The sequence below is a fragment of the Macaca mulatta genome, chromosome 8, assembly GCF_049350105.2.
Source record: "Macaca mulatta isolate MMU2019108-1 chromosome 8, T2T-MMU8v2.0, whole genome shotgun sequence".
Classification (NCBI taxonomy): Eukaryota; Metazoa; Chordata; class Mammalia; order Primates; family Cercopithecidae; genus Macaca; species Macaca mulatta.
This window is the reverse complement of record NC_133413.1, coordinates 83,634,347-83,706,435: the sequence shown is the minus strand read 5'-3', so window position 1 is coordinate 83,706,435 and position 72,089 is coordinate 83,634,347. Positions and strand designations below refer to the sequence as shown.

Genomic DNA, 72,089 nt, shown 5'->3' with positions numbered 1-72,089 from the left:
AATAAATAAAAATTAAAAATTAAAAATTAAAAAAAAATTTAAAAACTACTTTTTCCAAAAGAGCGTTTCTACCTTGATGTGCATTCGCAGTGGCTTAGAACTTTTAAGAAAACGCTGCTTCTCACCCAGATTACTTCACAAGACCATTTACAGCCTTGGCAGTCAACCTCAGGCCCGAGTAATTACATCTTGGAAATAGGTGTTTGGTGATTATTACTTTAGGTGAGGAATATTTGAGATCTAGGTAACTTGTAAAAACATTGATCCCTTTTATTTTAGTAATGGGTATCCCTTAGCAGTATCCTGGTAGTAAATATTTGCAGGCTGCCAAGTATTGTGAACTCATTTTCAAGGTCGTGTTTTAAATCACTAAATACCTCTCCTTTTCTACTTGCCTGGATGGACAGGGGCTCTCCATTCCCAATATCCCCTGCTCTTTCTCCATTCAGTTATGACTGGGCTAGGTCTCACCCACGCATGGTGCCCTTCCTGTCTCCAAGCAATTGATCATGTTCATATTTGAGGCTTTTTCAAGTAAAGGACACTGAAGGACACTTCAGAGGCAAGAGTAAACAGGTCCATAGAAACTTCCCTTCCAAACTGAGACATTCTAACTTAAAATATTTAAACTAGGCCTCATGAATCACAAAAACAGTGTGGTTCTTTTCAACCTGATTCTCAAAACAAGCAATCCAACCACACATGCAGCTGAATCAAGTTTGTCGATCAACGTACTGGCATTTGGAGTTACTTTCCCTGTTTCTGAGAGTGACAACACCATCTACTTCTTTGAAATATCTGAGCTGTCTGATGCAACATTGGCTTTGCCTTCCTGTTTAACTGTGGAGTGGCAGAAAGAGAATGGGATATGAAGTCTAGAGATGTAGATTCCAGAGCTGACTTAACTACAGATGAGCTTGTGACTCTGGGTAGCACGGAGATGTTCCACAACTCTCCCAAAGTGGCAATGCTGGAATCTGAACCTGGGCAGCTGGCCCCGTGCTCTGACCTGCCCCACTGCAGTGCGCTCCAATGGGGATGTTGTCTGCCCTATTAACCCATGGGGTTGCTGTGATAATCACATTTCACATCAGTGAGGAAGGTATGTTAGTTTCCCAATTCTTGAATGTAGTAAGCCAGGTTATAGGGTCATTTTCTTTGATCACTTAAAGTGATTTATCTTATTATTAAACTGCAGTGATAGCCTGTTACCTGGCTTCACAGCTCCCGCTATCTTTCTCCAAACACTCCTGCATGACCCCACTCCACTAACCCTCCTGGAGAACCACTACCATCACAGGTCACCCTGGAAGGAGTATTGGAGTAGAATTCAGAAGTCTCGCATGCCAGCTCCAGCTTTCTCAGGTTTCCCTGAATTGTGTGATCTCAAGTATTTCACTTAGCCTCTCTCGTACTCAGTTTCCACATTTATGAAATGAAAGTGTTGGTATAGATTTAGAGATGGAAAACGGGTTGTATTTCTCAAGCCAATTTGATCAGTAGCAGCTACTGATTCTGTTGAGAAGGATTCTGAGGTTCCAAATGAGCTTAGCGGGAAAGAACAACGCTGGCCTCAGGTGGGAAGGAGGCAGTGATGGCACCTGTGCCATGTATTTGCCAGTGCCAGTTTAGATGATCTCGAAGATCTTCCCAGCTTAAACATTTGATTCTATGTTAATCTCCTGCTCAAAACCACCCATTCTTCTCCATTGCTTAGAAGCCAATTCAGTGTTGTCAGTCTTTATTTTAGTACCAACCTTAATCCAGTTATTTCTAAAGATTCTCTAACAAGCACTTTCTGAACCTAAATGTTCTAATGCCAATGAACAGATAAAGTGGTCCTTGAAAATGAGGTGATTTAGGCCAGGTATGGTGGCTCACACTTGTAATCCCAGCACTTTGGGAGGCCTAGGTGGGAGGATCACTTGAGCCCATGAGTTCAAGATCAGCCTGAGCAACACAGAAATCTCATCTTTACTAAAAATAAATTTAAAAATCAGCTGGGCCTGGTAGCATGCACCTGTACTTCCCACTGCTCAGGAGGCTGAGGCCAGAGGATGGCTTGAGCCCAGGAGTAAGTGGCTACAGTGAGCTATGATTGCTCCACTGCACTCCAGCCTGGTGACAGTGTGAGACCCTGTCTTAAATTTAAAAAAAAAGAAAAAAAGAAAAGAAAAGAAAAGAAAATGAGGTGATTTGCACAGTAGATAATCCTCGGGTAAGTGTTCAAGGGCTGATTCATCATCTATGTGGAGATAATAGAAAGTACTGAACAGAAATTAACAATTGATTTGATATGTGGCCTTATGTAAATAGTATGGTGTTATGTATGTATGATATAATATGTAGATTGGGAAAGGAATTTAAAGGATTAAATAGCATGAGAACATTATGAAGACATGGCATTAGGCTTGTTTTCCTTCGAAGCGGTTTATTTTGTCATGATACGACGCTTATTAAGTCAAGACCGTATGGCCGAATGGTATAATAAAATGGATAGGCTTTGGCATCAGATTCCCTGGGTTAGTTCCACTGTTACTGCTTTTGGCCCAGGTATCTCAGTTTCCCCCTCTGTGAACTGGGGGTAAAGCACCTACCACTTAGGGTTGTGTAACTTGGAACAGCATCTGGCTCATGTTAAAGCTAATATTATATGACCTCAGTGGTATGATAGAGAGAAGACAGCACTTTTTGATTTATCACAGAACTTGCCATCACCACGCGGATAGCACCATGGGGTTGTAGAGGCCAGGCTGTCTGCAGTCCTCAGTATCTACATAGATGTCCTCTCTGACCTGTGTCATGAGTTAACACCTCCAGGATGCTGCCCTGTGCTTAAACCATAGGACAGGCTTAAGAATTAGTAGAAAGATTCTTGCGCGTGTAAAGTAAATATGTTATTAACTAAGGTGTTCTAACGTGCTTGAATCCTCCAATTCTTAAGTTGTGAAGAGAAGGAGTAAGGGAAAAGCAAAGAGGAAAGGAAAGGGAAGAAGGGAGGGGGAAGGAGAAAAGGAGAAAGATGACAAATAATGAGGGAAGAAGAGGGAATAATAATCTTCTTCACCAATATATTTAATTGAATATTAATCTAGAGGAACAATTTATGATGAAATTTGGCTCTATGAGTTCAAAGCACATTAAATCCTTTTACAGTCTCTTGGATGTATATCAGCACAAGGTCAACTTCAAAATTCCTCCAAGAGGAACAGCTCCTTTCTCAGAGCATTGAGAGTTTAAGTACTCCCTTATCCCCGCTTTAAAACAAACAAAAATAATATCTTCACAGATTATGGTCTTAACGTTTATTTAAATTAAAAAAAAAAAACTGGGCTGGGCGTGGTGGCTCACGTCTATAATCTCAGTACTTTGAGAGGCCGAGGCAGGCAGATCACAAGGTCAGGAGATCGAGACCATCCTGGCTAATATGGTGAAACCCCATCTACTAAAAATACAAAAAAATTAGCCGGGCGTGGTGGTGGGCGTCTGTAGTGCCAGCTACTCGGGAGGCTGAGGCAGGAGAGTGGTGTGAACCCGGGAGGCGGAGCTTGCAGTGAGCCGAGAGGGCGCCACTGCACTCCAGCCTGGGCCAGAGTAAGACTCCGCCTCAAAACAACAACAACAACAACAACAACAACAACAACAAAAAAAACCGGAAGCCTTTCCACGGGACTGGCATTGCCTGTGGCTCTCCACAAATCATGAAAGTCACCTGGTAGGTTTGCAGGCCATTATGGTGCTTAATAGGTGCAGTCAGTCTGCCCAGAGTTTTGACATTCCATGCTGGGAGGATTGTGAGATACAGGCAAGGGTGTGGGTGGTCCAGCTGACCCGCACAGCCTGGGTGTGAGATGTTGTAATGAATGGGATGGATTCTGATGGGTATTGTCCAAGGTGTGGGTCTGTCCATCACCTGACAGAGTGTCAGAATTACAATAGAATCTTCTTTAGGCTGCTTTGCTGTGACATGTGCAGAAGACTCACATGATGCAGGGTTGAGTGTAGAGTTCCAGGGGTGGATGAGGATGTCATTCATCCCTTTGACTTTAGACAGTGCTGTGTTTCATTCATCCCTGCCACTGGACTGTCTGATATTTTGTTTTCCAAGGAAACATCTCCACTAAGACAGAGGCCCCTGCAGGAAGGAATCTCACCTGCCTTGTACCTTTATTCCCCCAGGGCCTGTCCCAGAGGCACGTTGTGGATGCCCAAGAAGTACTCACTCAAGATCTTCACAGCTTCCTTGTTAACAGTTTACAAACCAACTAGCCCTAGGTTTGAGAGAGTTTCAGTAACTCCACCAGTATTGATTGGGTGCTGATTCAGTGGCTGGCACTTCAGTGGATATTAGAGAAACGATGGTAAGACACAGTCCCTGTTCTTAAAGAATCTAAATCCCTCATTTCAGGCCTTGATGTTTCTGGCTTTATCTCAGGCATTTAGGTCAGGTTGCCCTGTGCGCAGGGCCTCAGACTCATTCCAGTTGCTTGTAATGCTTTGTTCCCCTGTGCTGTAAAGAAATAGCACTTGAACATAAATTTAATTTCCTCAGCAAGGCCATTGGCCATTGTTATACTTTCCGCAGAAAGGGTACACTCGCCAGCAATCTTGCCACGACAGTACACCTAACAAAGGAGACAGGGTCATTTATAACCTGATGCGTCCACTCTACTGCTGTGTCCAGTTTCTATCGGCTGAAATGGGACCTCGAATTCTGTATTTGTCCTAACTGGCTAGCAACTTATAACTTTTTAAAGGAGGCAAAGGCAGAGGAGAACAAAGAAAGGAGGAAGTAACTTGTGGAATGCTAAGAAAGGTAAAAACACCTTCAAATAAGGAAGAGGAACAGGCTATGGCCTAACGCTTGCTTGGACCAGTATAAGCATGCCAGGGCAAATATTTAGGCTAAATTGTGGGAGCTAAGAACATAAAGTACATTGATTTCTTTATTACGGCTAGCAGATATTTAAGACCTGTTAGCAGGTCTTTGAATACATTTTGCTTCTAGCAGAAGTTACTATTTGTTCTTAATTAGATGGGGAGGAAAGTCTTTGAAGAGGAACCTCTACTTTACTTTTACCTCAGGATGTCCCTCTTGCTCTTCCTCTTGCCTAGAACACCCTCCATCTCCTCTCCTCCATTCTTCCTATACCCTGAGACCAGCTCAAGCACCCCCTCTCCCACAAAACCCTCCTGACATCACCAGCTCCTACAGCTCCCCTGCCCAACCACCCATAGTCTTTGACACATCATCATTTTTACTACAAACTGCAATGCTTAATTACACAGCTGTCTGTGGGCTTCCCTTGTTTCACCATCATGCTTATCTTATGCCCTGGTAGAATGCCTGAGGTGTGGGTCTTCCACATCGCTGTCTCCCATAGCGTTCACGTTGCTCTTAGAGCATGGTTACTGCTTAGAACATGAATACTTGGTTGATAGTATAGTTCTTTTCTTCATGTTTTATTAGTGCATATAAAGACCATCAGGACAGTATTTTATTTATAGTAATCCTTTATGTACTTGTTAGCTAAGGTTACTTCATTTATCACTTTTTTAGATTAAATAGTCCCAGTTCCCTGCATAATTTGCAATGGTTCTCATCTTTTACCTGTTGTGATTGGAGCTGCATTCTCAGGAGTACGGCCCATGAAACACCACATTAAAAAGTATTCTGTGGGTAGTTTGACAACTCCTGCTCTTTTGTTTACTGTGGCTATGCAGATCCTTTAATATCCTCTACTATGTTATGAATCTTCTAAAAGCGTGCCTACTTAACACTCAAAAGTTTGCGTCTTATTTTACTTTTACAGGCATAACTTGAATTTATTGAAAGTTCAGTTCCAGACCACTGCAATAAAATGAGCATCCCAATAAAGTGAGAAACATGAATTTTCTTGGCTTCTCAGAACATACACAAGTTAGTTTTACACTATACTGTAGTCTATTAAGTGTGCAATAGCATTATGTCTAAAAAAACCAACATACATAACTTAGTTAAGCCCACTTTATTGCTAAAAAATGTTAAGGATTATCTAAGCCTTCAGTGAGTTGTAATCTCTTCGCTGGTGGAGGGTCCACAATGTTGATGGCTGCTGACAGATCAGGATGGTGGTTGCTTAAGGTTGGGTGGCTGTGGCAATTTCTTCAATAAGACAAGAGTGAAGTTTGCTGCATTGATTGACTTTTCTTTTCATGAAAAATTTCTCTATAGCATGTGATGCTGTTTGATAGCATTTACCCACAATAGAATTTCTTTCAAAATTGGAATTAATCCTCTCAAATTCTGATGCTGCTTTATCAAATAAGTTTATGTAATAGTCTAAATCCTGTGTTGTTATTTCAACAATGTTCATAACATCTTTATCAGAGGACTCAGAAGGGAACAAGAAACATGCTATCGGGAGCTGGAGGAAAGGGGATTCTTGTAATATAGTGGCAGAAAGCTGAGCAGAATTGTGTCCTGCAGTTATGTGGAAAGCAGAACTTCCAAGTGATGAAACTGAACACTAGGTTGAGGCTTCCAAGGAAGGTCTTAAGAGATGGCCTGGTTTTGCTGCTTTTAGTGAAGTGTGAGAGGATGAGATAAATTGTGGGAAGAACAGTTAAACCAAAAGAATTCAAGACTTGATTATTTGGGGAATTCTCATTCTACCCAGATTGCAAAAGATGCTAAAATTAAGAGATTCACCATCAAAAGCATCTGTAGAGAAAAAGCTGAGATCATGGCTGAATCCTTTTGATAATACTCCAGAAAAATAAAATGTTTCAGAAAAATGAAAAGTTCAGAGTCTTCAGTCACAAAAGAAAGAAAAAAAAACTATTTGTAAAGATTAAAGGTGCAACTCACAGATCCCATTATCTCAGCAGAAACCAAAAATAGAGATGGGATTATCTAGGAAAGATCATTGAAGGATCCTTTTATCAAATGGAGTAAATCACTGTGATTACATGGGAGACTTACAAGGTTTCTGGGGATTTTTATACCTGCTGAAACACTTCCAGCTTGGACTGAAAAGGACAGAGTGCAAAATGAAAGAAGCCTGTTGGTCCCCTGAAATGCAGAACACAGACCAATGAAACTACTCAGCTGCCTTTTATGAAAAAGGAGGGATGACTCAGGCAGCAGAGCAGTGAACTACAGAGGATTAGTCTTAGGTTTTAAAACCAAATGGAGTTTGCCTCGCTGGAGTTTGAAATCACTTGATTGATGATTTCTTTTTTCTTTTATTTTCTCCTATTTTGAAAAGAAATGTCTGTGTCATCCTATGCCGGCCCTGCCATTGTATTTTCAGAGAAGATAACTTGTTTTTTAGTTCACAAGTGTAGGTAGAGAGAAACTGTACCCGAAGATCTATTATACCCAGAGGCTGACCCGTACCTTATTCAGATGATTTAGACAATGAGATTTGGGACTTTGAGTCTGTGCTATAATGGGTTGAGACTCTGGGGGCACTGAGATGGGGTTAATGTATTTTGCATGTGGGGCAAACATGAATCTTTCAGTGCCAGAGGGTGGACTGTCCTAGGCAGAATAATGTGCAGCCACCCAAGATGCCCACACCCCAATACCTGGAACCTGTGAGTATGTTACGTGGCATGGTGAAAGAGAAGGTTGCCGATGTAACTAGGTTTGCTAATTAGCTCACTTAAGATGGGGAGATTAGTCTAGATGATCTCAGTGGGACCAGTTTATTCATATGAGTCCTTAAAAGTGGAAGAAGAATCAGAGGCTCAGAGATGGTGGGTGAAAGGGACTGGGGCCCGTGTTGCTGGCTTTGGAAACGGGGGAAGGGGCCATGAGTCCAGGAATGAAGGCAGCCTATGGAAACTGGAAAAGGTAAGGAAACAGATTCTCCTCTAGAGCATCCAGAAAGGAACTCAGCCCTGATAACACCTTCATTTCAGCCCCATGCAACCCTTGGCAGACTTCTGATCTGCAGACTGGAGATAACACATTAGTGTTGTTCTAAGCCACCATGTTTATGGTAATTTGTTATAGCAGTGATTGAAAACAAAATACATTTAGTGTTTATCAGAAACACTTGGAAGGCTTATTACAATAAAGATTGTTTCCCCAAAGTTTCTGACTCAGTAGATCTTGGGATGGGGCCTGAAAATATGCATTTCTAACAAGTTCTCAAGAGAAACTGCTGCTGCTGGACTGGGGACCACACTTGGAGAAATCCTGCTTTTCTCCTTTAAGGCCTAAACTGTGGCAGGTCACTCAGCTTCTGAAGTGTTCCATGTTATTTATTTAACAATACTTTGTATCCTTTGGCTTGAGAAATTCAGAAGTGAAAAGAGGACTTGAAAGGATGGGTGTTAGAAAGCAATTAGCACCCTAAACCTGCACAGAGCAGTTTGTAAAAGTCATTCTTATTCCTTGTAGCACACCAATGGGGATGGGCTCACGTCAGAGAGATCAGCAGCGGCCCATTCAAGAATGTAATTAGAGATAAGAGCACCTGAGTGTGCTATGTTTTCCATGGTACGGAGCTGGATCCAATGGCTCTCATCACTCAGCATGGCAGTACTCCTTGGCATGGAGCTAAATGGAGCAGTGACTTCAGAATGACAACATTGATCTTGATTTTAAACTGAGCTCAGGAATTTCTGTGTTCTCAGGTTTCACTGCATGCCTGGTATTGCACAAATTCTTCAGGGTTTTTTTGCTCTAAATAGGCCTTTTTAAGCTCAAAACGAGTTCTATATGCTGAATGGACTGTCTGACCCAATGCCAGGCACAACAGCAGGGTCACAATAGATTTTGTATTCTTGCTGGGCCTCCTCGACGTCACTTTGCAAGTAGTATCTTTGGAAGAATATACAATGGTACTCTGTATTATTTTTCAGAGCACATTCACGTCTTTCATCTCATCCTATCTGTCACAGATATTAATGACAAAGCCAGGAAGAGAATCCAGGTTTCCTGGATCTTAGCCTCATGTTCTATCTGCTTGGTGCTCCTGAAACACTTTTATCTCAGTCTCTAGATCAATGCCCAGGACGTTGTTCCATCTATAGGGGAAACATAGCCTATGGGGTAAGCGGGGAGAAAGAAAGAGAGAAATAAAGAGAGGCAGACAGAGGTAGAGACAGGGAAGGAAAGAGAGAGAGAAACCGACAGAGACAGAGAGACAGAGGCAGAGAGGAAGAAAGAACAAAAAAGTGGAGAAGATGAAGGTAACCCCCAAACACGGAAGGATAAGCAAAGGAGGAAAAGAGAAAGAAAGAAGAAAGAAAATAGATGCTGAACCCCCTAAAGGACCATTGGAAGCCATAATCTTCCATGTCCTTGAATAGGAATAATAATCTAATTTCCTTGGGATGGTGACAAAACACCATCATAACCCCTAGAGAAGTGGTGGGTGTCACAGTGATTAATTACAGATAACAGTTGTCACTTCCTTTTCCCTTGGCTCCTTGCCCTGCCCTTGAGTGATGGCTCAGCTTCTCTTGCCTCCTCCCCACTTCTCCCTCACTGCTGGGGTCTGAGAGAGCTGCGTAGAGAGGTTACCTGTCTGCAGGTCACCTTGTGCTGTTCACAGGCTGATCTCAGGGTCCTCGTGGGGCAAAGTGAGGACTGGCCAATGACACGAACATGCTGCCTATCACTTGGCTTTAGTTCCACACTGTTAGCATCACAGGGCACCCAGAGTGATTTCTGGAACAGAAACTGGACAAACAACCCTTGCTGTTCTTTTTAGGTGTCACCTTGACTACTATAAGATTTAGATTATGAAACCTTTTGACAGTGAATAAGAGTCAATGTAACACTGCTCAAAATGGTGAAATATTTTGAGAATCTAGAATGGAAACACAATATGCCTTATGTAAGTGTGCTTTAACAACTGTCAGTATGTCCAGGTTAGGGGATGGGGAGAAGGCAAAGAGGAAATGCCTGTCAAATGTTAGAGGATGCACTGGATTTTGTTTTGACTCTTAGTATCCAGAACCATCTCACTTTGTTCAAGGATCTCTTTCTTATTCCTCATCTGTATTCTCTCATCCTATTCTGTGTACCTACATAGGTGTTTCTTGAGTAGTCAGGATCCTGGCATAGCACCTGGCACACTGCAGGTGCTTAATGAATGAGTAGGGGGATATTGGAGACAGAGAGGCACTGCTTGTGGGAAGAACTCAGGCAGAGATTGCTGGACCTGTCATTTGGCAGGAGTGTGGGAGTCATGCAGAAGACAGATGGTTAGGCTCCATGACTACCATTCTTCCAAACCCTGAGAGTTCACAGTTCTTCTGTATTTAGAAAAGTTCAGAAATGCCAGTATCTGCATCTGAAGGTGTGATGGTTAATACTGAGTGTCAACTTGATTGGATTGAGGGATACAAAGTATTGTTCCTCAGGGTGTCTGTGAAGGTGTTGCCAAAGGAGATTAACTCTGAGTTAGTGGACAGGGAAAGGCAGACCCACCCTCAATCTGGGTGGGCACCATCTAATCAACTGCCAGCGTGGCCAGAATAAAAGCAGGTGGGATGCTGTGAACAAGCCTTAAGGCTGTCATAAACAGGCCTTAAAGAAACTGGCCATAAACAGGATTTCTGCAGCAATGTGACATGTTCACGATGGCTGTAATGCACACTGCTGAAAGTTATTGGCTTACTGGAGCGCGGCAAGGAAAACCTGGCCTGCCCAGAGCGGAAAACTGCTCAAACCACAAACAATAGCAGGAGCGGCCTGTGCCTCAACAACGTGCTTTTGCTGCAGATAATCAGCCAGAGCCTGTTTCTCTACTCCTCGCTAAGAATGCTTTGTTTCCCGTAAGGAATGCTTTTAGCTAATCTATAATCTATAGAAACTATGCTTATCATTGGCTTACTGTCAATAAATATGTGGGTCAGACTCTGTGGCTCTCAGATCTGAAGGCTCTCAGTCCCCTGATGCCGCTCTGCATTCTATTTTTGTGTCTGTGTCTTTAATTCTTCTAGTGCTGCTGGGTTAGGGTCTCCATGACCGAGCTGGTCTCAGCAGTGGAAGAACATGGAAACACTAGGCTGACTTAGTCTCCCAGCCTACATCTTTCTCCCATGCTGGATGCTTCCTGCCCTCAAACATCAGACTCCAAGTTCTTCAGTTTTTGGACTCTTGGACTTACACCAGTGATTTGCCAGGAGCTCTCAGGCCTTCAGCCACAGACTGAAGGCTGTTCCGTCGGCTTCCCTACTTTTGAGGTTTTGTGACTCAAACTGGCTTCCTGGCTCCTCAGCTTGCAGATGGCCTATTGTGGGACTTCACCTTGTGATTGCGTGGGTCAATACTCCTGATAAACTCCCCTTCATATATACATCTATCCTATTAGTTCTGTCCCTATAGAGAACCCTGACTAATACAGAAAGGAATTGTATTAAAGATTTAAGGTGTGTTTTTGTCAGAGGTTTATAAATGCACCATAATTTGTCTTTAGCATAAGTTCCAAGTTTTTAATATTCTCATTTACTTATATTCCATTTCTGTAACAGGATTGGAAACCAAGAGTCTGAGAACACTTACTATTGTCATACTATATTATTTTACAAAACTGAAAGGGTATGCTTTTAGAATTGCAGAAGAAAGTTAACTACTTCAAATGGAGCAAATACCAGCAAAACATAAATTGCTTCTGCCCAAGGAAAGTAGTAAAAAGGATCAAAACTTGGGTCTTTCAAATATTTCCATAAAACCATCCATCAATCTGAAAGCTCTGGGAGAGCACGCAAGGCTTAATAAATGGTTTTCCATGGTGATAATGTTTGGTTGTAAAAAAAATAGCTCGAAGTTCTATAACTGAAGGAAAGAGAAAGAAAAGGAACAAATATCATAACTATGAAATTTTAAAAACTGAAGAATATTTTACTTCTAACAACTATAAGCAAGCTTCACATAAAACAAAACAAGCTTCATGTAAAACAAAAAACTCAACCTCCATTGTCACCAATCCCTGTAAGATTTGCCAGGTTTTATGTTCTTGAGGAAGAGAGTAAGGAACTTGATAAGAAGGTTCCCAGCATGGTGCAGAAACTTGATTCGTACCAAACCAAAAACTGCCCCGAATTGTCCAGGAATTTCTGTTATCTATTATAGTTGCCGAGGGGATGGAGGCTTGAATCTGTGCAGAAATATCACTTACATGAATGTTTGGGAAAGGAAGTTCCCAAAGGAAAACAGTAACATTCCACCTAAGAAATTATACAGTCTCAGGCTTTGACCAGTCATTGCAGAAGTAGGCTTCTTTCATATTTGATAGCATTTTATATCAACCTGTAGATGATTTGCTGATCATAAATGGGGAATTGAGTCTTCACAAAGAAGGGATGAAGCTGTCATCTCCTGAACTCACTGATCAGTTTTTGTCTCACTAAAAGTGAAAGAATAAGACATTATGTCTCCAATATCACACATTATGAGGACATTGCATCATTATCAAGTATTCTTCCCAGAAAGTTAGAATGCAAACTTAAGCATTTAGATCTAACTTCCAGTTTATAGGAAGCACAGTGTATAGAAGATCTGTTTCAACAACACCATGAGGAAGTCAGTGGAGAAATTCAGAATGTGAGAACTTCTATAACATACCTGACATCTCCCAACAGGTCAATGGCAGGAAAAAAATGGCATGTGTGCTGATAGGGCAGAGACCGTTGAAGATCAGGAGACCAAGGACATGGGGCAAACAACGTGTGGACCTTATATTTGGATCCTGATGAAAACAAACCAACGTTGGGGAAATAGTTGGGGAAATTAGAATATTAGATGATATTAAGGAATTACTGTTGCATTTCTTGGGTGTTACGTTAGCACAGTGGTTATGTAAGAAGCTGACCTTAATTTTTAGAAAGTTGTACTTAACTATTAGGGTAAAATAGCCTTTCAAATACCTCAAAAGGTTTTCATGTGGATATAAGTATCAATAATCCCTTAATGCCTTCATAAGTCGGTTTGAATTGCATTTTCTTAACAGTATGTTTGAATGTTGATAGTGGTTATCTAGTAGAGAGAGAGAGGGGAGAATTTCTGGAGTCATGTCTCTGAGCAGGCAGGAAGAGCTGTGATCTAGCACAGGGCCAGCTACTCAGAGTGGTCCAGGGACCCTTGCCAGCCTGTAAAGTGCTTGCTACTGGTCCTCCAGAAGATAAATATGAAAGTCGAGAGTACACATTTAGAAACTCTTATAGAAATTCAACAGAGTAATTTTATCCCCATTGAATCTAATAATTTTTAAATGAGGCTTAAAATGGGGTTTTCCTGTTACCCATAACAGAAAGATTCCTAAGTGACATGGTATTTCTTATTTTACCATCCCTATTTTCTGGACTTCATAGCCTGGATTCTTGGGTGTGCTTCATGGGGTCTGTGAACCTCTTGAAATTGCATGCCAAATGGAATTGCAGACAGATACTCTCATACACATATCCATGCCCTCACACACATTTGCCGACAGCTGTCATCAGATTCTTGTAGAGGTCCACAACACCCAAAATGATAAAGAACCCTTTTCCTAGAGTTGCCTTAGAGTAATCCTCCCCACACTGCTTAGAGTTGCCTGTGCAGATGCTTTAACTTTTTCTAGTTTTGAAATGTTTCAAATGCTAATTTCTAGCTCTATGCCCCGCTACAGCTCTTTAGTTGGCCGCTCTCCTCATCACTTTGCCAAAAGGCAGCTCTGAAAACACACACTATGGGCCAACCAAGCTTCCACCAGGACAGACAAGCTCCCTTCCACCCAAACTGGGTGAGGGGGGTGAGGGTGCAAGCCGCTTTCTCAAGCCTCCGGCACCAAGTGCTGAGTGATTGCCCTCCTCAACTCTACCAGGTTGGCAGCCTCCATTTGCACAATCCTTTTTGGCTTAGCTACTCACCACACGATGCACTGTTTAAACAAATTCCAGAAAGCACATCAATTATTACTAATGAATTCCAAATCAAATCATCCAGAACTACAAAGGGCCACCAGATGTTTCAGGCAAGGAGAAAAGATGGGGTGGGAGGCATGGGGAGAGGAAGGAAGGATTCTTTCCCACCACTCTGTTAACTTGAATCTGAGAGCCATAATTTATCAGGCACCCAATGTAAAGAGGCATCACATACATCTGAAAATATTTTTTGGAGATTGTCCTGATGTTAATTTCAATGTGCAATATTGCTTTGTATTGGTATCATACCTAAAAAAAAATTTCAGACCTCTTTTACACAGACATATATCACTTTATCCTTAACAGTGTCTGAGTGAGGATGCAAAGGCTGTGACTGTTTCTCATTCTTTCACATAAGTAGGTTACAGCACAATGAGACACATAGGGTTTTGTTGTTTTGTTTTATTTTAATAGTAGGGAGGGCTATGTTTAGAAACCAGGTGTTCTGAAGTTCTTGTTGGACACTGTCATTTCCAAACAACCAGTGAGCCACCAGGAAAAAGAACTTTCCAAGGAGTAACGTCACAAGGGCCCACAGGAAAACCACATGATGTGTTTTAAAGGATGTATGTTAATGAGCTATACCAGGGCCAGAAAACAAATCTGCAGGGATGAGCCAAAGTGAGAAAGTGAGAAAGCTGGGATGGCTGTGGCAGGTGACAGTCCCCTGTGGCTGGGACCCCTGGTAGGGAGTCAGGGACAGAGGTTCTTTAGGCAGTGGGATACCACCTTTTGCAAAGGTACGCAAAAGTTTTCAGTGGTAAATTGCAGCAGACTGGCCCTTCTCTGAGCTTCTGACTCCTCCGGGAAGCTTGATCCATTACCAACCAGAATTAAAGATCTCCAGAGGACTCATGTCTAAAACAAAACCCCTTCAAACGGCTGGGGGTCAGTGTTATCAAAATACAGATGACTTACAAAGTGATGATTTTGGACTCGAAAGTGAGAAGGAGGGAATCGTGGCATAAGAGGCCAGGAAGGGACCTGAACATAAGTGATCCAACATGTTCATCTCTCAGGCAAGGGACCTGGAGCCCAGGTAAGGGCAAGCCATTTGCTAGGCGTACACCCCTTTTCTTTAGAGATAGAGTGATCATATGTTAATGAATTGCTTCCTTCTACTTTGTCTCATCTTTATGCTCCTTTTAAATATTGACAGGTTTCCAGTAGGTTTAAATATTTAAAACTTGTGCTCTGAAATGTTAGAATGAGTAAGAATTAAGTGCTGGCTTTTGTCTCTCCTACCATATATTTGATCAAGAAGTCAAATTTTCTTTGAAGGTAGATTTCTAATATTTTTTTAATAAGAACACATGTTAAATATCTCAAAAAAAGGCCTTCATGTAGCAAAAAGTCTTAGTGGCTCCACTTCTGTTGATACTGTGTGAAGACTGCTGAAGAAGGCTGGATTTTTGTTTGTGAGTGCATTGCATACTGCATTCCAGCCCTACAATACATTTGATTTATAAACTCTAAAAATAAGACATACTTTAGAAAAAGATGTGGGCTTGGGCAGAGTAAAAGTAATGGAATAAACAATTTCTTGCCATCACTAACATTCCAAAACCATTTTCCAGAGTGATTATCAAGTCAAGAACTACAAAAACACTTTAATTTACAAATCAATGCAAAATAAAAAAGCTTTATTTACTGACTCAAGAATATATTGTTTGTTTTTCAACTCTAAGATCAACTTCCTAACCATTCATTTTTTTTAGAACAGTGAGGTGATAGTACAATTAGAACTATACCTCCTTTCTTTCTCCTATCTTCTCCCTGTCTTCTTTTTTACTGGATTTTAAATTAACTTTCATTTAAAAACTATAGTATACAAGCATGCATAATAAAAAATGTTAAGTGTTTAACATCTAGGCTATTTTAAATTTTAAGAATAAAAATTTTGAAATATATAAATATTCTTGGGTGTGCTTCATGGGGTCTGTGAACCTCTTGAAATTGCACGCCAGATGGAATTGCAGACAGATGCTCGCACACACACATTCATGCCCTCACACATTTGTGTGAGAATGTGTGAGAGAAAGTGTGTATCTCCATCAAGTTCTCTTCTGACAAATACCACAACCCTCCTTTTCTCTACTGAAGCCACTGGCCAACCGCCATGCTTGAAGTAACCAAAACCCAATATTTCTTTGGAGTTATAAAGAAATAACTTGAAGGACTGCCCAACCCCCTTGAGAAACAGAAGTGCTGAGCAAAGGCACCATCCAGGCGTTGTGAGCCATCACAACTTTGTGTTTGAGATCTACTTTCCAATGGAGTAGTCATTCGACAGATATGTATTGTTAGCCACCCACCAGGAGCTGAATTTCACTGATAAGTAAGATATAGTCCCTGGCTTACAGGTTCTAGTTCTGGAGAGGAGATGGATAAATGGACCGTACAGCCTCACATTGTAATATGCACTGGAACAAAGAGATAATAGTGATAACGGCTAACATTTATGAAATGCTTGCTGAGGGTGTGGCGTTGGGCTGATAATGTACGTGGTGCTGAGAGAGCGTGGGGAAGGGATGGGAGTAGTCAGGAAGAGAGAACATTTTGTTATATATGAAAACAAAAGCAGGCTGCCCACACACACACACCACACACAAGATGACACACGATGGAAGAAATGTGGCAGCATGGCGCCGGAGAAAGGCCACAGGCAGGCTGATGGAACGTTGCTTTATTTTCATTACCTCATAAAACCTAAAGTGACAGATACCTGGAAGCCTGTGTCCCTCAGCCCACCCCTGAGCCTCACTCAGTTTCATCCACTCTCTGGCACTCAAGAGAGTCAGGAACAGACCAAAATGCCATCGGTTAAACAAAAAGGCTGAGAGTTTATTAAATGCCCTTTTTCCCCCTCAGGGAAATGTTCCTGGCTGTGGCATTACAATGTATGTTAAAGCCATCTCATGGCTTTGGAGTCTGCAGAGGTGGCTCTGAACCCTGTCTAAGCCCTCTGAGGGGCTGGGTGTAGGACCCTGGACACATACCTCACCTAACTGAGCCCCAGTTTCTTCCTCTGTGAAGTTAGACTGTGAGGGCTTCACTTCCAGGGCTGCCGCAGGGATTCAATGAGCTGTGAGAAAAGCATGGTACCTGACACACAGTAGTTAAGATCAGCAGCTCTTACTGCTGTTATTCAGTCACCCTAGCCTCTAGGTGACAGCCCAAAGCCTTGGCACCTGGGACTCAGACCCAGACCCAGATTCCTGCATTCACCCTTGGATGTGCACATGTGTGTGCATTCATGTGTGTGTGTGTGTGTGTGTGTGTGTGTGTGTGTGTCCTGGGCATGGATTATAAAAAAAGGGAAACGATGGATCGGTCTATACCAGGGTTTACCAACCTCAGCACGATTGACATTTTGAACTAGATAATTTTTTGTTGTGAGCAACTGTCTTCTGTTTTATTGGATTTTAGACTAATTTTCATTTAAAATTATAGTATATAAGCATGCATAATAAAAATGTTAAGTATTTAACATTTAGGCTATTTTAAATTTTGTAAGAATAAGCAAATTCAAACTATATAAATATTCAGAGAAAGTGTGTGTCTCCATCAAATTCTCTTCTGACAAATACCACAACTCTCCTCCTCTCTACTGAAGCCACTGGCCAAGCGCTATGCTTGAAGTAACCAAAACCCAGTGTTTCTTTAGAGTTATGACTTTGAAGGGCTGCCCAACACTCTTGAGAAACAGAAGTACTGAGCATTGCAGGGTGTTCAGCAGCACCCCTGTCCTCTACCCACTAGATGCTAGTAGTGCCCATACCCCCCCAATCCCCTGCCAAGTTGTGACAACCAAAAATGTTTCCAGACATTGCCAAATGTCCCCTGGGCAAAATCACCCCCGGCTGAGAACCACTGCTCTATACGTTGGCATTTCACACTTCTTGTTGCCAACTAAATAAAACATGGGGTTGGGGATGACTGAGCCCATGGGGATTAATGTTACATGAAAGGTTTCCAACATTCTGTAGAGATAGCACCAGGGTCTTTTGCCCCACCCGTCGAACCAGAGTAGACAAACAAACCAAAAAAACCTGCTTCTAAGGACGGACCTTGCCAATGTTATCTGCAGCCTTTCACTCCTGCTCTTACCAGCAAAGCTCTCTTGCTTTTTGAGTTCAAAATGCTGCTTCCGAAACAATCTCCCCCTCCAGGTTTTCTGACCCACCGCCACTCTTTTCTGCCTCCCAAGTCAGCTCCCTCCTCTGCACTTGGGTGCCAGGACACTGTGGCAATCTCATCCCGTGCACCTTGCTGGGTTCCTGTTTCTCATTTTGTCCAAGGGGACACCCTGTTGACCTCTTTCTTGTTCTTCTGGACGTCTGTGTTCCCCACCACCACCCCAGCTGAAGCAGCCTCCCACCTCCTTCCTGCCCATCACCCCATCTTTTCCTTGCAGAACTTTTTCCAAACCCTACTCCACAGGGATATCTTTCCACACTCTCTGTCTGCTAATCTCTCTTCCCTCCAACAACTTTCCCATGAAGATATCTATCTACCCCTTGGTGGACAGATTCTGAGAAAAGCATCGTTTGATAACATGCCCAGGGGATTTTATTAAATGCATGGAAACACTTCACTGCTCTCGACTGCCATTCCTGAGCTGCTTTCACACAGCAGTTGTGGTGAATTTCAAAGCCGTCTCTCATATTTATCTTGATCAAACATCTGTGTGTTCTATATCTACTGACAGTTGAAAAATGAATGCCTATACAGTAGATGATTGGCTATTTACAAAGTCCACTGAATATCAGACGTGAACACACAATCAAGCCTGTACACTTGGGCAGTTCGTTCTTGTCTTATTCTTGCTGATTTTGCTCTCTGATTCAAATCAATTTTGTTTTCCAAACTCCCCCCTTTTTTTCTGGCATTTAGCTCTCCAGTTTATAACACTTTCTCCTATACTTCAGTTCTGGCTGTAAAGTTAGAAGTAATTTTTAGTGAGGGAAAAGGATTTAAAGTTAAGTGAATAAAGAGATGACAGTGGGTAGGGAAATAAAGGCTTTGGGGAATGTGCTGTATCTCATGTTCAGGACACATTTATGTTAAAACATATTGATGTTTTTATGTTTATTCTTGCATTTCATTGAACCAATAGCATTATCAAAGTTACTTAGGATACTTTCAGAAAAAGTTTGGGCATATGCTATGCTTAATGAATCCAGTTACCAAAAATGTCTTCATCAGCGTAATAAGAATGGCTTTTTCTTCTGTGTTAAAATATAAAATAGACTACTGAGCTTTTATGCTTTACAAAAATTCCCTGCTGTGCAGTTCTTCGTGTTCTGGTTTTCATTAAGTTTATCCAGTGATGTATTCATAAGCTGTGAGCATGTTCACCCATTTTCCTGACGAGAAACTAAACAGAGGCCGGCACAGTGACTCACACCAGTAATCCCAACATCTTGGGAGACCAAGGCAGGAGGGTCAGTTAAGCCCAGGAGTTTGAAACCAGCCTGGGCAAAATAGCAAGACCCCATCTCTATTAGAGAGAGAGAGAGAATGAACAGTACAGTCTCTGGGTTCCCTTGATTGAGATCTCGGTCTTAGCACTGATAAGACTAGCACTCCTATTCCTCACACTTCCTGCATCATTGATCCCATTCATTAGTAGAAACTCATGGTTTTTCACTGAAGTTTATCCATTTCACCCCTAGGGGTGCTTATTTTTGTCCGCTTCTTTTCTATTTGCATAGGTAATTTTTTAAGACTCTCAGCATGCTTGTTGCTCTCCTGACCGCATTTCAGTTCTGCACATAGAAGCTCATCTTCCTGTCCTAATAGCTTTATAGAACCTGAAATATAAACTGAGCTGAAAACTACCCTTTAGAATTTGTTAACAAGGCTGAAATTTTGGCTGAGGACTACCTCAATCCACCCTTATTTTACCTACACTGATGCCTATCCAAACGGGGTTTAAATCCCCACTTCACCATTTTCTAACTATGCGTTTGGAGCAGGATGTGTCAGTTTTTTCCTCTGTGAAATGTATTTCATAGGATTGTCATGAAGATTAGATGAATTAATAACTGAAAGCACTTCAAACAGTGCCTAGCACACAGTAAGAACTCAATAGATGTTAGCCCTATTATTATGGGAATTGTGATCAGAGAAGAGTATCAAAAGAAAGTTCTTAACATTTCTCTTGGAATGGAATCAGAATGAGAGCTCTAACAGGAACAAGGCAAGATACAGATCATTACCCTAAAAGTTAGAAAATACCAACTATGAATGGTTTTGTGAGGCAATAAATATCAATTTTAAAGTGAATTACCTGGCTGGGCATTGTGGCTCATGCCTGTAATCCCAGCACTTTGGGAGGCCAAAGCGGGTGGATCACCTGAGGTCAGGAGTTTGAGACCAGCCTGGCCAACATGGTGAAACCCCATCTCTACTAAAAATACAAAAATTAGCTGGGCATACTGGCAGGCGCCTGTAATCCCAGCTACTCAGGAGGCTGAGGCAGGAGAATTGCTTGAACCTGGGAGGTAGAGGTTGCAATGAGCCGAGATTATGCCCCTGCACTCCAGCCTGGTGACAGAGTGGGACTCCATGTCAAAAAATGATAATAATAATAATAACAATAAATAAATAAAATAAAAATAAAGATAAAGTGAATTACTCAATTAAAAAATGGGCAAATGGCTTGAATAGGCATTTCTTTAAAGAAGATATACAAGTGGCCAGTGAGTACATGAAAAGATGCTCAACATCACTAGTCATTAAGGAAATGCAAATCAAGACTATGATAAGATACCACTGCATCCTCAATAGGATGGCTATAATTTTTAAAAATGTGCACACTGACCACCTGGAAGCTGGGGCCATATCACCTCGCAGTGCCCCCAGCCTGGTGTAAAAATAAAAAGTGCATATTGCTGGTGGGAATATAGAAAGGTACAGCTGTTGTAGAAAACAGTTTGGCAGTTCCTCAAAAATTTAAACATAGAACTACTATATGATTGTATAATCCTACACCTAGGTATATACCCCAAAGAACTGAAAACAGGTATTCAGACATACACATGTGCACACATGTTTATAGCAGTGCTAGTCACAATAGCTAGAAGGTGAAAACAACCCAAATGTTCATCAATGGATGGATAGAAAAATAAAATGTGGTACATCCATGCAATGGAGTATTATTCAGCCAAAAAAGGGATGAACTATGGATGTATACTACAACATGGATCAACTTTGAAAAAAATCATGCTAAGTGAAAGAAGCTAGATGCAACAAGTCACATATCATATGATCCTATTTATATGAAATAACCAGGATGAGTTTATCCATAGAGACAGAACACAGCCTGGTGTTCGCCAGGGCCTGGGGAAAGGGGAGAATCAGGAATACCTGCTTAATAGACACAGGGTTTCCTTTTGAGGTGAGGAGAATGTTTTGGAACTAGATAAAGGTGATGGTTGCACAACATTGTGAATGTACTAAATAGCACTATTGTCCAGTTTTTATTACTCCACTACAATCCCCAATACTCCAGGGGCAACTAAGTGTTGTTCATTTTCTTCATTATCTGTCCAGCTCAATGAAACCAAATTGCACTGAGTTTGGCTTTGATGCCAGTTGGCTGAATCATTCATATTAAAATGATTAATTTTATGTTATGTGAATTTCACCTTAATTAAAACACAAAGCAGAAGTGAATCACTCATTTGCCAGTGAGCATTTAATACTTCATTGAAATAGAAGGTATATTATCTATGCATTCTCTTGGATATTTCAGTACACCTAAGAAAATTCTGAGGAAATACTTTCTTTGAAAAGCAAAAAATGCCAGTCATGGTAGTTCACGCCTATAATCCCAACACTGTGGGAGGCTGAGGCTGGTGGATCATCTGCTCAGGAGTTTGAGATCAGCCTGAGCAACATGGTGAAACATCGTCTCTACAAAAAAAATACAAAAATTAGCCAGGTGTGGTGGCATGCACCCTGTAGTCCCAGCTACTCAGGAGGCTGAGATGGGAGAATCACTTGAACCCAGCAGGTGGACGTTGCAGTGAGCAACTGTACTCCAGCCTGGGCAACAGAGAGAGAACCTGTTTCAAAAAACGAATGAACGAACGAAGAAAGAGAGAGAGAAAGAAAGAAAGAGAGAAAGAAAGAAAAAAGAGAGAAAAAGAAAGAAAGAAAGAAAGAAAGAAAGAAAGAAAGAAAGAAAGAAAGAAAGAAAGAAAGAAAAGAAAAAAAGAAAGAGGGAGGGAGGTGGGGGAGGGGGGAGGGAGGGAAGGAAGGAAGAAAGAAAGAAAGAAAAGAAAAGAGAGAAAGGAAGGAGAAAGAAAGAAAAAAAGGAAGAAAGAAAGAAAGGAAGAAAGAAAGAAAATAAAGAGAGAAAGAAAGAAAAAACAGAAAGAAAGAATGAAAGAAAGAAAGAAAGAACGAATGAATGAAAGAAAGAAAGAAGGAAAAGAAAGGGAGAGAGAGAGAAAGAAAAGTCAAAACCCCAACAAAACTGGTAATGAACTCTGGACTTTAAATTGCTTTCGTGTGAAGCTGCATCCTCCACACTGTGGTGGAGTATGTGTCCCTCTCGCTGTTCAAGCCTCACTGCGTTTATGGCCTGGGCCGCGGTGGCTCACCGGGCAGGTGGGCATGGCCTGCTCCCCAGTAATGCAGGTGCCATGAAACAGCTTGGTTCGTGGAAGAGGAAAATCTAACCAGACAAGGGAAAATTGCTAACCTCAGTTAAAAAAAAAATGAGTGTCTCTGTTGTCAGAATCTTCCAATATGCTCTCAACGTACACATTACAGCAGACACCTCCAGTGCTTTAATCCAGAAGGGTGACTAGTTGGGGGAAATTTGAAGCCCCATAACGAGGCAGTAGACACAGGGGATGGTATTTATGAAAGTGGGGCTTTCTGCCCATTTCATACCAAGTATGCCATCACTCCTCATACCCCTGGCTGCAGCCAGCCCGAATGGAATAGAACTGACTTCAGAACAATTGTGTGGCTATACCAAGTGCTGCTGTTTCACTGCTAGCTTAGAACCTAGGAGAGCTCAGTGAAATCTGTGGTTTTAACCATATGAAGCCAGCCACTGCCTGGAGGCCACATATTTTCCAGGATTTCCCATCTCCAACTCATGTATCACTTCAGTTTAGCTACCCCTGTCCACAATGCCACTCCATCTCCACTTTCATATGTCCCATCTTTGCTTGTTGTCCAGCTTTTATTACGCTGCTACAGCCCAAATACTCGAGTGGTGACTACATGTTCTTTTCTTCATTATTTGTCCAGCTCATGATACCAAATTACATGGAGTCTGGCTTTAATGTCAGTTGGCTGGCTTCTTTCCAGGTGTTAATTATTGAAGACCTTGTCTTACTATTTGATATTAATTATTTTGTGTGGGCTTCAGTGGAAAAAAATGGTCCAGGAATGGAATGTGACCTTGGAAAACAGGTCCAAATCCTGAATATTCTTCCCACAAGACAGGCTGCACAGAGATTTTAACCCCGAGAAGAATGATGCAGTGCATGCGGGTGCCTTCAGAGGAATCTTAAGACATTGCTAAACCTAAAGAAAAATGGGAAGAACAGAAAGAGGAGGATCAAGGAGAGTGGATGGGTGTGATGGGTGTGCAGGACACAGCAAGGCAAAGGCACTAAAAGGACGGGGATTCAGGGAGCACCCCTGCTAGCCATCCTTGTGATTAAGATGGGCTACAAATGGTCACTTTCCATGTAGTTGCTCCTGGGAGACATAACAGTTAAAACTACAGACTTGGGAATCAGAACAGTGTGGGTTTTAAGTCAAGCTTTTCCAGTTATGCAAGTAGTCTTCAGGCAAACTGTCTCATCCCCTATGTTCCCTGTTTCCTCCTCTATAAAATGGGGATAAAATTGACTGCAGAATATCTTTATTATTATGAGACCCTCATTTCCCACCTCTCCTTTTATGATCATTCAACTTCCATTTCATAAGAGGAAGATACAACCTATCTCTAATCTTACCATACTGCATTGTCCTGTGTCTGACAAACCTCTGGGGTGCCTAATAAAGGGACAATCTGGCAGATGGGGTTTTTTTTGTTTGTTGGTTTGTTTTGAGACAGAGTCTCGCTCTGTCATCCAGGCTGGAGTGCAGTGGTGCGATCTCGGCTCACTGCAACCTCTGCCTTCCATGTTCAAGTGATTTTCCTGTCTCAGCCCCTTGAGTAGCTGGGACTACAGGGGTGGGCCACCACACCTGGCTAATTTTTTTTGCATTTTTAATAGAGACAGGGTTTCACAACGTTGGCCAGGCTGGTCTCAAACTCCCAACCTCAAGGGATCCCCCCTACGTTGGCCTCCCAAAGTGCTGGGATTACAGGTGTGAGCCATTGTTCTCAGACTGGCAGATGGTTTTGACACTGGTCTTGAGAAGGTGAGTGATTCTAAAGATCAGGTAACATATTTTTGCCGTTCAGTTCATTGTCAAATATTTTCTCTCAATACAATTGAAGGAAGTCCTTTTTGAGCTGCAAGCTGATTATTAAAAATAATTTTGATTATAGAATACTCAGATGATGTTCAAGGGGCTGAGGGGCTTTGCTATGACAAAACACCTTCCATTCTTGTAAATTTATACTAACTTCAGCTCATTGTAGCAATAAATATATATTTATCCATGGATACATGAAAGATTTTTTTTTTAAATTCCAGCTAACTCATTAAGAGACATATTTCAGGACATACCCCCTCCAACACCCTAGGGCCTCTCACTACTGGGGTCTCTTCTTGACAGTTCTACGAACTTAGAGACGCCCTTACTCCCGGCCCCCTTTCCTGGACATGCAGACTGACTGGTGGGCTAGCCCAATGTGTAGACAATCTTCTATGGTTCTCCTTAGCACATTGACACTGCTCAGCTGAATTAATTGAAGAAAAAGGCCTGTGTTTTTAGTGGAAAGATATTGCATAAAAGGCTTATTGAACAGTCAGAATTTAGTTGATCACAAACACAAAATAGTCCAATCTTTTTTATTCAAGCGTTGCTTTTTAAAGTACTCTGTCAAATCCCTCATCCACAGTTTTCTGATCCCTTATGGTTTTTAAAAAGTAGGATCCTGTCTAATTTAAAATGAAGTCATATCCAATTTGGCAATTGACCTACAGGTTCATTGAAATTTTCTCTCTCCCACTAAATAGTTTATTAAGAAAAGCACATTTCACAGCTCCTCCACCCTCAGATGAGGCCACGAGTTCTCTAATGCAGTGGTCAGCAAAATATCTGTTTATACTCCCCACCAAAGGAATGTTGAAAAACTTTGTATCCCCATACTTTAAAAAATGTGACATCTAAGTTTTTTTATTTTGATGCAAAAGCTGTAATTTTTATTGTATTGTAAATATTGGCACTTATAAATAACACTACTATAATTACTCTTAAATAAACCCAGTATGCTACAGATATGGTAGCCATTTTATAACCACTGCCATGTATTTGTAATACATGGGAAAGTTCTCCCCTAACAGTGGGAAAGTTTGCAGTGCTTCTTTCCCTCCTTGGACTTGGATTTCCATTCCACTTCTCCCACAGAATTTTATCCCCTTATCTTGTTCTGCTTAAAAGTTTTTGCTAACCACCCTATCATAATTTCCTACAATAAAAATACCTCACGTAAATGTAAATGTTTTGATTTCCTCTGTCTCTAAGACCGTAAATATTTTTTTTAAAATGTATTCTGGAGTGAGTTATCAAGTGTTTTTAGGGCCAGGTAAGGTGGCTCATGCCTGTAATCCCAGCCCTTGAGGAGGCTGAGGTGAGAGGATCACTTTAGGCCAGGAGTTAAGATCAATCTGTGCAACATAGTGAGACCTCTGTCACTACAAAAAAATTTTTAAACTAGCTGGGCATAGTGGTGAGTGCCTGCAGTCCTAGCTACTTGGGAGGCTAATGTGGGAGGATTGCTTGAGCCCAGGAGTTGAAGGCTGCTATGAACTGTGATCATGCCACTGTACTAGCCTGGGCAACAGAGAGAGACCCTGTCTTTAAAAAAAAAAAAAAAAAAAAAAGCTTTTAGGGCCGGGTGTGGTGGCTCATGCCTGTAATTCTAGCACTTTGGGAGGCCGAGGCAGGCAGATCACTTGAGGTCAGGAGTTTGAGACCAGCCTGGCCAACATGGTGAAACCCTGTCTCTACTAAAAATAAAGATATTAGCTGGGCATGGTGGTGGATGCCTGTAATCCCAGCTACTCGGGAGGCTGAGGCAGGAGAATTGCTTGAACCCAAGAGGAGGAGGTTGCAGTGAGCTGAGATCACACCACTGCATTCCAGCCTGGCGATAGAGTGAGGCTCTGCCTCAAAATATACATATATGTATTTAAATTTTTAATAAACAATTTTTATTGGAAAAATTATTTATTAAAACATGAAAAATAAAAGTTTGTTGGAAGTTTATTTTAGGGAGCCTCCAACTTTTCCCTCCAGTCCTGTCCCGCCCATGGTGCTGGCAGGGACAGTGCAGCAAGTTCTGGGAAAGGAGCTGCTTTCTCTTTGGGAATGGAAGTAAGTGGTGGCTGGTGTGGAGGAGCCCCAGATGTAGGCCAAACAGCTGCACCTCAGTTCTTTCCCAGGTGGCTACCTTCTTCCACAGGCCGCTTGACTTCTTTTAGTCTCTGTTTCCTATTCTTGTAAACTGGGGTTAATATAACATGTGCCCTGTTTCCCTCAGAGTTGTAGAAAGCTTCACTCAATATGATGCAAAAGTGCTTTGTAAGCATTAAAAACAAAAATACCATTGTTAGTCACTGTTTTGGGTAAGAGGGAAATGTTCTTTCTGAAATTTGGCATCAGATGTCTGGAATTTACACTGCAGTTTAATCTGACCTGTTTGGTATTGCTTTAGCCTTATCTGTATCCAAGATATTAAAGTACGTTTATTTTTCTAAAGAAAAACATAAGGATCTTAATCATCCTTGAAGTAATCTTAAAAATAAAATTAAAAGAATTCCTAATAATCCTAAATGATTCAGTGACCACTCGAGTGAGAGGTTAGCTCTGGGTCAGTCCCCAGCCAGGACCTGGAAGCCAGGAAAGGTGTATCACCGACTAGTCAACCAGGAGTGAAGCTGCGAATCACGGAATCACACAACCAGGCAGCTTCTGGTCTTAGGAGCTTCTCATTCAAGGCGCTTAGAGGAGAGGAAAGATGGGAAGGGAGAGAGAGGAGCGAGGGAAGGAGGGAGAGAGGGAAAGAGGGAGAGAGGGAAGGAAAAAGAATGTCTTTCAAGAGTACACAGATATAAGGAAATAAGCAAGAGAGAGAAGAGGGGCAAAGAAAAACAGAAAAACGCAGCTTGTGCGAAGTGCCCTCATCCTGATTCCATCAGTTAAATCCCTGGAGGGTAAACAAAGCGAGCCCTGCACATCTGTAGTCCCAGCCCCGGGTGGGTCCCAGTGTGGAGGTGGAGGTGTGGCATGCTCTCCCCTGACAGATCCTACATCTCAGCTCCTCTTTGAAGTTAACCTGAACGATCCTTTCATCGGGTTTTCAATATTGCTGTGGCTATAATTTAAACTTGAAACAGGAACAAAGTGTTTTTGCTATTGAGTAAATCCTCTGTTAGAAGAGATTCTCCGCATGCAGATGGTTTCCCTCTGTTCTCCTCTTCCTGGTGGTGCATTTAGCCCCCACATTTCACACATCAAGTTGGAAACATCACTCTGCAGAACAAGACAACAAAACACACACCAGGACTGACTGTGGGGTCTAAACACTGACAATACCTTTTCCCAAGCCTCTCTTTGTCCCTTCCAACCTTACTCTCTTCATTCCTCTCTCCTTTTCTTTTTCTTTTTCTTTTTTTCCTTTTTCTTTTGGCGGGGGGGGGGCAGCTTATTTTCTTTTCTTCCTTTCTTAAAAAAATTTCTTATAATACTAATGCAATAGTATTGTAAATATGATGTTTATTATAAAACATTAAGAACATACAAATAAGCAAAACCAAAACAAATCAAAATAAAAACATGAATTGCTTTATCCAAAGTTACTCAGTTAACATTCTAGTAAAAATTCTTCCAGGATTTTCATTGACCTCTCTCTCTCTCTCCTTTCTCTCTTTCTCTTTCACTCCGTTTGTGTGTTTGTGTGTGTGTGTGTGTGTGTGTATGTGTAGGTAACTCTACTAGAAATAAGGTGTCTTGAGGGTAATGACTTTCATTTTTCTCAATTTGACCCAATTCTAAATAGAAGCTTCCTCTTGTTTTCCTCAGTAGAGATACTTAAGTTTTATCTACAAAGAGCTAACTCTTAGACCATGTAATCCAATGTGAGTTTTAGGTCACAGTTACTTGAGAAGGTCAGTACTAAAGTTTTTGTTCCTGATGGTGACTTGGGGTTAAACTTTCAGGGGTGTGAATAGATGCTGAAATCAGAGCTTTTTCTCTGAGCAGGCTTTTCTGATCTTGACCAACAAGGTGTGATTGAAAACTGTGAAGTAAAGCAGCCCCTCAACAAGTCCCTCACCAACTGCCCTCCTCCTCAGCTAACTCTGGCCCCTACACATTCCAAGAACCCAGTGTTCTTTGTGTTACAGAAATTCTGGGAGGATTTGCAAATGGAAATGTGCCTGCTTATAGATATCACACCAAAGCCTTGTCATTGGTGTGATGGCACTGAAGGATACTCTGACTTGGATTAGATCATCAGTTCCTGGGAAGAGAAAAAGACATGGACAAAGGTGTGAGTTGGATTGGAGGAGAATTAAGGAGAATGCAGAGTTAAGGGGAGGGAAAGATGAGGAAAGATTCTGACATTATACAGTTCCTCCAATTTGATGAGTGTTCAATAGCAAGGACCAAAAACCCACTCGACTTAGTGCACACTCATACACACACAGAGAGAGGGAGGGAGGAAGGATTCCTGTAAAGATCCAATATTCTTAGAAACTGCGGGGACATGAAATAAAGTAGAGCCAGTCCTTGGCAGTTGGAAATTCAGAAAGAGCTCCTTTCTTCCTTTTCTGCCTCTTTCTCTTCAGTTCCTCTATCCTCCAAGCAACACCTTCTAATCACTCACTTGGCACTTGGCCTAAAATAGTCTCAAGCCCTGATATTACAACAACCCTCTTCCAGTACCCACCACTGTTGAGAACTGTTTCTGTATCTTTTAATTCAAATTTACTAGAGTAGTAGCTCCCAAAACTGGCTTGTTATTTACATCAGTTGGGGCAATTTTTAAAGATCTAGATTTCTAGGGTCTCACCCCTGAGGACTCAACCAAAATCTCTGTGGAGAGAGAGTAGTAACCAGCATATCTCTAGCTGGGCAGACTCTGTCATAGCTGCTGGTTGGTTGCCCTTAGGTCAAGTGACCATCCAAGGACACTGAACTGTGTTTGGGGTGGAGGGGCTTCCAGAGACACATGGGGCCACTTTAGGGCTGTGGCCAGGGCAAACCCTTCAGTGCTCCCTTCAATTCACTCTCTACTTGTCACTAGGGAATTTAAAAAAATATGTAGAAATCACATCACGCTCAGCCAGCTTCAAATCCTTTGGTTGATTAGCAATCTTTTTAGATAAGGATCAGAATTCTTAATGTGGTTCACAGGGAGAGAAAGATGAGGGCAGGAACAGAGGGAAAACATAACTAGATAGAAGAATTAAGTTCTAGTGTTCTGTAGCACTCTAGGATGACTCTAGTTAACAAAAATATCCTATACAGTTTCAAACAGCTGGGAGTATATTGAATGTTCCCAACACAAAGAAATTATGTTTGAGATAATGGACATGCTACTTAGCCAGGTCTGATCACTATCCATTATATATTTTAAAACATCACCATGTACCCCACAGATATATACAATTATTGTTTGTCCATTTAAAAAATACAGCCGGGGATGGAGGGAATATGGCCGAGGCAGGAGGATTGCTTGAGGCCAGGAATTTGAGACCAGCCTGGGCAACACAGAGAGACTCCATCTCTTCCAAAAAAAAAAAAAGGAATAAAATAAATACAATTTAAAAAATAGAATGGGAAACATTAAAAGCAAAACTGGAGTCTGGAGATCTGAATTATGGTTTGGAGTCTGCAAAATCTTGTCAGTCTTGCAACTTCTCTGGCCTCAGTTTCTTCACTATAAAAGTATGTAGGTGGGCCAAGCACAGTGGCTTAGGCTTGTAATTCCAGCACTTTGGGAGGCCAAGGCAGGAAGATCGCTTAACCCCAGGAGTTCTAGACCAGCTTGGGCAACCTGTCTCTACAAAATGTTTAAAAAATTAGCTGGGCATAGTGGTGCATGCCTGTAGTCCCAGCTACTCAGGAGGCTGAAGTGAGAGGATCAACTGAGCCCAGGAGTTCAAGATTGCAGTGAGCTATGATTGCACCACTGCACTCCAGCCAGGTTGACAGAGCAAGACCCTATTAAAAAAAAAATATATATATATATATAGATAGATAGATAGATAGATAGATAGATAAGATGATCTCTAACTATCTCAGCTTTACCTTTCTAACATTTCTTGGTCCTGTGCCACAATCTGGGGGAAAGAAATCCATTCCAGGGCAAGGTAGGATTTGGTTGGTGCAACATAGGTCATGAATACATTCACCTATTATTAATTACTGAGATGTAAAACTAAAAAATTAGTGGTAATGAAGGACTCTGTGTACAAGATCCTGACCAAACCTTGGCTTTATAGACAATAAACATGCAGACTTTTTCTGGCTTTTGATGACACAATCAAATGATTTAAGTGAAAATTGTGATTCTGAGACTATTCTTTCAAAAAGGATAATTCTAAAGCTGACTTGCCAGTGCATCCAGATTTTAGCTTGCTGAGTATGTGGCAAATGCTGAAATAATTCAATCCTAAACAAACTGCAAGAATTGGTGCAAGCGGAAATGATGTGAAACTAACTACCAAGAGAAAATCAAAAGTTTCTATGGATGACTGGCCACATTGCAGCTCATAATAGTCATCTGTAGGGTAGATGAAATAGTGTGTCAACAATTCGTTGGTTGGATGATTATAATGATACCTGTAAATTGATGAAGAGGCTTGAATTGCAGTTTTTAAAGCAAGTTCAGAAATGCTTCATTCATTTCCACCGAGCAATGTGCGTGTCCCTGAGGTCAAAGACAGCATCCATCACTTTAGCATACCCAAGTCCTTAACAAATTCAAACTAATCCACAACAGTAGACTGAGGTCGTGGTTGGATGAAAGACTGCTCAAAGACCCTTTCACCTCGTATCCCACTTGCACTTCCAAGCCGCCTCCCAGGCTTCCCGCAGTGTGCTAAAATGCAGCTTTCTTCCGCAGGCTGGGCTTGGTTTCTTAGGCTTAACCTATTAAGAGATTTTATGTTCACCGAGAATGCTGTCCTTTACTGCATAGGTAGGGACTGATGACTTCTGATACCTGATGCTTACTTAATTTCTGCATTTTGTGTGCTGCCGTGTCATCTTACAAATACCATGATTACGAGGCTTGGAGCATTGATTATGTCTGTCTGCCTTCTCGTTACAGCAGACGTCATGAGTCACTTCTGTATCTCCCACATCTACCACAGTGCCCAGCACATAACTGGTTTGCAATAAATACTTAGAGAAAAAATTGTAATGATGTCTTGCAGGGATGTGGGTGGGAAGGGGAGAAGAGATAGTTACCATCTCATAAGGACTTTCATTTTCAAGTGTTTTTTTCCTAGGGACAGGGTCTTGCTCTTTTACCAGGCTGGAGTGCAGTGGCATGATCACGGCTCACTACAGCCTCAAACTCCTGGGCTCAGCCTCCTGAGTAGCTGGGACCATAGGTGCATGCCACCAGACCCAGCTAATTTTTTAAAAATTATTATTTTTTTTTTGTAAAGATGGAGTCTTGTTATGTTGCCCAGGCTGGTCTTGAACTCCTGAGCTCAAGCAAACCTCCTGCCTCAGCCTCCCAAAGTTCTGGGATTATAGGCATGAGCCACTGTTCTTAGCCAGGAATTTTATTCCAGTTTATTTTGTGCCACTTAACATACTACACATTGACAATGTAAATATATCACATTGCAATAGAAGTTGAATATTAACGACTGAAACACAAAAATGCTATGTGAGAAATATTTATCTTGAACGATGGTGCTTGAGGGAAAGAAAACAAACTGGTTTAAATAAAGGACGGTGAAGAAAGACCTTCGGGAGATAATCCATACCACCTGAGTGATTTTAGGAGTTGCTCACACTCTACCCAGGTCTAGTTAAATTTCAAAGCACATGGCCTTCTTTTCCCTAGACATGCCCATTCTTATGTGTTCCCATTCCGTAATGCGATACTTTGTAGGCTGACGGGGTAGGTTGAGAGCATGTAGAAGAGAGATTGAGAATAAGAGACTGCCTTGAGGGGTCTGAGCAAATTGGAAGAGAAAAGAAGATGGGGAACAGTTATGCATTGAATTGTGTCTCTCCCCACCACCAAATTCATATCTTGAAATACTGGGTGTTAAGCCCAGTATTTCAGCATGTGACCTTATGTGGAAATAAGTTTGTTGCAGACATAATCGGTTGAGTTAAAATTTGGGAGGGCTCCAATCCAATATGACTGTTGTCTTCATAAAAAGGGAATATTTGAACACAGAGACACGTACACAGGAAGACAGCCGTGTGAACATGAAGACAACCTTCTATAAGCCAAGGAGAGAAGCATGGAACAGATTCTTCCCTCACAGCCCTCGGAAGGAATCAACCTGCCAACATCTTGATCTCAGACTCCCTGTGCTACTGTGAGGCAGTAAATCTCTGTTTAAGTCGCCCTGTTTGTGGTACTTCACTATGGCAGCCCTAGCAAACTAATGCAGGAATGACAGAGAATGTGTGTGTACATGTCAAAGAATGATTTACTGAGATAGAATTAATTGAATCGTGGGCTGCGAAATAGCAGGTCTGAGGAGGACAGCTGGTGCTAGACAGTTCAGAGGAGGAAAAAAGGTGAGAAGATATTGACTCTGTTCCTGGCATCAGCCTGCAGATGGGCTGCTGATTGGAACAGCTCTCTGTAGGAGGAGGAGAGATGTTTGTACTCGGTGGGTCTTTCCCATTGGTCAGATATTTGAAAGCGGAGTGGCCACGTAGCCACAGCGTGGAAATTGCTGGACAGGCTGACTACTGCTAATCCGTGGCCCTGCATCCTCTGTGACTCTTGGAAGGCTGTAAAAGCAGGAATTTGTGGGAAATAATATTGGTGGCTATAATCTAGGTGGGTGCACATGTGTGCTGCGTGGTGTGTGGGCATGGAATTTAAAATTTTGCCACATCTGACATTGCATTTTAATGCAAGCTCCTAGAGGGTTTGTAACTGTGGCTGTACCACTCTCTTGGCATAACATCTTATGCAAAGTTAGAAGATTGTTTCTCTTTGTGATAATAATTTTATCCTTTTAAGCTTGGTGAAAGGAGAAATAGTTTTGAAAGTTATATTTTTAAGCCAATAGTATGTACAAAGCTTGCATTTACATCTACTGAAATCTTTGAGACATGCTTCTGTTTACTTCTTAGAATATAAACATTTTAATATAAAAAACTGCAATATGAAAAATGGAACCCAACAGTAACCAAGAAATAATAGTGAGTGTTTTCAAAGCACTTTCACATATACTATTTTATTTGATCCTTACAAGATCCCTGTGGGATTGTCAAGGTAGATCTTGCTGTCCCTCCCTTACAGATGAAGAAAACAAACTTGTAGAGTTTAAGTAAACGCCCTAATCACACAGGTAGAGAGTAGCAAAAACAAAACTAGAACCTTGGCTAGTTTCAGTGGCTCAAGCCTGTAATCCCAGTACTTTGGGAGGCCAAGGCTGGAGGATCACTTGAGCCCAGGAGTTCAAAACTACCCTGGGCAACATGGCAAAACCCTGTCTCTACAAAAAATGCAAAAATTAGCTGGGTGTGGTGGCGCACATCTGTAGTCCCAGCTACTTGGGAAACTGAGGTGGAAGGATCCCTTGAGCCTGGGAGGTGGAGGTTGCAGTGAGCTGAGATCATGCCACTGCACTCCAGCCTGGGCAACTGCACTTCAGCCTGGGCTACAGAGTGAGACCCTGTCTTAAATAAATAAATAAATAAATAAACAAACAAACCTTTAGAACCTAGTTCTTTCCATCTCCAGTTCAATAATCTTTATCATTAATTAAATATTTTAAAATTTAAGAAACTTAACAGAAAATAATACCACAAGGTTTAAGGTCTTAGGTTTTTTTAACGGTCTAACTATGCCTTTTTTGTCTTCAAGATATTTATCACAAAAAGTCTATGAAATCTTAATAGAAATCCAATTGCTAACTATACAATTCGTTTTCTAAGTAGAAAAAAAATGTGGACGCTGGAAATTGCAGAACTGGTTTGAATATCTCTAATTTGGGCACGTTATTTTACATCTTCAAACTTCAATTTTTTTCAACTGTGAAAGATAAATGGTAACACCTGCCTTATAAGCTCCAACAAGATAAGATACATTAAATATTTAATATAGTTCCTGGTACTAAATAGGCCTTAATAAATGTATTGTGAATAAGAGAGTATTTGGAGGCCTAGTGTGCAAAGAACATGTTTTCCCTCAAGCAAATGTCTAGGATCAAGGTCAAAACCATGATACGCACCCATTAGCTGCATTCACACCCACACAGGGCTGCTGCTGGCCAGTGAGTGCACTTACTTCCCACTTACTTGTTAGAACTAAATGGGGTAGAACATTCCTTTCCCTTGAAGGGGCCCATTTCTCTCTGATTTGTTGCGTGGCAGGCTTCCTAGGACTCTCTGCCCTTCGCTGACACAAGGAGAGTTTTGCATGTAGGAAGAAAGAACAATTATATAGATCTCTACTGTGGATCAGAGAAGGCTATTTACCAAAAAAGGAGCAAAATTAGATGACTTCTTTAATGTCATCCAGATGATTTTCTCCTTTTCATTTTTGTAAGCTCTCTTATAATTCCACAGCATTTTCTAGCAGCACAGGATTAACCTTGGCATTATCCGTAGTTTTACCATCATAAACAATGTTTGCTGGGCGTGAGTGTTCTGGCTGCGCCTTTTTAATTTCAGAATTCCATTTTATCTAAACCCCTTATATGTGGATTAATGCTGTGTCGTTTACAAAGTGTTTAATGTCACCTTGCCTACTGAATGTGTCCAGTTCTAAATTTTATTATTTATTTATTTATTTTTGAGACAGAGTCTCACTCTGTTGCCCAGGCTGGAGTGCAGTGGTGTAATCTCAGCTCACTGCAACCTCCGCCTCCTGGGTTCAAGCGATTCTCCTGCCTGAGCCTTCCGAGTACCTGAGATTACAGGTGTGCTCCACCGCACCCGGCTAATTTTTGTATTTGTGGTAGAGACGGGGTTTCACCATGTTGGCCCGGCTGGTCTTGAACTCCTGGCCTCAAGTGATCCACTTGCCTTAGCCTCCCAAAGTTCTGAGATTACAGGCGTAAGACAGTGTGCCTGGCCCAGCTCTGTGTTTTAGTTCACGGAATTTTAGAGCTGGACACATTCAGTAGGCATTGGCAGACATTTTCTATAAAGGCCAGGTAGTAAATATTTTAGGCTTTGCAGGTCTTACAGTTTCTGTCTGCTGCAACTACTCAGCTCTGCCCTTCTAGCATAAAAACAGCCATAGACAATATGGAAACAAATGGGCATGGTTGTGTTCCAATAAAACTTTACTTATGGACATTGAAATTTGAATTTCATTTAAATTTCACGTGACACAGAATAATATTCTTTTTTTTAAATTTTTGCCCATCATTTAAAAAAATGTAAAAAAAATTAGCTTACAGGCCATACAAATAGGCATAATTTGCCTACCCCTGAATTAGAAGATTATATTCATAGAATCAGTGTTGGATTTGTAGGAGATCTCATAGAGCCTCTCAAAGCCTTTCTTTTTATAGCTGGGATTCTGAGCACAGAGAAATTCCATACTTTCCCTAAGGTCATACAGCTAGTGAGTTATAGACACAAAACTACAATATCCATCTCCTGATTCTTAAATCCAAATTTCTTTTTACCACATAATTGCTTCAATAATCACCACGACTTATGCACATCCAGAAAATCATCTATGATGAACTTGTAATTAACCTATTGACATAAATGTCTGTCTCCAAATTAGCTCTACTTGGAGAGACTTTGCAAAGTCACTTCTGCAGTTGTGTTACTTGCATCCTACTATTAAGGTCAAAGAGATCACACGTGAGACCACTGCCTTGTGGCTTACACTGTTACTTAAATTGAATATTACAATTTTTGAACTAACAGGGTTCTTGGAGATTTTCTTGGCTCCCATTATCAAATTATATAAGGGAAATTGAGGCCCAGAGAGGCTAAATGAACTGCCCAAGATCACTCATTGGCAGGATCAAAGCCAGGGTTTTAGACTCCCACTACGGAGCTCTTCCGTTTGCACCATGTAGCCTGACACACTAGTTAATGGAAACAAAAATTAGTCATCATTAAAGCATGTATTTTGTGTTAAAATCCAGGGCTAACATACAATAATTATTAATTACCAGCTCATTTTTATGAAGCAGGAACTATACTAGACATGTGTAAATTATATAATTAAATGCTTTTCTTATTTATCTCCATTTTTACAGATCAAGAAGCTGAGACTTGAGTTTACAATAATTTATTTATGTTGCATAATAAGCGATAAAGCCACAGTTCAAATCCACTTTTCTCTTTAAAACTTAAGCTCTTTTCACTTTCCATATGCCCTCTGTTGAGTGCTTTTGTTTAAAGCCACGGAAACTGCAATTGAAATGGCATAAATTATAAAAAGGATTTAATAGGGCAGAGGACTGAGAAGGGGGAAGTTTGACTTCTAATGTCAAGCAAAGCCCCTGTGATTTCCTGGCTCTCTCTCCCCTGGCTTGTTGCCTAAGATCTCAGGCTGGCTTCACATGGCCAAACGCGTCCCCATTCTCCCCTAGTATGTGAAGAGATGAAACCAAGTCATCTATTGAACAAATGTCCCTGATCCCTGAGGCTCTGATTGGATCAGCCTCTGAATGATGGGTTCATAGACTGAGGATAAGATTAATCCTCAAAGCTCATCCCTAGAACTAGGGGTGCAGTCTAATAATGGAGGGAAGAGATGCTTCCTTTGGAAAGGAAAATCTAAAAAGTCTGTTAGAAAAAGAAGGGAAAAATTGATTGAATTTATCTTTACCACTTCCATATCCAGTTTACTTTTTTTTTTTTTCATTGACAGGGTCACCATTTTTTCCCTTCTTTTCTCTGTCAATGAAAAAAATGTAAACTGGATATGGAAGTGGTAAAATAAATTCATTGACAGGGTCAAGGGCATAGAAATGGCAGCATAAGCCTTACTGGTGATGTACTTGACTGCTGTCTATAAGGTGATAGGAGAAGAATTACTCAAAGTGAGTTATGCATACCACTTTAAACAAGCATCTTTGGATACTAGTCTGCACATTTTGGCATTATGAAATAAATGCAGGTACTAGCCTACACAGGCAGTACCTTTCCAAAAGTTATTGGAGCTTTCCTGGTGGCTGAATCAGCATTTTCCAGGGAGAACGTAAAGGGATGAATCCTGATCTTCATAACCCAAATTCAAAATCCTCCTTGTCTGCCCGGATCCAGTGTCAGTATCTCAGACATCCCTTCCCCTTCCCTTTAATGGTAACACTTATCACCACCTGCTGCGGTGACTGCTTACACGTCCAGCTCCTCCACTGGATTTTGGTCTTCTTAGGGAAGAACCATTTTTACCCACCTTTGACCCTCAATGTGGAATGACATCACACCCTCAGAAAGAGAATGCATGCAACCATATGAACAGCGCTAGCTCTCCAGAGAGGGCTGGGCTTGACCCCCTGAGACACTGCCCAGGTCGTTTAGCTCCTTTTAACCTCCCCTTCAGCAAAACAAGTAACTTTTTGGGCAATCATAGGATTGCCCAAAAAGCATGTTATAAAACGTAAAACGATGAAAATGATATCTTGTTCCATTTTTTCATTGGTTCAGGGATGCACATGCTTCCAAATTTAAACATCTCTGCAACTGAAATCTGTCCTACAATCACATATAAGTATGCATCACAGTGTAATTGGCAGACAGGGTTTTTTTTTTTTTTTCTGTATTAGTGTAAGATAAAACACTAGTGCATCTTTTTTTTTTTTTCTGAGACAGAGTCTCGCTCTGTCGCCCAGGCTGCCAGGCTGGAGTGCAGTGGCGCGATCTCGGCTCACTGCAAGCTCCGCCTCCTGGGTTCACGCCATTCTCCTGCCTCAGCCTCCCGAGTAGCTGGGACTACAGGCGCCCGCCACCTCGCCCGGCTAGTTTTTTTTTTTTTTTTTTTTTTTTTTTTTTTGCAATTTTAGTAGAGACGGGGTTTCACCGTGTTAGTCAGGATGGTCTTGATCTCCTGACCTCGTGATCTGCCCGCCTCGGCCTCCCAAAGTGCTGGGATTACAGGTGTGAGCCACTGCGCCTGGCCTACTGGTGCATCTTATAAGCAAAAGTGGCTAATATCCAATATTCTCTCTCTCTCTATCCATGCAGTATTCTGCCTCTGACAAATGTCCCCAAATTGTGTAAGAATCAACTACCTTATTTGTCAACCTCAAAAGGTTCCCTCTACAGCCCTCATAGCATCCCGGTTGCTTTTAAAAACTTTTTATTCATCTTACACAGATAAAAATGTAAAACATAGGCTAGGCACGGTGGCTCACACCTGTAATCCCAGCACTTTGAGAGGCTGAGGCAGGCAGATCACCTGAGGTCAGGTGTTAGAGGCCAGCCTGGCCAACATGGTGAAATACCATCTCTACTAAAAATACAAAAATTAGCTGGGCCTGGTGGCGCATGCCTGTAATCCCAGCTACTCTGGAGGCTAAGGCACAAGAATAGCTTGAACCCAGGAGGTGGAGGATGCAGTGAGATCCAGCCACTGCACTCCAGCCTAGGTGACAGAGTGAGACTCTGTCTCAAAAAAAAAAAAAAAAGTAAAACTTACATTTTAAATGCACCCAAACCTTTCTGGAAAGTATTTGTATTTTGATTTACACATACATTATTATAGTTACAGAATTTAGTACAGTACTTAATCCTATTTGTCTTTACTTTCTATTCCAATCTTTCCCAATCCCTCATAAAAAGCTTTATGTAAGGGGAAGAATGTTGCGGTGTTTTGGAAAGAATAATTTCAGTTCTAGTTCTGTTTTGTCACTAATTAGCTACATGTCTAATCTCTCTGTCATCTGCAAAATGAGGATGCTAATATTTTCCTCACAATTATACAGCATCAAATAAAATCATATATGTGGATTTTTTTAAAAAAATTACTATATTCTGGCCAGGTGATGGCTCACACCTGTGATTTCAGTGCTTTGGGAAACCAAGACAGGTGATCTGCTTGAGATCAAGAGTTTGAGACCAGCCTGGGCAACATAGAAAGACCCAGTGTCTCCAAAATATAATTAGCTGGATGTGGCAGCATGTGCCTGTAGTCCTAGCTACTTGGGAGGCTGAGGTGGGAAGATCGCTTGAGTCCAGGAGTTTGATGCTGCAGTGAGCTATGACTGTGCCAGCGCACTCCAGCCTGGGCGACACAGCAAGACCCTGTCTCAAATAAATAAATAAATAAATAAATAAATAAATAAATAAATTACTACGTTCTAGAATGATGAATAGGTAGATCTCCATTCTCCCCTCCGCCTCGCCCCCCCGCCCGCCTCCATAATTTTACCAATCTTGGACAGCTTCCAAAGACAACACTTCAGAAGAAAGAGTGGCTGCTAAGGTACATTTTATTACTTCCTGTAGTCATCCACCTGATCACTGGGATGATTTTTGCTCTCCAAACATCTCCAGGGCAAGGAAAACAAAGCCACTAATTGTTACAGTTGACTGCATCCAGTTTCCAGTAAGGATGTCATCTCCATTGCTTTAAATGTCAGGGTCCTCTGACTTTGCCCATTCCTGCAGGAACAGCTTCCTTTGCTAGAGCCTGCTACGGGAGACTTATCTTGATATTTTCAAGACAGTACAAGCTTTAACTTGAGATTTGTTCTTTTAATGTTACTTACCAGAGACAAGCTCCTTTTTATGCTGTTAAAGTAGTAATCATTTGTGGTTTTCTTTTTCTTTCTTTTTTTTTTTAAGCAACAAAACCTTTCTGCTTTCCCCAATTTTGCACACAACCAAAACTGCACTTGTCTTTACGTGATTTAGCCTTAAATTATGGAGTGGGAGTGGGGTGGACATCAGGACATTAATAGAGATATTTAGTTCCCACTAACATCGCCTCATCTCTGTGGGCATCTCACAACAATTTAAAAAGATTTAGTGTTCTATGTTTGAGTTGGGGGCACTGAGATTTGTCAGAAATCATAGAATCAGAACTAGACCCAAATTTTGTAATTCTGGAACCTAAATCTTGTGAGCACAGACCTCCTAACTTTTTGTTTTTGATTTTCAATTTTGGTTTTGTCTATAAGGAAAAGGGCTGGTGAGGGTGGGGAGGGGGCTGAAAAAAATGGTACTTGAGCAGACATTTGGCATTATACTTTTAATTCTCTTAAACCAGACCTCTTCTTCTCCTTTCTGTTATCACTTCGTTTCATGTTTTATTCCTAAAAGTGAACTTGTCAGCAGATCATTTTCCTTTGCATCTTTCTGGAACTGTTCCAGATTCTTATGGCATTACAAAAAAAGTATCTGCCTAAAGCCGTTCTATAAAGCAGGCAGTCTTAGAGAAGGCGTGGGTATAAATTACATGAATGAGTTAATACAAAACTGCTAATAAAACCTGTAACATGGGAAAAGGCAGAGGGTATAATTTGCTAGCAAAGTTATTTAGTTCCAGCTACAAAAGCTAAAGATACACACCCACACCCACACCAACACACACACACACATATAAGTATATATGTATATGTTATTTCTTTAGACTACAAAAGTAAGAGAGACTTACCTAAAGAGGAAAAACTAATCTCAACGTTGAGAATTTATTTGTATAAGCTCACAAAGAAAAAATTTCTTTTTGACTTTCGAGTGTGTTTTTCTTGGAAGATGAAGTAAGATTAGTCTCCACTGGTCAAACTTTGTGGTTAGAGTTTATAAGATAAAATTCTTATAATGTATTAAATCTTTTTCATTTCACAATGTGTTTTTTATGGTTGATTACTGTATTGTTTTACTGCTTTTGTAGTCAAGCTTTTCATTTCTACTTTTGTTAACTTTTCTCTCTGATGAGTAAAGAAAATTCCTCTAAAAATCCTTTTATGAGAAAGGAAGAAAGTCTATGAAATTAATTTGATTTCTTAGGTTCGCAGATGCAAAAAACGTTATATTCTTGGCTTCACATAAAAACCATATTAGATTAAATGATTTAAGAACATAATATGAAAATTCCAGAATAAATTTTGGTGAACAAAAAGAGTGGTGCAGAAAACGTAACACATTTGGAGAGAAAGGGAGAAGAAAATATATATATAAAAAGTTAGGCAAGCATTTTATTAAAGTGAAAGTTCTAAAATATCAGTACACAGAGTTTTCAGGGGGAGAAATTGGCTTTATCAGAAAGCAGAGCCCCGTTATTTTATTTATTCTTCCCACCATTCATGAATTGCCTCCTCGTGAAGCGAAGTGGCATTTTCCTGGGGCAGAAGAGTCCCATTATAAAATGCAGCAGAAAGAAAGGATGCTCTTCGGACTTATCTCCTGGCTTCTCTGCGGCCTGCGGGGACTGAGAGGGTGGGCGAGCTGCTGTCCGCTCTGTATTTGAATGAGCTTTCCCAGGCGAAGGCGGGTGGCCCGCGCAGAGTAGAGTGCTGCTGAGACGGGTTTGGTGCACTTCGAGTGCTCTTGGTCTCAAGGCTTTATAGTGAAAATGCCCGCTTGCTAATGTGTCCCCAGGCGTTAGAAGTACAGTTTAGAGCCAGGAAATGTGGCCTCCCCGGCCAGGCTCCTGGCTACGCCCAGGCACCCCACCCCAACCGCCCCCCCGCCAACCAGCACCTGCTTTTCCGCTCCCGCGCCCCGTAGGTCCCCGTGCTGGAGCTGGGGCGCGGGCTGGCAGCGGGGAGTGGGTGGCGCCGGGACCGTCGATTGCGGGCGCGTCCCGGGAACTGCAGCGCCCTCTCCACCTGGGCAGGGGCAGCTCCGCCACCCGCCCAGGCCTCGACAGGCTCGCCGCCAGGGCTGGGGAGGGGCGGCGCGGAGGGCGGGGGCCGGGCGCGGGGCAGGGCCCGGCTGTGCCTCTCCGGCCGTTCGGGCAACTCCCGGGCCGCGGCCAGCCGAGGAGCAGAGCGCTTGCCCGGGGGGTCTGCCGCGTCGCAGGCGCCGCCGGAACCCTGGCCATGAGGACCCTGTGGATGGCGCTGTGCGCGTTGGCGCGGCTGTGGCCCGGAGCCCAGGCCGGCTGCGCCGAGGCCGGGCGCTGCTGTCCCGGCCGGGACCCCGCCTGCTTCGCCCGCGGCTGGAGGCTGGACAGGGTCTACGGGACGTGTTTCTGCGACCAAGCCTGTCGCCTCACCGGGGACTGCTGCTTCGACTACGACAGGGCGTGCCCAGGTGGGTGGCCAGGCCGAGGGTGGGGCGCCGGTCGTTCGCCTGCAACCAGCGGGCACAGGGCAGGGCTCTGTGCCAAGGACCTCAGCCCCTGAGCCAGGTGTCCTCCAGCCCCTTCCCTCCTGGCGTGCCAGCCCCTCTATCCCCACCCATCCCCACCACTGCCATCCAGGTACGCCAGGCTCCATTCATCCTAGAGTCTCCCAGTCCCCTCCTAGACAGCGAAGTGTCCTCCCCACAACCCCCAGACAGAGCAAAGCCTGGATGGAAGGGCTGGATCCCGCTGTTCTCCTGGAGGGAAGCCGGGTGACGAAATCTCCGACTCAGGAACTCCATTTGGATAGGGCCACCTCTGGCCGGCAGAGATGGCACTGACAGATAACGGGCATGTCCCTGGGCCAGGCTCCACCACCTTCATTCTGTTAACCCTCGGGGATCTTTGGGGCTGGTGAGGCGTGATGAGGGCAGGATTGTATAATCTTCCCACTTTGTGCCAAGGGCATGCTCTGGGAAGGTATTAATACTTTCTTCTGAAGAGCAAGGTCTTAAAAAACTGAAGGTGTCCTCATCTCTGGACCCCAAAATGTAGCACAGGCTCTTTTTCCTAGGAGGTGTACAGTATGTTCTTGGAATTCAATTTTCTCTATACAGCATGACAAGGATTGTATCTCGAGGTCCCTATTATGTTGTAATCTTGCTGGTTTTCCTTTAGGGTCAGTCTTTTTCAACTTTAGATTTCCCACAGTATCTCACAGTTCCTTGCCCCTGTAAGGGCTCAATAAAAACTGGTTTAATTGAATTAAAAGATAAAGGAACAAATGATGAGTACAGCCCTAAGGAACAAGGTGTACCTGAGAGAAGCCAGCCATGGAAGTGGAAGTCGCCCTGCTCCTGTTAATCACATCATCCCCAAAGCCACACAGATGTTAGGGTTCGAGCTGAAGGATCCCGGCCTGTGGGATCCTCAGCGTTTTCTGGGGCTATGCCATTCCCTGGGCAACCAGATACCCAGTGGCGGGGGGCACCCCTCCTGCCTCTGTGCTGTTTGAAGAGGGCTTCAGCCCGCCTCCAGGCCCGATGCTGAAAGAACACACTTGAAAGCATTAAGATTTTTTGACCCTGGTTGAAAGCTAATGATTTACCTGTGAATATTGATATTCTTTTTGATAAAGTTTTTTTGATAAGCTTCTTTCCCTTTCTGGCTGCAAAGCCAGAGTATTTTACTACTAAAGTAAGATGGAAGAGTCAGCTATTTAGGAAATGCAGCGCCCTTGAGCCAGGTGTCTCCAGCCCCTCCTCACAGCATCCTAAACTGTCGGCCTCATTTCCCTGTATAACTCAAGCAAAGCCTCTCTCATGAGGGGCTTGCCTATGTTTTAAAGGTAATGATGGAATTCCTGTGGCCCAGTTAGTGTCCCCTGATCCGTGGTAAGCGCAGGGATAGAGAAGTGATGAAGATGCAGTCTCTGCTCTCTAGGACTTTCTACTCTAGCCGGGAAACCTGTGCAAACCCCTGTTAGACACACTTAGCACTGAAATAGGTGATCCAGGAGCTGACCTGGAAGGGAGCACTTAAAAGACCCAGGGAATTCAAGGAAGACTCCCCTGAGGAAGTAATGGGTGAGCCTGGACCTGCAGAATGAGGAAGAGGCCTGCCGGAGGAGGGAGAGGCAGGCTGTAGGAGGGAAGCCCAATGTCACAGTCCAGCAGTTACTGTGGACGTCACCTGCTTGTGCCAGGCCTTGTGCTAGGCCTCGAGGCCAAAATGGTGAACAGGACAGATGCTGGAGGCAGCCAGATCTGGAGAGATGCAGGCACATAAGAGGGATGAGGAGGAGACAAGGCGAATGTCTTGAGAAGAACTTGCTTTCTAGTGAGACCTAACAGTGCTCCCAGGAATTGCAAAACCCTCAGTCTTTATTTGGTCAAAAAGAAATTGCTTATTTTCGGTCTAGGCGGTAGAATAGTGTGACAAAGAGCTTATGGTTTTGGAGTCGGGATTTAGTGGCTAAGTACGGAAGCGGTGAGACGGCCTGCTGTCTTTTGAAGCTCTCAGAAATCACTGTAAGTGTGCGCCCCAGAGAAGAGCTGTGAGTTGGGAAAAAGGAGATAGTGTCAGATTGAATTTTAAAAGGAGCATATTCTGAAGCCCGCAATACCCTGTGGCAGAGTCAATAGAGGACCTTGCAGGCCTAGAAGGAAGCAGGTGTGGGACTAAAAAGCTCTGTGTTGAGAAATTCTCTGTGTCTGAAGTTTCTTGCAAAGGGAGGAGGAAAATAAAGACAGTCGGAAGGTGGCCACTTGGTGGGACTGAGTCTGCCCCTCTGAGGGTGAGAGCAGAGGGCCGGGAGCTGAGAGGCCCGGCCTGCTTAGCCCTGGACCCACGCCACAACCATATGGACCATGGCTCCTGGCCTCCTGGGCCCAGAGCTGACCTGGCAGCTGGAAGCTGGTTTGGGGCAACTCCTGGAATGCAGCCTTTCCTCTCACAGAGTCTAAGTCTCAAATATTTGTTTTTTATTTGTGATTTTTTTTTTTTTTAATCCCAGAAGTAACCTGAATGCCTCAATTTTGCCTCTAAAGTCAGAATCCCGGGTTCGACCTTTACCCTGGTGCCGTTTGGCTTTGTGACTTTGGAAAAGTCACCCTCGTGGGGCCTAAAGCACCTCATTAAAGGGGAATGAATGATACTGCCAGGCAGCAGTGACTCATGCCTATAATCCCAGCACAGTGGGAGGCCAAGGCAGACGGATTGTCTGAGCTCAGGAGTTTGAGACCAGCCTAGCCAACATGGCGAAACGCTTTTTCTTCTAAAAAGACAAAAATTAGCTGGGTGTGGTAGCGCACCTGTAGTCTGAACTACCCAGAAGGCTGAGGTGGGAGGATCACCTGAGCCCAGGAGGTAGAGACTGCAGTGAGTTGCGATCACGCCACTGCTCTCCAGCCTGGGCCGCAGAGTAAAACTCTGTCTCAAAAAAAGGTGAGGGCAGGGGAGATGAAACCACTGTGTGGGACTGTGGAGTTGACAGAAGGAGGCTACACTGCACCTGGCTTGTGGTAGACATTTAGGTAGCAAATGTACTGTCGGTTGGCTCTTAGCACTAGTGGACAGCGGAGAATATTTTATTTGATTAAATATTTACATCATAATTTTCTGACAACATATTGCTATAATTTATATTTGTTAATGTTAAATCATAAACACATTATATTCAACTCACACCATGTGCCAGATACTTAATACTTTGTCTCACTTAATCCTCCCAACAATTTTTTTTTTTTTTTTTTTGAGAAGGAGTCTTATTTACTCTATCACCCAGGCTGGAGTACAGTGGCGTGATCTTGGCTCATTGTAACCCCCGCCTTCCAGGTTCAAGCGATTCTCTTGCCTCAGCTTCTTGAGTAGCTGGAATTACAGGCGCCCGCCACCATGCCCGGCTAATTTTTTTGTAATTTTAGTAGAAACAAGGTTTCACCATGTTGGCCAGGCTGGTTTCAATCTCCTGACCTCAAGTGATCCACCTGCCTTGGCCTCCCAAAGTGCTGGGATTACAGGTGTGAGCTACCACGCCCAGGCATCCCAACAATTCTTAAGAACAGCAGGTCAGGTCCACAAACCCATATGACAATCCCAATCTAAAAAGTGCTAACATTTTAAAGTTTTTTCATAACTCATTTGGTGGCAAAAATCTCACCTGACTTGCGCTGATAGAAGGATATTGATAATCTTTGTTTATATTTTGCGTCAAAAATATTAATATATTTTTCAAGGAACTGCTCCAGACCCTGCTAAGGAGAGGCGAACACTCCAAATAAGGTACATAGACTGTATTCCCTTTCTAAGATCCGGGAAGTCCTGAGTTCTGAGACTCAACTGCCTCAAGCATTTGGGAAAAGAACCTGGTGACCTATACTAGTATTTTTATAGACAGAACAGTTAAGGCTTTCCAAGGGTTTCCATTACTCAAGTTAACACCAATGAGCAGAGCTGAGATCTGAAGTGCCTGATTTCAGACTGCCAATTGCCACATATATTTGTGCCAATTTATGGCTATTATTTATTCCTGGATAAATCAGGTTTCAGCATCTCAGAACCCTCAGTTACTCTATGCCCATAGAACCATTCTGCCTCTTAGAATCTCTTCTTCTCTCTCTCTCTCTTTTTCTTTTTGAGAGGGGATCTGATTCTGTCACCTAGGCTGGAGTGCAGTGGTGTGATCTCAGCTTATTGCAACCTCCACACCTCTGCTTCACAGGCTCAAGTCCATCTTCCCACCTCAGCTCCCTGAGTAGCTGGGACTACAGACGTGTGTGCTGCCAAGCCTGGCTATTTTTTGTGGAGATGAAGTTTCACCATGTTGCCCAAGCTGATCTCCAATTCCTAGGCTCAAGCAATCTGCCTGCCTTGGCCTCCCAACATGCTGGGATTACAGGTGTGAGCCATGGCGCCTGGCCCTCTTTTCCTGCTTACCCATTATATTACCTATTGTTGCTACCTAAAGCCTTTTTTGACTGATATTACATTCAACGTGAATGGAAAATGTAACTGAGTCAGTGTAACTAAGCATGCTTTACTTCTATTCCTTCTGATTTTTTCATCTTGATAAATGCAGTATTACTATTGTTATTATGTGGCTAAGAGATTAAATACTGGCATTTCTTTTTCTAAATAAGAAGACTTTTTTTCTCATGTAAAAACTAAAATGTTGTTGAATCTATACAGTTACTAAACTGTCAAATACATCTGTTCGGGAATGATCTCAGGAAATCTCATTACGACAATGGCATGAGTTTCAACACCAAGGAAGCATCACGGCTCCCTTCCCACCTCCACTAAAAAAGGGATGGAAAATTCTCCACTGGCTGTGCCTTACCAGGGATGGGGAAAAGTAGAGTAGGGGAACAGATCCAAGTTACCCTGCCCTGGAAGAACTTCTTGGAAGACTTGCTAATGAAGTGGGTAACACCCCCAATCTCTAATTCTCCAACTGGGTTCCTAGAGTTTGCATTTTCTAAGATCGTAGAACAGTAGTTGCATTAGATCATTGATTGGCAGCTTAAGGAGAGGGTAATAATTAACCCAAGTGAAGCAGGACAAACATTGAATAGCCTATATGGGCTGGTGTCTTCTCCTAGATTTATGGAGAGTCTAGGAAACAAACTAGCCAAAGTCTGATGACATCATATCTGGAGGGAAAGAGGCACCATGCTTGAAAATATAGGCTCCAAACTCACCCAAAGGAAAGATGCCAGAGTCTACGATGATTTACAGAGTTGAGGCTTTATAGGAGCCAGAACAGTCTGAGAGACGTCGCCTTTGGCTTTAAAGAAAAAAAAAGAGCGGGGCCTGCCTGGAGCCAGTATTCAAATGAACTTGACTTAGTAGAATTTGGCTGCGGCCCTGGGTGAGCAGTGAAGGAGGGTCAAGTTGTTAACACTTAACATTTACTCCATACCAGGCACTCTCCCAAGCACTTCACAGTTATTAACTTACTTGATCCCACAACCCGCTGAAGTTATTCCTCATTTTGGTCTCATTTTACATACGAGGTAAACAAGGCACGGACAGGTTCGGTAACTTGTCCGAAGTCACAGTGCTAATAAGTGGTGTAGTGAGATTTGAAGCCAGGTCCTCCGGATCCAGAGCCCACATGTCAAAACATGATGTTTTTCTGCCTCAGAGAAATGAGGTCTTACGAGAAGCAGTGTGCTTTGCGGGGTAGGCCCCACATAAACACCAGCAGAGTGAGCAAGCCTTCTCCCTCCATCTACTCGGGGCCCCTGGAGGGCAGAGTGTGTCTTGCTCATCTTCATAAACCCCAATGGCTATCATGATGCCACTTCATAATGTTTGTCAAAAGAGTGTGAGCAGTCGTCCCACCCATCCCCACCGGGGGATGTTGTCCATGGCTTCAGATGACACTGCCATCCAGGGTGTTGCCACATTTCCTTTATAAAAGATTTTCCTTCCTTTGTATATATTTTGTATACAAACATATACAAAATATATGTTGCAGAAAATTTGGAAAATACAGAAAAGCACAAAACAAGAAAACAACTCACCTGGAAACCTGTTACCCAGAAAAAAAAAAGTACTATTTTCTTTTTTATTCATATATTTTTTTCCCCTGGGTTACATAGTGTATAAAATTCTATTTATCAAATGACGCAGCCCATATCATCTTGCTAGTACTTCAGGAACTAGTCCAGTAAATGTCTCAAAAGGAAAAAAAAAAAAAAAAAACACCCTTTGGGGGCCAGATAGCATGGTTTCCGCAAGAGGGGGAAAAAAGTCTTGATCATTTTTTTGAGCTTTCTGATGGAGTAATAGGCACTTGGGGAACGTAGTCTCATTTGGCTTTCAGAGAAGCTTTGACAAGGTTCTACAGAAAGAGGAATACACATGGAGAAAGAGAAAGGAAGATGATGGCCAGGCACGGTGGCTCATGCCTGTAATCCCAGCACTTTGGGAGGCCGAGGTGGGAGGCTCACCTGAAGTCAGGAGTTCGAGACCAGCCTGGCCAACATGGCAAAACCCCGTCTCTACTAAAAATACAAAAAATTAGCCAGGCATGGAGGTGCGCTCCTATAATCCCAACTACTCGGGAGGCTGAAGCATGAAAATCGCTTGAACTCAGGAGGCGGAGGTTGCAGTGAGTTGAGATCACACCACTGCACTCTAGCCTGGGTGACAGAGCAAGAGTCTGTCTCCAAAAAAAAGAAAAAAGAAAAAAAGAAAAGGGAGATGACATATATTTAAATTTTTGTCACTATGAGATGTGCATGTGTGGGTGTTGGGGGATACTAGGACCGGATTTTTTTTCTTCCACAGAATGTGAAGAAACAATAGCTGTGCATAAACGGGTACTGCTGTGGGTATGGTGTAAGAACATTTCCTTAGGAATGATTAGGACTATTTGAACTTCACAGTGTGAGGGAGAAAGCACTTATTTGTGGGTGGTCTTAAACTTTTAGATGGCAAAGAGCCAATAGGCAGGGCTAGATTACAAAGGAGAGTGCTTGAGTCTCTGTGATTAACCAAGGAGACACCGTTACATGAAAACAAGAACAACGCCTCACATCGAAGAAGAAATAGTCCAAACTCTCTTTATAAAATGAATGGCTCTGGCTGTCGGCTCATTTTGTTGCTCTCTGTGTGCATGTATTTGGCATTGCCTAGAAAAGCATTTGAAAAAATATGTATATTTTTAAATGACCCTTTGGTACCTAAAGGCTGAGAATAGGGTGTCTTGCTCTGGCTGGCACAACTTCCTGAGCTGTGAACAGACCTAGAGAAAGTCCAGTGGTAACTCCGAGATGAGAAGTGCCTAGAAAGATGGGTCCAAAAGCGGAAGACATGACCTTGAAGAGTCTGGCTGGGAGGAAAGGAGACCTCCCCAAACCATGAGTGGCACAGACCACGTCAGACCACGAGTGGTACAGAAAAGGTAAGTGTGGATTATTATGTTTTTAAACATATTCTGAAATTCTTGAGTGAGGGAAATTTGGATCAGATGAAAGGAAATGCCATGTTATGGCACAGATAATAAAAGTAAAGAAGCTTGTTACTTTCAAAATGTGGTCCTGGCAGGAGATATACATAGATCAGAATGGATCTAAAGGACACGCAGCTGCCAGGAGAAGCTTGGACCTACCTGATCTTTAGGCACAGAAAACAGTGCTCCTTCCAATGGACACCCTTGGGGCCATTGCTGCCAGGAGAGCCCAAACTCTGGGCCAGACTAAGAATTCCCATGGGTTTGGCTGTGGGGGCTTCTGATTTGTTTGTGTCCTTCCACCCTAATTCCTTCCTTTGCTGGAGCCTCCGTCAGTGCTTTGGTTTCTAACAAATGATATGAACAGATCAGAGTCTGTTTCAATGTAGAACATTATCTAGGGAGGAGGGGAAACATGCCCAATGCCATTTCATTCATTCATTCATTCATTCATTCATTCATTCATTCGTTCAATGAATATGATTAAGCACCTACCACGTGCCAAGTGCCAGGAATGAAATAAAAAATTATCATGATCCTCAGGGGCATCAACAATAAACACAACAAATAAATATGTAATTATGAATTATGGCAATGCTACAAGGGAAGGAACACCAAGCTCTGAAAGGAAATGTGTGTGTGTGTGTGTGTGTGTGTGTGTGTGTGTGTGTGTGTGTGTGTGTGTCTGTGTCATGGGGCTGGGCGAAGACTAGAAAAAGCTGGCCAGAAAAAGACTCCCTGAAGAGGAAATAGTTAGTCTGGGAATTAAAGAGTGAGTGGGACCCAGCTATGCCCAGTGTGGGGAGAATATTCCCAGCAGAGTAAAAATGTGTACAAGGTCCCAGGGTGGGAAAGAGCTTGGTGTGTTCAAGGGGTAAAGAGACCCATGTGGCTGAACTTGGAGCGGAGATGGGCGGTGAAGTGCAGGTGGAAGTGGAAGGTCAGGCAGAGGCCAGGTTACGCAGGAATGGAAGCTTGTAGGTCACAGCAGGGAGTTCGGATGTCAGATGAAATCCAAATGAAATGAGGGAGTTTAAGTCATTTATTCTTTTAAAAAATTAGTGATCCATCTTTTAAAGTAATTGTACTTGGACGTGACTGGCTATCTCCATTAGGACTGTGAAAATGTGCTGCTCTTGTGTGTGATTCATTACTGAGATATATCACTTATTCTCCTTTGGCTGTGGTAGGAATCTCTGATAGCTGGAAAGCTCTTGAGAAAGGGGGACCAGTTGGTAAATGGGCAAGGACTTGATAATTCCTTGCACTCTGAATCTATATCCATTATCTCACTCTCCAATGAGCTGAGAGCCAGAGGTGCCTGCCAGGCCTTCAGCAGAGCTTTTAAGTGTCTATTTTCTGTCTGTGCTCTCTTCTGTCTGTGCTCTCTTCTGTCTGCTTCTCTGACTCTGTTCTCCACTCCTCTATGGTGCTTGAGATCACCTCACAAATAAATTGCTTGCATTTAAATCCATGTCTCACAGGCTGCTTCTGGGGAGACCCAACCCGAATATTAACTTGAGTTTAAACAAAGAAGAAAAGAAAAGAGAAAGCTTACCGAGCTTCTTGGCACCCATTAAATCTAGGCTTTCTTCTCCTAAAAGGGGTGGATGATGTCATCAAATTCTAACTCTGAAGCAACTGAGAAGCTGTGACAAACTTGGAGTCAAAGGCCACCATGCCACTCCTAGGTGCCACAGTCTATCGGCTCCATTAACAGCTGGTGAAACTCAAGTGAAGATTGAGAAGGTCAGATTGTAAAAAGAATATTTTGATATGCTGTGAATAGATGTGAATTAGATAAGCTAGTGGGAAAGGGGACACGAATACTATTGGAATCGTCCAGAAGGAAATCTGTGTCAGGCAGCCATAATAAATGACTTGTAATAAATCTGTCAGAAGTTTCCTTACTTCCCCTATCCTCCATGACCAAAGATCTCTTGTGATCTATGATGGCTTGCAATCCAAATAATCAAAAGTTCACAAGCTAACCAAGAATAGAATCTTTGGTGCAGTATAGGAATAAATACTTCTTAATTTATTTCATCTTCTGACACAAAATATTTTGTGAAACACCTTTTTATTCCTGTAATTCTGAGTGAGTGTTTTTTATTTTGTCTCATAATGAAGCTATTGAGATGTCATTGTTCTGGACCCTGCAACTTTCTGATTCTCTTTATGGAGCTTTTAAAATCATGGATTGGAAAAATAGGATATAGCGTTTTGCTAAGGACAAACTGTAACCAACAGGAACAACTTGATGCAGTGATTAATTCTGTAATTTTGAGGACTGCAACTGTGAGACCAAACCAAATACAAGAAACAAATACTAGACAAGAGACACATATGATGATGGAATCCTGGGAGGCTAAGTTCAGTCAGAAAACCCTCCCCAGTGTCATCTTTTACCATAAGAACTGAGTCTAACTCAAGGCCATGTTACTAAGTTCTGAGTTAAGGCTATGGCAAAATTGTATTTTATAGTGATGTCCAAATGTTAATCTTTGAAACAAGTGCATTCTTTTGTATGCCTTATTAAGTATTGTTCAAGCCTAACACATCACAGCAGGACTAGCTAGACTCAAGGCTGAAGGTGGAAGAAAAGAGGTATTGAAATAATGAAGGATAGAAGGAATCCTTCTCAATCAGCTCGCAGCCTAGGGGATCTCTTTCAATGCCTTTTGCTTCGATGGGCCAATGAAATTATGAAATCATGAAAATAAAAAGGGAAGGGCTAACAAGAGCCAACAAAAGCAGGAAGTGACCTGTTAGTGGTTTTCTGAAAGATGTAGGTATGCATGGCGGATATTGGGAATGAACTCTAACGTGGCTCATTCTGGCTTCTTTAGGTAGTCGACTTGTGATACCTATAGGTATTTAGTTGAGGAATGAAAGCATGTTTTAAACTAGTTTGGAAATTTAAAAAATACTGACATGTTTATGTTGCTTGGGACCCTTTTTATGTCAGGGGTAGCTATGTGCTGCCAAATCACATGTCCTCCAAAAACTATAAATGCAGAAGTTCAAATCAAGCTTTCAAAGAAGTCAGAGTGCTAATTCTTGTGGGAAACACTATGAATTGGAAAGTACGAGGATGACAGGAAAGTGGATCACACTTCAAGGGAAAAAAAGGTTTGGCATCTAGGTCATGGGCACGTCTTCTGTCTTCTGGTTCTTTCCTTTTCTTATATTTAATTTTAAATCCTGAAATAATTCAATGTAAAAGCTGATTACAGTCTGAGACACATTAGAACTTTGAATGAGAAAGTTAAATGTGATGCCATATTGATTTTATGGTCATGGTGAGGAAATTGCATTTTTAAATTACATCTTCAGATTTGGTAAGTGGACTTCAGAATCAAGGAAGGAGAATGGCTTTAGTTGTCCATCAGGGGAATCCTAATACGTATTGCTGGACTCCAGGGAGCAGCCCAGTGCACGGCTGGCTGCCGAGAAACCAGCTGAGCCCCACGCCGACCAAATGGTGTGGAAAAGCGTAGACCAACAGCACAAAGACTCCAGGGCCAGATTCTTGGCCTGACTCTGCCTCTTCATGCGTGACCGTGAATACTCTTTACCTCTCTGGGCCCTGGTGGCTCATCTCTAAACTCCAACCCTCATAGTTTACAAGTCTACAAGCCATGGAGAAAGAAAATAGAGTAAACAGGAGAAACTTAAAGTATAGGGGTCCCTATGCATGGCCCTAAGCCCTGTTTCTTATGAAGACACATTTGCTGAGAAGAATTGACCTGGGTAGGTGATGGGATTGTTGGTGGGTGAAGTACATTTTCTTTTTCATACCTTCTTTTTTGTTTATATTGTCTATGATGAGAATGTCTTGTTATAATAAAAATGTTATGGGCAGGGGCAAATAAAGTTAATATCAAGGAAAAACAAAAGCAAATATCTGATCTCGGCCCAGGGAGTATGAGAAATTCCCCTGAAAGCATCCGTCTCTTCTGCTTGGGTGTGTTTCCCTGGGTCAGACCCACATTTAGGATCCACGGGTATCCAGCTGCTTCTAAGGGCTACCAGGTTATCAGTTCACCATCAGGGTGGGCAGGTGGAGTCAGTGTCAACTGGGACCTGCTGAGGCTTTGTGTGCATCTCCTGATACAGGGCCTGGGGCCAGGCGAAGTTTACATGGGGCTAAACTCAGCTGTTTGTGTTGGCGGGAACAGCCTGACAACCTGGCGGGATTTACTCAGGTGAGCGTCCTTTTGTGCTGTTTTTCAGCTCGCCCATGCTTCGTGGGGGAATGGAGCCCCTGGAGTGGTTGTGCAGACCAGTGCAAGCCTACAACCCGTGTGCGGAGGCGCTCTGTGCAGCAGGAGCCTCAGAACGGCGGGGCGCCCTGCCCACCCCTGGAAGAGAGAGCCGGCTGCCTGGAGTACTCCACCCCGCAGGGCCAGAACTGCGGGCACTCCTATGGTACTGGTGTTTTCATGGTTGCTGCCTTTGTTATCTGTGATGACTTTTTGACCACTTCATCCCATAAAAGGCCATATGCTGTGCCAGGGAAAGTTCCATCCACCACAGGGAGTGGGATGGGCCAGGCTGCCCAAAGTAGATAGGAAGCTCAGGAAATGCTTAATAAAGGAATTATGGCCAGCTGTGCAAACGCCTGCCTTTCCCTCACTTCCCTTCGTGTGTTTTATAATCCGATGGCCCATTCTCGTTGTGCATGGGCTCAGTAATGAAATAAACCGCATGCTTGTGGTTTTGAGTGAACTCAATCAAGCTAGTCATGAAGGACTTTAGATAGGAGGATGACATTTCACACAGCATAGTAAGTGTCCAGGAAGGATAACGCTATTTCACCTTCCACTGCAATTCCTGTTTCATTATGCACACTCACACATGTGGGAAAATCGCAGAAAAATCACAGAATTCTAAACAATGATAAAATGATTGTTTTATTATTATTGTTATTATTATTTATTATTACTATTTTTGAGATGGAGTCTCGCTCTGTCACCCGGGCTGGAGGGTAGTAGCATGATCTTGACTCACTGCAAGTTCCGCCTCCCGGGTTCATGCCATTCTTCTCCCTCAGCCTCCCAAGTAGCTGGGACTACAGGCACCCGCCACCAGGCCCAGCTAATTTTTTGTATTTTTTAGTAGAGACAGGGTTTCACCGTGTTAGCTAGGATGGTCTCGATCACCTGACCTCGTGATCCACCCGCCTCAGCCTCCCAAAGTGCTGGAATTACAGGCGTGAGCCACTGCACCCGGCGTTTTATTATTATTTTTAAATGATTCCTTTTACCTGCCTCTCCTCTCAAGACTGGATTGGGGCTAAAGTAATTTGAAAAGATCACTCTGGTTTTGGAGTGGCCAATGGAGGGGCCAGGAATCGGCTCATTAATGAGCCAGAGACCGTACAAGGCTCACAGAGAAATAAATGAAAAAGTTAATGTGTTGATCTGCATTGAATCCAATAGGGCAAACACTGACTTCTCAGGATAGCAAAAACCATGTGTTTCTCATAGGAATGTGGAAATTTCATGTCAACACAATCCTTGTAAAGCCATTTTGTTCCTTCTTTTTTTCCACACACGAATATTTATTGAGAGTCTACTTGATGCCAGGTGCTGGGCTGGGCACTGGGGTCACGATGGTGAGAGAAGTTGATGTGGAGCCTGCTGTCAGGTAGATCATAGCCTAGTGAGAGGGGTGCAATCATCAGATAATCCAGGGAGTTAATGGATTTACAGCTGCAGTAATTGGTGCAACCTGTAGAAAACAAGTGAGAGGTGCAGGGAGCTCTCAGCGGGTGTAATCAGGTGATTCCCCTTGGTCTTGAGGGAAAAGGAGGAGGAGGGGCTTCCCTGGAGATGGGGCTGAGGTATGTAGACTGCCCAGGCAGGCAGACTAGTGCGGTTAAACCTGATGGCCAGGTGTAGAGGGTTTGAGGGATTTGGAAGCTGATCAAGGGAAAAGCTGTATCCACGAGAGGCAGTAGCACAGCAAGCTTTACTGGGCAGTGCTTGGACAGGGCTGCATGAGAGGGGCCGCCCTCACAGCATGAGACTTTTCAGAGGCTTATGGTGGGCTGGGGAGAAGGGCACAGCAACTCCTGGGGGAGAGGGAGACTGGAAAGGGGCCTTAAATGTCCAGGTGAGGTCATCCAGCAGCACAGTGGGGAGTCTCTTGGTCAGAGACCTCAGAAGGGCAGCAGCATCTTGGGGTCTGATAACACAAGGCCTATCAGTGGCCAACAGATGCTGGGTATAGTTTCACAGGTGTGCAGGCAGGCAGGCCTAGGTGGCTAAAAATCTGCCTAATTGGCTATTTAAAAACAGTTGCATGTGTAAAAAATTTGAATTTTGTGCCAGCATGTTTGCGAGCTAAAGGGTCTTAGCCTAGCGTGAGGAATAAGCATCTTTGGCTCTTTTATGTAACATGGGGGAGCGCAAGGCCCGCACGCAATTGGCAAAGGAAGGTTGGCGTGTGGGGCGCACAGAGAACACCCTATTTGGGATTCTGGGCTTTATCTTTGGGGTGTTCTTTGCAGGGGAGAAGATCACTCTGGTAGTGGAGTGGCAAGTGGAGGGGCCAGAGTGTTGTCCCCCATTGATGCGGAGGTCATATTAAGGTCACAGGGAGATCACTGAGCGCTTCAGGCATGGCTGCTCACAGACATGTGCCCAGTCGCTTTCAGAGACACTACACAAACGGCTCGGGGAGGAAGACGCTGTGGGACATTGTGGATGTTTTTGGTGGTTCTTAAAAGCCAGCGCCAACCTATCAGGAAAAGCAGCCCACCTACTCCTGTGCCGTGCCTGACTGCTAGAGGGTTCCTTCAGCACATCAGGCTCTTCAGTGGGGCACCAGGCTGTCGCGCTCCCCTTCCCAGCCCTGGGTCTCTACCCAGGACAATGCAGGAAGTTGTTAGCGACTATGTCTTAGCATATCTGTACTGAACAGCCTCCTTCACTACTATCATAAAATAAAAGATGTCAGCTTGGGAAGAGAGGAGAAATCTCTACTTGAGGGAGGGCGGCTGGCATTTGCAGTCCTGACTTTGGTCCCCAGCATTCCCCTCCTGTTGGAGATGTCTTGGTGATGATTACTCCTGTCACAAGCTAGTTGGGGAAGACAGGACCCCTCCAACAACCCTGTCTGGTGATTCCTAACAGGTGGTCCTGGAGCAGCAGCATCAGGATCTGCTTCCTCAGCCTCACCCACCCAGACCCATGAGATCATAATCCCTGCATGTGGGCCCAGCACTCTGCATTCTAGCAAGGCTTCCAGGGGCTTCGGATGCTCACTGGAGTTTGAGAGCCACTGCTGTAGCCCAAGCGTGACAGACACCCCCCTGTCATAGCTGGGTCACCTAAGTAGCACTTTCCTGAAGGCAGAAGTTCCCAAAGCGTATCCTCTTTTATTAGAATAGTTGTGCAAGAAAAGGGATTAGTTGGAAAATATGGGGTAAATCAAACAGTTTTCGCTACCAAAGAACTTTTCAGAGCCTTTATTATGTGGATCTGCATTTTTATTCTATAAGAGAGAGAGAGGATTTGCAGTATTTTCCCACTTAATTTGATTATATGACCTCCCTTTCTATGGAGCGTCCCACTAAAATCATTCATGTGCTGTGGAATGCTCTTTGGAAAATGATGGTTTACTAGAGGAAAACAAGAGGGACATGAGAGGCAATCACGTGAACATCCAATTTGGTGGATTCTCCATGGGCCCCAGGCCCTGTTTCACTCCAGGCACTATGCATTCACTTATGGGTTTCATTAACTTAACACTCACTGAGCACCTCCTATGTGTGCCAGTACTGTGCTAGGTTTTAGAGATCCAAACTTGATTAATAAACATATCACAGCTAAATAGAACTCATGGTGGTGAGCTCTGGGATAGAAGGAAACACAGGTTGGCGTGGGAGCATGGAGAAGCAGCCCACACTCAACCTGGAGGCTTTCATCCTGCTGCATGATCACCTGTGTCCCTGTTACTGCCTCCCACCCCCACTGGACTTCCTGTTCACAGATCAGGCAACTTTGTGGTGCGGCACACGAATCCCTAATGTTTGCATAGCAGAGAGATCTTACAGACATCATTGGTTCAGCCTTCGTAGCAACCCCGTGGAGTGTATTCATTTTCTATGGCTGCTGCTACAAGTTACCCCAAATTTAGTGGCTTGAAACAACACAGATTAGGCGGGGTGTAGTGGCTCATGCCTGTAATCCCAGCACTTTGGGAGGCCGAGGTGAATGTATCCCCTGAGGTCAGGAGTTCGAGAACAGCCTGACCAACATGGTGAAACCCCGTCTCTACTAAAAATAAAAAATTAGCAGGGTGTGGTGGCATATGCCTGTAATCTCAGCTACTTGGGAGGCTGAGGCAGGAGAATTGCTTGAACCCGGGAGGCAGAGGTTGCAGTGAGCCAAGATTGTGCCGTTGCACTCCAGCCTGGGCAACAAGAGTGAAACTCTGTATCAAAAAAACAAAACAGATTTATTATCTTACGTTTCTGAAGATCAGAGTCTGACATGGGTTTCTTTGGGCAAAAATCAAGGTGTCAGCTGGGCTACAGGCCTTTCTGGAGGCTCTGGGGGAGACTCCTCTTCCTTGCTTTTTCCACCTTCCAGAGGCTGCCCGCATCCTTTCCTCACTGCCACTGCCCTCTATCCTCATAGCCAGCAACAGTGCATTTCTCTGTCCCTTTCTTCTGTTGCCACATCTTTTTTTTCTTTTTCTTCTTTTCATATAAGATGGAGTCTTGCCCTGTCACCCAGGCTGGAGTGCAGTGGTGCAATCATGGCTCACTGCAACCTCTGCCTCCCAGGTTCAAGCAATTCACCTGCCACAGCCTCCCAAGTAGCTGGGATTACAGGTGCCCGCCAACACACCCGGCTAATTTTTGTATTTTTGGTACAAATGGGGTTTCGCCATGCTGGCCAGGTTCTGACCAACTCTTTCTAAGGCTCCTGTGATTACATTGGGTCCACCTGGAAAACCCAGGCTATGCTTCCTATTTTAAGGTCAGCTGAGCAGCAACCTTAATTCCACCTGTAACCTTAATTCCTTGTTCCCATGTAATATAACATATTCACAGGTTCTGGGGATCAGGACACGGACATCCTTGGGGTCACAGTTCTGCCTCCACAGAGAGGTAGGACAGAGTCATTATCCTTGGTTTACACCTGAGGACATTGGAGTTCCAAGAGGTGACAGCACGTGTGAAGGATTACTGGAACTTAAACCTGGATCTCCTGGCTAAAAGTCCTGTGGGATTTTCCCACCTCAATAGTGTTTTGCTGTTAACTGTCATCATTACAGCTAAAATTGTAATTACAGATTCTTGTAACTAAGTAGAAATACAAAGGCCCGTGAAGCCAGTGAAGGAAACATGATCCCCGAAGCTCTCTTATTAATGATCAAGTAGCTATTTCCTTTTTCCTGTTTCATTTAATGCATACCATGATTATACTTTTATCATAAAAACAAATTAAAAAAGCCACATTACTGAATGTGTTGCACATCAATGACAATTGTTTATATATATGTGTTTTCCTCCTAAAAGGAGACCAATGGTGCAATATGATAAACCATATGCCTCTAGGTAGATATTATTTGTCAATTTTTCATTTTACTCTCTTCTGCACCATATCTACAGACCAGTGATCGCAGGCCTGCTTTTGTGACACCCCATTGTGTCAGAGGGCGTTACGAAATTCTCAAAGCAAATTTAATTTACTTTCATGTTCAAAGTAAGTATATGCAATGCCCTGCTTTTAGAAGTGGAAGTTGTTGTAAAACCAAACAATGGTAGGCTGATAGAACGCCAGAAACATTGGCAAATCGCCTATGAACAAAGAATATATTGCACTTGAATACTGTTGCCAGGAAGGGGAACTTAGATTTATTGGGGGCCTTTGTCCCGGGGATGCTGGGTTACGTGTTTCCGCACATTAGCAGAAGTGGGGCGGGAGGCAAAAACAATTTCTAAGTTATTTCATTACTTAAGTAATGCAAATTGAATCAGGGGGGTGTATTAAAAAGTAGTGCTGGTTCTGGGACCTCCAGGCAGTCTGGATCATGTGAGGAGAGGGACCTTGGCAATAGAATGTACCACTACCAAGCCCAAGGCCTGGGGGCAGGACATGGAGGGGAGCAGCCCTGGCTTGCTCTTAGGATGCACCCTAATCCCAAGAGCATGAAACCAAGCTTGATAGAAAGTCCTAAAAAACAGATGGGCCAAGCTTGGTGGCACATGTCTGTAATCCTAGCACTTTGCGAGGCCAAGGCAGAAGGATTGCTTGGGCCCCAGAAGACCAGCCTGGGCAACAGAGTGAGACCCTGTCTCTAACACAAACAGAAAATGGAAAACAAAAATGAAAACCCCCAAGTCCTCAGAAGATAGCTTCTGTGCTGGGTTCTTGCTTAGTCACGTACTATTTATCTTCCCTTCATTTAACCTCGGTGAGCCTCAGTTTTCTGATGAATGAAATTGGTATAACACCACTTTGCAAAGTTTTGGTGAAGGTTAGTAACATATGATGTGAAATTACTTTGTAAATGAGAAGGCCATACACATACCAGGGGCCATGGTACCCAGGGGGTGACCCTGCGTCCACTGCGTGCCCTCCCTGGCTCCCCTACCTCATGGCCTGAGGGCACTCCAGATACAAGGGGCTAAAAGTTTCTCTTTTCCGTTCTTAAATCTGACTTCACATAAAACACAGTGATTAGTGACAGAAAGGGAAAATAAAGCCGAATTTAAATAATTCATGGGAAACGTGCTGCAGGCAGTACTGGAACTTTGTCATCTGTGTTATTATAGAGGCAGTGGAGTGCCGCCCTGAGGAGTTTGATTTCGAAGACATTGCCTGGCTGGGCTATATTTAGGTATGAGCCTTAAACAGATTTCTTAACCTCTCTGTGCCACAGTTTTCTCATCTGTGAAATGGGGAAATAATAGGATCTACCTCAAGAGGCTTGTGAGAATTAAATTAATACATGAAAAGTGACTTAGAGTTGTCCCTGGAAACTCAGAAGTGTGTAATTGTTAGCTTTTATTTTTATTATGATAGAACCTTTTCCAAGAATTTTGTATCAGAAACTAGAGTCATATATTTATGTTTTCCTTCCACTTCATAACTTTTCTGAGCTATACATTAAGAACCTTGCCTTTGAACTTTTGTAATGATATATGCATACAAACTCGATTACATAAATATCTGAGCTAAAGAATCCCCAAAAAATTACAGGTGGACTTGTATAATGCTGCATGGATTTAGCAGTAAATTTATTCTTCACTTAGTGAAGAAATACATACATGTGTCTGAAGAACAGAAATGAAAATATATGGGAAAACTAAAATCCTTTAGATGTTTGTGTTTCTGATAATTCTGTCTGAGAGAAACAGAGAGGGATCCTGATATACGTGCACTCACTTGTTCTTTCTAATTCTGTCTGTAGATCTTAGAAATGCAAACGCTACGGTCACATTTGGAAAACAATTAAACATGTCAGTGTAGCAAAAAAAAAAAAAAGAGCTACACAGGAGCAAGTGGCTACCTGGTATTAGGCAGCTGCTCTTGTCTTTTTTTTTTTTGAGACAGTCTCACTCTGTTGCCCAGGCTGCAGTGCAGTGGTGTGATCTTGGCTCACTGCAGTCCCCGCCTCCTGGGTTCAAGCGATTTTCCCAGCCTCCTGACAGAAGGGTCTACGGCCGAATGCCACAACATCCGGCTCACTTTTGTATAATTTTTAGTAGAGACCGGGTTTCACCATGTTGGCCAGACTGGTGTTGATCTCCTGGCCTCAAGTGATCTGCCTGCCTTGGCCTCCCAAAGTGCTGGGATTACAGGCATGAGTCACTGTGCCTGGCCTCTTGTCTTAAATTCCCTAGTAATACAAAAATAACTCCTCATTAAGAAAAGCTCAAGAAGAGTTAAGGTTTGTCATCTTGGGATAGTAAAGAGATAGGTAAAATCAACATGTAGGCTTGAAGCATCTGTTTTGCGACCAGTATCCTCACATTGTTGAACTCATGTTGATGATGACTTTGGCATTTCACAAGTTGATATCAGCTGTGTCTACCCTTCCTGGAATTGCCCAGTTTCTGAAACAGAGGTAGGGAGGACTGTTGAGCCATCTTGGCTGCAAGGCTCAGTATAGGAACAGGAGACTACAGGGAAGTAGGGCCTGTGTGTCTTGGGTGCAAACCCATGACCTCATTCATTCACTCACTGGTTCATTTATTCCTTGCACAAATATTTATTGAGTGTGTAAATGTGTGAAGCTATAGTGATGGACAAGGCAAAACTCTTCCTTCCTCAAGATGACAACAGAGTCAATCCAGGAGACTGGAACCTATAGGTGTTATTATAGCAACAAATGCCTCCCTAGACTTAGTGATGAGGTAGAGAGGAGACACACAAACACAATAGAATTAAAGTGAGCAGAGGCAGGAGGAAGGATTCTTGGCACCATTTTTTTTCTCTGACCCAGAGCATCAGAGTTGGGGTAGAGTTGTGGGGAGGAAGAGGGAAAAGAAGGGGACCACTGAAGACTTCCTTTCCCTGAGCTTGTGTGGGGACAACGCTGTGCAGGCTGGCACTGGGCAGCCACATTGGTACTATGTGGTGGGCAGAGCTTCCATGAACTTTTCCCGCTGTGGTTACCTGAGGCTTGGGGAAGACTCACCTTCTTTCCTCCTCTGCTTTTTCTGCCATTTTTTTTTTTTTTTTTTTTGAGATGGAGTTTCACTCTTTTGCTCAGGCTGGAGCGCAGGAGCGCAATCTCAGCTCACTGCAACCTCCACCTCCCGGGTTCAAGTGATTCTCCTGCCTCAGCCTCCCGAGTAGCTGGGGTTAACAGGCACTCACCACCACTCCCAACTAATTTTTTTATTTTTAGTAGAGACAGGGATTTGCCCTGTTGGCCAGGCTGATCTTGAACCCCTGACCTCAGGTGATCCACCCACCATGGCCTCCCATAGTGCTGGGATTACAGGCATGAATCAACATGCCGGCTGCTTTTTTCCTTTCTCATTTTTTTCTCCCTTTGGTTGTCTGTTTTCTCTCCTTCCATCCCCTTTTACTCTCTTTTGTCTTCTCTTTCTCATTTCTTCTTTGTTTCCTTTCTATTCTTTTATTATCTTATTTTTCCCTTTCTTTCTTTCTCTTCCTTTCATTTTTAAAAACCCCCTCTTCTCTTCATAATCTCTATTATCTCACTTTTTCCCTTGTTCCCCTTCTCACCCCCATTTTCCTTTCCTTCTAGTTTTTCCTCCTGGCCCCTCTCCTTCCTCACACAGTTGTGTTACTGCAGACAAATGTGCTTGTCAAAGGCCTGCAGGCCCCCTCCCTACCCATCTGTGTGCACATACATCTTTATCAAATTTGTAAGTTGGCCTTATTTCACACCTTGATGGTGTGCCGTAGCCCTGTGAGTTTAGGAATGGAGACCTTTAGACAGGTACAAAACCAAGATTGGGAAACGATGCTCTGAGTACTTTGGCTCCCTGAATTCAACAGAAATCTCCCTTTTCCAGTTCCTGCCTTTATAACTACCTCTGCATTCAACAAGGAGAGAACACGACAAGCTACGTCTCCACACTGGTCTACGCACACAGAGGATGCTGGGTAATTTCGTGTTGTTGTTTTTTTTTTTTTTTAAATCATGTTTTTCCAGTTATATAGTGAAGTCAATGCAAGAGGGTCAACTTGGTTTATGTTTTCTTCTGTTACTTGCTCTTTGACTTTGGCTAAAATATGGACTCTTCATCAGGGTTGGGAAAATACTTGTCCCCTCCTGGTTTTTGTGGGGCTATAAAGAAGTATCTACCTCTCAGGTCCAATCTCCAACAAGAAACAAACTGTATACAAATGAGATTATTTTACGAGCTTATTTTATCAATCATACTAAGGATGCTTCTCTTGCAGTCTTTATGGGACCTTAGACTTCAGCACCACCTCTGTTTGGTGAATTTGAAAGTGACACACACTTCAAGTCAGAGGTTTCTTATGGAAATCTATTGGCACAGGCTGGAAGTCAGCTTTACGCTCAACTGAAATCCATTCTTCTGCCATCAGATAAGGAATACCAGACAGCTGCATGCTTAGGTCCCCACACTGCCCTCACTAGCATAAGACCTTGAACAACTTTTTCCACCTCAGTTTTTTCTTCCTAAAAAATGACTGTTAATAACCTACCACATGAGGTTGGTATGAGCATTTAATGAGAAAATAGCATTGAAGAGATGCCTGAGGCTGGGCCTGGTGGCTCATACCTGTAATCCCAGTACTTTGGGAGGCTGGGGCAGGAGGATTGCTTGAGCCCAGGAGTTTGAGACCAGCCAGGGCAACATAGTGAAAACCGCATCTCTATGAAAAATAAATAATAAAAAAAAGAGATGTCTGGGGTTAGCTGTCTGAAATTGATTGAAGCCACATTGTAGGATTTCTTATCTCAATAACTAAAGATACTGTTACCTTTAGTTACTAATTAGCTGTACCTATCATTATTAAAGGTCTTTAAAGCAGATTCTCCAAACACTTCCCATTCAACCTATTGTAACTCATAAGTGTATGGGTAAGAAATTAGCCCATGGAACTGACAATGCAACAAGTTTCTGCTACAATACTCAGAGTTTTTACTATGTCTTGTTTCCCTGAAGAATTGGAAAACTGTGTTGAAGTACAGATTTCTAAAATATTCCACATGTCTGGATGCTCCCCTGGGCATTCAGTGTCTAGTCACATATAATGTTAGAGATTTCCACAGCTCAGTTTAAGGTGACACTAACTTCTTTCAGAAAAGTACGTCTCAGCCTCCCACTTCTGCTTTCACCTGTGATGTCCAATATAACCGTGATGATTGACTTCAAGTCAAGACTCATCATCATTACTCCAGACCATGCACGTGAGGTGGGTGGAGAGGGTGAGGAATATCCCGGGTACTTTCGTGGAGCAGAACAGCAGAGGTGCTGGCCTAGGTGTTAAGGACTAGCCCTCCTGGGCTCACGTTTTAGGGTTCTCAGGCTCAAGCAAGTGCTTGTTCAATTTATAGAATTCCTTAAGATCAGCAAAATTATCAAGGGCTGGGTTTCTACAAAAACCTGGCCTTCTGTGCACAATTTAGTGATCTGATTAGACAGGGTACAGGATATCCAAACTTCTGCACATTTATGTTGCCCAGAGAGCTCAGTGATGGACTGAAAAAGGGCAGAAAGGTTCTTTGTGATTATGAGTAGTGTTTCACCGTGGTTCAGGGAATGAGAAACCTTAAAGGTGATTGACACGTAACTTGTGAAGATGCACTCACTACCTGCTCCAGTCGGCCAGATGCCCTCGGAGGTGACAGGCTTCCTAAGACTTTCTACAGCGTTAGGCCACCGCTCATTACAGCAAGTGTCATTGTTACTTCTTTTGCTGTAGATACTGTATGGAGTTTAAGACAGAGTCCTTGACTCCTCACTGTGCTCTGGAAAACCGGCCCTTGACTAGATGGATGCAGTATCTCCGAGAGGGATACACGGTGTGTGTGGATTGTCAGCCTCCAGCTATGAACTCTGTGAGCCTTCGTTGTTCCGGAGATGGCCTGGACTCCGATGGGTAAGGAGGAAAATTAACTGAAGTACTCTTCTTGTCACTCATTCTGAGAAACGTGTCCTCTCCATGTCTGGACAGCTGACCAGTATGTAACATATCAAGGGATGACTGGGAAGTCAAAACAGTAGGTGAGGAGGACCATCTTTCTGGCACTGCTAGGGGCCAGGGCTCCAGTTCCCACCATGGAACCCACAGGCCCTATACACCAGCAATGAATATGGATCCATTTGGATATTGGGGGCTGGGAGTGGTGGCTCATGCCTGTAATCCCAGCACTTTGGGAGGCTGAGGCGGGTGGATTACTTGAGCTCAGGAGTTGAGACCAGCCTGGGCAACATGGTAAAACCCCATGTCTACAAAAAATTAAAAATTAGCCCGGCACGGTGGTGCATGCCTGTAGTCTCAGCTACTGGGGAGGCTAGCTGGGAGGGTCACATGAGCCCCGGGAGGCGGAGGTTGCAGTGATCTGAGATCGCACCACTGGACTCTGGCATGGGTGATAGAGCCAGACTCCGTCTCCAAAAAAAAAAAAAAGGATATTGGAGTTTAGATCACATTCCCAAATGATCACCAAAACCCTGATCACTCCAACTCCAAAGTGGTGTTCTGAAGATCACTAGAATCAGAATCTCATGAGATGGAGATGTAAAATGTGCAGATTCCTGAACCTCATTTCCTACTAACTGAATCACTCTTTGGAGGTGGATTTTTTAATAATGTCTTAGGTCAGGATCCAGAAAACGTTTTCTGTAAAGGGCCAGAGAGTAGCTATTTTTGGCTTTGTGTGGTCTCTGTGACAACTCCTCAACTCTGACTTTGTAGCAGGAAAACAGTCACAGACACTATGCAAACCTTGGATTTGTGCTAACAAAACTTTATTTATGGACCCTAAAATTTGAATTTCATATAATTTTCATGTGTCACAAAATATCATTATTGTTTCAACACTTTAAAACATAAAAATTATTAAGTCACAGTCCAGACACAAAGAAGGGGTAGGCTGGCTTTGGCCTCTACAGGGTCCTAATTTGGGGACCCCTGCCCAGGTAATTCATACCCGCAGTGAAGTTTCAGAACTGTTGCTTGGTGGGGCTTCTTCATAAAACCCTGACTGAGACAGTGGTGGGGTCATTTCTGCAGTATAACAATCTTATAAAAATCTGTAGGTTTCTCTGAAAGAATTGACTCCAAAAACGTTTTACCGTCATGCACCTGTATCCCAATTCTGCACTTATTTAGTGTTTAAATTTGATAACACTATTCAAAACTAAAAGAAGAGTCAACTTCATGCTGGGCAACTATTGGGCAAAGACTAATTTAGGTCACACACAGATTATGGTTTTCAGTATGTCAGGTGAAACTGGTAGAAATACAGATTAAAACGTAAAATATGGGCCTTTCCAGTCAATTATTATTCCTGTAGAATGTTTTCATATTTAATAACTTGTATTTATGTTTATTAGTCACTAGAGCCTCATGGCCCCCACTGAGCACACCATATGAACAATAAAGTGGGCAAGGAATTTATATCAAATAGAAAATATTTACATAATATTTTTCTGAATACCTCATCCATGTTTTGATTTTAAATGAATTTATAATTTATTTTGTACCCATAAAGTATTTACACCCTGGCTGAGGTAGCAGTGACTTTAAAAATAATAATTTTAATCATCTGGCTTTGCTCTTTTCAGCTCTCTCATTGTTTTTTCATTATGAAATCAAAGAGTTGGAAAGCATTAAAAGAGATCATTTAGTTCAGACCCCCCAGTGTAAATACACATGGAACAGTCAGCCATTTTCCTTTATGCAGCACTTGTACTCAAATAGAGCAGGAAAAGCAAATACAGTAACCCCAAGTTACTCTGTCAACATGAGGGTGTCCTAAAGTAGCAATTAATTAAAACTTGCTTTGAGAGAAACTAAACAAGGGAAACTCTGTTTGTGATCATTAAAAAAAAAATGGGGGAACTGGGTGCAGTGGGTCATGTTTCTAATCCCAGCGTGAGCCAGGAGGCCAAGGCAGGAGGATCCCTTGCACCCCGGAGTTTGAGACCAGCTTGGCAACACAGTTAAACTCCATCTCTACAAATAATTTTTCTTTATAAAATTAGCCAGATGTGGTGGCATGCACCTGTGGACCCAGCCACCTTGGAGGCTGGGGTGGGATGACTGCTTGAGGCCAAGAGTTTGAGGCTGCAGTGAGCCATGATTGCACCACTGCACTGCAGCCTAAGCGGCAGAGGGATACCCTGTCTCAAAAAAAAAAAAAAAAAAAAAAAAAAAAAAAAAGGAAGGAAGGAGGAAGGAGGTAACACAGAGTTTTCAAGTGCATTCCAAATAATTTTTTTTTTTTGAGACAGGGTTTCACTCTGTCACCCAGGCTGAAGTGCAGCAGTGAGATCATGGCCTCCAACTCCTGGGCTCAAGCAATCCTCCTACCCCAGCCTCCTAAGACCATAGGCATGTGCCACCATGTCTGGCTAATTAAAACAAATATAGATATAAATTATATCTATATATATTATATATATAATTATAAATATATATATTTTTTTTGTAGAGACAGGGTCTCACTGTATTGCTCAGACTGTGATCAGTATTTTTTAACTTCGAGTTTTAATTCTGTAAATTAGACTTTTCTTTGGTATGCTTTTAGTATAACTAACATTTTTGAAATATCATTTCAGAAATCAGACTCTCCATTGGCAAGCAATTGGTAATCCTCGATGTCAAGGAACTTGGAAAAAAGTTCGGCGAGTAGACCAGTGTTCTTGTCCAGCTGTTCACAGTTTCATTTTTATATAGATGGTGATATAAATATTTCCAAATGCATTTGTAAATGTGCTAAATATTCTCAAGTCATGTTCAATGTTTCCTAAACCTTCAATTTTGGCCAGAGTCCCCAAACACATCATTGCCACACTCTGAAGTAGAGAAAGAAAAATTAGGGGCCAGTTCTCAAGGAACACAGGTCCTTTATTTTTATTTTAACTAAGTTGAAGACCCACTCAAAAAGCTCCTGTGGTTTTATGTTCTTGACCTTTCATCTGGAGTCCTCTCATTCAGCAGGTGGCGTGTGAGACATAGAATACATGTCTGTTTGCTAAAGTAAAATTACTGTAACTCAGTCCAATTATTGGTGATGGAAGTGTCATTTAAGGGGATCTATGTTTTGAATCTTGCAGTCTTTCTTTCTATTTTATAATCTTTTAAAAGCTTCTCCCTTTAAAAAATGTATACACGAATGCACACTCTACACATATATTTCCATATATTTAATATTCCATAAATTTTGAAATAATTTCAAGAAAATTATCACAAATAATTTTTCCACAGGGCAAATTATTTAAATTTTTAGTAAGCATTCTGTAATGAAAAACCAACAGCTATACTAAAAACATTTTTTGAAGAAGAATAAATTTTTTTTCGCATAAGTGAAAGGATCAAACACTCATTCTAGGTCAATGGGAGTTCTTTTAAATGTTATAATTTTCATGAAGAGAAATGTTGGTACCAGTGAATGAAACAATTGCTTTCATTCCGAAAATTCTACCACCATTTGCATCTAAGATTATTTCCAAGGCTTAAAGCCTGAAGCTGAATAAAATAATCTTTCAAGAGTCCAACTTCAAGTTTAGTTGATGTAAGCTCACTATTTTTTTCCTACCGCATGCATTTTCTAACGTTTGGGGTGGATGGCGTGTCGGTTATGGAAGGCATAGACGTCATTACAGATGCTATGATCTCACACATACACAAGGAAATGTTAGTCTCCTTATTTTATGATTGGAAAATCAATGACCTAGAGGCAAAATGGCATGTTTAAGGACCTGGGATGACAAGTCATTCTGCAGTCAGCCAAAGAGCCAAATTTGGACTCCTCATCCAGGACTCCATGAAAAGCCTGACTTTGCCAAACACTGCACTGGAAAAGCTAAGCCCCTTTCATTTTTGAAGTAAATTTTGAATTCAAGATATTTAGTTTAAAGAATTGAGTCTTGACATGTAAACTACATGAAATTCCTTTGGTTTCAATTGAATAATATTCACTAACAAATGATTTACTAAAATACATATTTCTTGGTCCTTATCATGTAATGACAGATTGACAACAGCAATAGGGATGGAAATTTCCCCAATAATTAATAACACCGAGAGTGGCAATATTTCTGACTATATTTTCATTTAATTATCAAAGTTGTTTTTGTGGAAAATTAAATTTTTCAGAAATTGGTAATAAAATATGTGAGTCCATCAAGGCTAGCAACTTTAAGTCAGTATTAACATTTTCATACTGTTTCTAACATTCATAAAGCTAGATTTTTGAGGCTATGTCCAGGTAATTTCCAATGTTACTTAAAATTTTTATACTAGTAAATAAACTGTTTGTTCACATTTATAGAAGCTCTATACTTGTTTGACTAGAAAATAACCCAAAATTTCTGGACTAGTCAGAGAATGATAAAATTTCACCAAAAACAAAACAAAAAATCCTTCAGAATTGATAGGTATAGGTACAGCGACTACTAATAGCAGTGAAGCAATGGTGCATTTACAGTTCCAATATGTGTTACAACATTTAACATAATTGAGTTGTATAAAATAAATTTTTCACCTTATGCCTTTAATTTTTGGTGGATGACCAGTAATTGCTTTCTTATTGAAGTTAAATTTTTTGTCATTTCTATTCTTGAGAAAATTTTATGGGCTAGAAGAGTTAACTTAATGTTAACTGACAGTTTTGAAAAGCTTGTTATTAATTTTAGCAAAGCCCAAGGGAAATAGTTCAGAACTGAAACATGCAGTCCAAGTGATGAATGAAAAACCAAAAGTTTTTATTTCCAAAGTTAAAAATCAAAGTATAAAAGACCTCTTGGCACTCTTTTTTAATAAGTACCTTAGTCTTAGGGCCCTATCCCCAGGCACTCTAAAAAGATTTACGAACTCTAGAATCCCTTATTAGACTCATTTTCAAAAGTGCTTGCGGAAAAGAATTTCAACAAAAATAAATACAGCCACCAGAAAAGAAGCGGAAAGAAGCAAGGGATAAAGGCCATTTTTGAAAAGTGAAAAACAAGTGAAGGAAAAAAAGAACAGAAAAAGGAATGAGGTGAACTATAATCACAGTATTCTTTTTAGAGTTTTGCTTTAGTTTTTATTTGAGAATGTTACAATTAAGCATAAACCACAACAGCAATAATTTAAAGTTTTAGGTTCTCATCTGGCATAAACATTTCAGTTAGCTATCTTTTCTAGATATGCACAAAAATGATATTTGGTTCCTGCCCTCTAAGAATATTCTAGTGAAGGTTCATACAAACAACCACAGGTTGGCTTAGAAAACAAAGACCTGGGCCTTCTGAGGTCCGAGCGATCAGACAAAGAGCACCATGAGGGAGAAGGTCACACTCTAGGTCAGGGTGACAGACAGACACATGTTTACCCTCTCTCCTTCCTCAGATCCCACTGAAGAGACAGGGTTCACAGAAGAGAATAAGTCCATAGCAGATGAGAAGTGAGGTGGGCAGAATCAGCCCACAGATTTTGAATAATTTTTTTGAAAATTGAAAGCAAATGAGAACCTACTGATAGATGAACCAGAATAAAGGGGCCATACCCTTTAACACGGGTACACAAGAAGCTGGAATCAGAGGTGAGAGCCATTCTTGGTGGGGCGGTCCCACCAAGCACCAAAGGATGAATAAAAAGACTCTCAGCCCTAGAGACAAATTTGTGAACTTGAAAATGAAGGATAAAGAAAAGACCATAAAACCTTCCAGAGAGAGAACATCAGATTACCTGTAAAGGAACAGGAGTCCCCATGAAGACAGCACTCTTCTCATCAGCATCAGTGCATGCTTAACATCTAACAGAAGAAAGCCTCCAAGCTCTGAGGGAAAATGAACGTGAAACTAACATTTGATAGCAGCTATCACTAATAAAGTGTGAAAGCAACATGCAGACTTTTAAAGGCACAAGGATTGGAAGCTTTATTAAAATGTCCTAAGCAGGACATTCTTTTTTCTGGTTAAACATGGCAGGTTGGACACATGTATTTGTGTGCCAATTCCCACTAAAATTACAGTTAAGGGATTTTCAAAGCCATCCCCCCACCAAAACAACAACAAAGCCCATATATAATGAGGAGGTCAAGAGAGAAAAAGCAGAAGAGATGGCCACAACATTTCAGGACCAGAAAAGATGGCTATTAAAATCGGAGGAGAAAGCCAAACACCTAGATCTACGGGTGAATTTGAGTAAGCAAGGTAATTTCTAGCACTCTGGAAAGGCTCTGGAACTGAAGGTTCCAGGTATTTTCCTTCAATGGAATGAATGGCTGATGGTTGGTCTAAGTCAGAGCCTTAGAAGCCCTCCCCCATGCTGTAGGTCAACAGCCTGACAGAAGGTTCAGTCTATGGAGGAGTTTGGATTGGAAACACCAGTCACAAAGACTGAGAATGAAGCCTGAGTGAAAGTCTATTCTGACTGGTGACCCCCGGTTCCCTTTTCCATGTGCTCTGAGAATACTGCAAGCAGGGATAGATATGCCCCTCCTTCACTCCCT

At 42.5% G+C, this 72,089-nt stretch overlaps 1 protein-coding gene across 1 annotated transcript; it reads left to right on the top strand.

Moving 5' to 3' along the window:
- Positions 1 to 40,438: 40,438 nt before the first annotated feature.
- On the top strand, positions 40,439 to 70,152 carry SBSPON (somatomedin B and thrombospondin type 1 domain containing). The gene is made up of 5 exons (XM_015145564.3): positions 40,439 to 42,453; positions 54,183 to 54,377; positions 63,463 to 63,553; positions 65,348 to 65,524; positions 68,212 to 70,152. The coding sequence occupies exons 1-5, from the start codon at positions 41,826 to 41,828 to the stop codon at positions 68,327 to 68,329; spliced, it is 1,209 nt and encodes a 402-aa protein (XP_015001050.2). The 5' UTR covers positions 40,439 to 41,825; the 3' UTR covers positions 68,330 to 70,152.
- The last annotated feature ends 1,937 nt before the right edge of the window (positions 70,153 to 72,089 follow it).

Coding starts and splice junctions, on each gene's coding strand:
- SBSPON (XM_015145564.3), top strand. CDS start 41,826: ATGTGGCCTCCCCGGCCAGGCTCCTGGCTACGCCCAGGCACCCCACCC. Junction 54,378..63,462: donor GAACTGCGGGCACTCCTATG/GTACTGGTGTTT, acceptor TCCCTTTTCCAG/TTCCTGCCTTTATAACTACC. Junction 63,554..65,347: donor ACGCACACAGAGGATGCTGG/GTAATTTCGTGT, acceptor CTTTTGCTGTAG/ATACTGTATGGAGTTTAAGA.